This window comes from Juglans regia, chromosome 12, assembly GCF_001411555.2.
Source record: "Juglans regia cultivar Chandler chromosome 12, Walnut 2.0, whole genome shotgun sequence".
Lineage (NCBI taxonomy): Eukaryota > Viridiplantae > Streptophyta > Magnoliopsida > Fagales > Juglandaceae > Juglans > Juglans regia.
In genome coordinates this window covers 10,721,806-10,782,127 of record NC_049912.1, presented here as the reverse complement: position 1 = coordinate 10,782,127, position 60,322 = coordinate 10,721,806, and the positions used below count along the sequence as shown (strand labels likewise).

General features: G+C 36.1%; 2 protein-coding genes across 3 annotated transcripts; both read left to right on the top strand.

The window, feature by feature from the left end:
* The first annotated feature begins 25,666 nt into the window (after positions 1-25,666).
* LOC108986174 (citrate synthase, glyoxysomal) lies at positions 25,667-33,719 on the top strand. The gene is made up of 13 exons (XM_018958695.2): positions 25,667-26,048; positions 26,666-26,846; positions 27,827-27,912; positions 28,966-29,070; positions 29,942-30,004; positions 30,215-30,324; positions 30,659-30,778; positions 30,854-30,929; positions 31,144-31,217; positions 31,327-31,447; positions 31,954-32,051; positions 32,158-32,281; positions 33,297-33,719. The coding sequence occupies exons 1-13, from the start codon at positions 25,794-25,796 to the stop codon at positions 33,426-33,428; spliced, it is 1,545 nt and encodes a 514-aa protein (XP_018814240.1). The 5' UTR covers positions 25,667-25,793; the 3' UTR covers positions 33,429-33,719.
* An 18,880-nt stretch (positions 33,720-52,599) lies between these two features.
* Positions 52,600-55,546, top strand: LOC108986170 (V-type proton ATPase subunit D-like). Of its 2 annotated transcripts, none has more exons than XM_018958692.2 (2): positions 52,600-52,841; positions 54,439-55,546. In XM_018958692.2, the coding sequence occupies exon 2, from the start codon at positions 54,451-54,453 to the stop codon at positions 55,234-55,236; it is 786 nt and encodes a 261-aa protein (XP_018814237.1). In that variant the 5' UTR covers positions 52,600-52,841; positions 54,439-54,450; the 3' UTR covers positions 55,237-55,546. The 2 variants fall into 2 exon arrangements, with proteins under 2 accessions (XP_018814237.1, XP_018814238.1); XM_018958693.2 differs by having other exon boundaries at positions 54,416-55,546.
* The last annotated feature ends 4,776 nt before the right edge of the window (positions 55,547-60,322 follow it).

Genomic DNA, 60,322 nt, shown 5'->3' with positions numbered 1-60,322 from the left:
ATGTAGGGAGGTAAGTCGTTTGAGTAGTTTACTACTGGATCCACTTCCGCCTGTTAACACTTACGAGGAATGTAAGCCTTTCCCTTCAGGTAGCTGAGGACTGACTCGCACTCCGCCGAGGGAGGGATAAAGCAGCCTTAGGCATTACACCCATCCCTTTGGTATCCCACAGGGGAGGTAATTTGGATAGCGATGTGGCTTGTCTGCTCCTTCACCTTGATGGGGGTTGGGGTAAGTTTTTCAGACTGCCAAAGGGGTCGGTCTCGCTCTCCCAGATGAGGAGGTTGAGTCTTCTGCTCACCTATCATCCTTCGTGGGGAGGTAGGTTGTTTGGGAAATTTAGGACTAGAACCGCTCCCATATGTTGACATCGTAGGAAAGGACAAGTTTGGGTTAGGCTGGTGCTAATCCCACTCTTCATCGTGACGAAGGTTGGAGTAAGTTTTTCGAGTAGCCTTGGGGCTGGACCGCTCTCCATCGTGGGAGGGATAAGATGGCCTTTGGCTTACCCTACCTCTTTGACCCCACGGGAGGTACGTTGTTCAGACAGTTTATAACCAGACCCGCTCCCACCTATTGATGCTCACGAGGAAGGTAAGCTTTGTCTCTCGCACTCCTCCGTGGGAGATACATAGTAGTCTCTGACGTGACTCGTTCGTTTGGTGTCCTGCGGGGAGGTAAGCAGTCGATGAAGATTTTGTTGATAGAGATTTCGTTGATGGAGATTACGTTGATGAAGATTACGTTGATGGAGATTTTGTTATATCCCTGAAACTTGACATTGAAAGACAACACATTTTTCATTAAGATTCATAAACACAACCCCCTGACTCTCACCCATAGAATTTATTTAGAGGAGGGAGCTAAACCCTTTAGGGAGATGCAGAGAAGATTGAACCCTACATTAAAAGAAGTGGTTAAGAAAGAGGTCCTAAAACTATTAGATATAGATATAGGGCTGAGCAAAAATTCGACAATCCGACTCCGAATCCAAATCTGACTCCGCTCCGGGTCTGCTCCGACTCCGACTTGTCGGAGTCGGAGTCGAAGTTTTTTCTCTATTGGAAATCGGAGTCGGAGTCGGAGTCGGAGTCATTGACGAACCGACTCCGGCTTCGCTCCGATCCGCCTCTGACACTCTACGTCCGACTCCGCCTCCGAGTTTATACATATTTTATAAAAAGATATGTGTTTTTCTATATATTAATTATTTAAATTTTATACAACTATATCTTATATAGTTAGTTAAACTCAATAATATACTAGTTGAATAATATATTTATACTATAATATATAGACTAAATTGACTAATAAATAATAATAATTTAGTATATGACTATATGTAAATATCATACTATTACAAATTTACAATATTACTACCATATTACATGTAAGTTGTAACACTAAATTACTAATATATAAATATAATAACATGTAATACTAATGTATATATAATATACTATAAACACTAAGATGCATAATAACATCAACATGGAATACTAATGGATAAATACTAATCTTTAAATTTATAATAACATATAATACTATTGTATAATAACTAAAGTATTATTCATATAAATGTTATATAACAATATCTTGTATTAATTATATTTTTTGACTTAATAAATTCTCAACCATTTTGATAAATATATTAGTAATACTAATATACATTAGTATATTAATTAGATTTATGATCTAATACTAATACTATTAGTAATCCACTTTAAGTCTATATATAAATTACTATATAAATTCCTGTAGTATTTATTACTAATACTATATTACTATATGATACTATTAACTATAGTGATATACTAGTATTAGTATACTAATACTATCAGTGATATAGTTAGTATAGTGATTTATACTAATAGCATTATATGGTTATACTAAATTAAAATTATTCTAGGAAATACTAATATATAGTTATGCTAATCACTATAACTAATATTAATACTAATATAGACTATAGTTATAACTTATAGTATTATACCTATGCTAAATCACTATAACTTGTACTAATATATTATATAGTTGTACTAAATCACCATAATTTATACTAATATAGTTATGCTAAATCACTATAACTAATACTAATGTAGTTATACTAATCACTATAACTATATATAGTATTAATAATAACTAATACTAATATAACTATTAGTATAACAAATATCACTACTAGTATAACTAATAGTAATACTAATATACTAATACTATTAGTGTATTACTAATATTTATATATATTAATATATATATATATATATCAAGTATAAGAGATTAGAGATTTAATATATATATATATATATACTAAATCACTAACATACTAATAGTATATTATAGTAATACTATATTATATGTAAAATAGTAATACTATTTTTTGAATCTACATTTCGTATACGGTGCTTTTTTTTTTAATATTCATATATAATAATATATATCATATATTTTTTTATGAATCTTCATATATATATATATAATATATAAAATTAAAAATAGATTCATAGTAATTATAATAGTATACTATAGTAACTATACGCACTGCAAGAAAAATGGGCTTTTGTGACCAATTTATTACAACTAAAAGGCTATTCATAACTAATTTTAGTTACAAATAGTCATTTTGCTAGAATTAACTGATCGTAAATAAGCAATTTTTTTATAGTGACGGTGCCTTTAGTTTTTAATCTTCATTTTGTATACGGTGTCTTTGTTTATTGTAGGGATTAGTTGGATGTGGATATGGAATCATGGATGATGGGAGTACATGTAAAAATATGATTATTTTTTTTAAATTTTTAATTTTTAATTTTTGAATGCATGTTAGTATGTTACTTGTTTTATTTAGTTGTATTTTTTGTTGTAATCAAAAGTTTAATAAGTTTAGATTGTAATTTTGAGAAAATTTAAATTTGAAAGCCCATAATTTTTTTTTTTTTTAAAAAGTGGGTCAAATATGAAGTTAAAAAAGACAAAAAAAAAAAAAAAGTCCAAAAATCTGACTCTGCTCCGACAAGTCGGAATCGGAGGCAGAGCGGATTCTTTACATCTCGGAGTCGGAGTTGGAGGTCGGATTCGACCTCCGACAAACTCAGAGTCGAAGTCAGAGGTTGGGCCCTCCAACTCCGAACTGGTCGGTGCTCAGCCCTATATAGGTATTATTTACCCTATAGCAGATAGTCAATGAGTAAGTCTCATTCAAGTGGTACCAAAGAAATCTAGTGTCACAGTGGTTAAAAATGAAAACGGGGAATTAGTACCTACTAGAATGACAACTGGATGAAGAATGTGAATAAACTATATGAAGCTAAATGCAGCTTCTAGGAAAGACCATTTTCCTCTGCCTTTCCTTGACCAAATCTTAGAAAAGGTGGCTGGGCATGAGTTTTACTTTTTTTAGATGGCTATTATGGGTATTATCAAATCAAAATTGCCCCCGAGGACCAATAAAATATCATATTTACCTACCTTTTTGGGACTTTTGCTTTCAAAAGGCTGCCCTTTGGCCTATGCAATGCCCCTGCCATCTTTCAAAGATGTAAGTTAGGCATTTTCAGTGATTTAATTGATGATGCAGTTGAAATTTTTATGGATGATTTCTCAGTATTTGGAAAACGTTTTGACTCTTGTTTGACTAACCTTAAAATTGTTTTGGCCAGGTGTGAGGAAAAGGGATTACTGCTTAACTAGGAAAAGTGCCATTTTATGTTGCAACAAGGAATAACCCTTGGGCACATTGTGTCTGAAAGGGGTATTAAGGTTGACAAATCTAAGGTGGAGCTGATTATTGCAAATTTACCTATGCCTAGAAGTGTGAAAGACATCAGATCTTTTTAGGCTATGCTAGTTTCTATAAGAGATTCATTAAAAATTTTAGTTTAATCTCAAAACCTCTATGTCAGTTGTTGATGCATGATGTCCGTTTTACTTGTACTAAAGAGTGTCAAACTGCTTTTACCCTGTTAAAAGCTATCCTCACCACTACCCCTATAATTCAACCGCCTGACTGGACATTATCATTTGAAATAATGTGTGATGCCAGTGATTTTGCTGATGGGGCTGAATTAGGCTAGAGAAAGAATAAACTGCCTCATGTTATATATTTTGCTAGCAAAACTTTAAATGATGGTCAGAAAAATTACTCTACTACAGAGAATGAATTACTAGCTATAGTATTTGCGTTAGAAAAGTTTAGGGCCTATTTGCTTGTTCTCCTATCATATTCTTTACTGACCATGTTGCACTGAAATTTCTGTTAACTAAGAAAGATGGAAAACCGAGGCTCATCAGGTGGATTCTTTTGTTGCAAGAATTCAACATCACAATAAAGGGTAAGAAATGGGTGGAAAATGTTGTAGCAGATCATTTGTCTCAACTTACATTGAATTCAACCATTCAAAACCCCCCAATTTCTTGATGAAAATTTGTTTTCAGTCCATGTGTTACCTTGGTATGCTGACTTGGTGAATTTTCTGGTAACAGGTTAAACTCCAACCCACTAGATTGCACAAGACATCAAAAGAATGAAAGCTGAGGCTAAGTTTTTCTTTTAAGATGAGCCTTACCTGTTTAAATATTGTTCTAACCAAATAATTAGGAAATGTGTTCCTAATAATGAGTACTCTGCCATACTCACTTTTTGTCATTTTGAAGCCTGTGGTGGGCACTTTTTCTGCCCACAAAACTGTAGTTAAGATTTTACAAAGTGGGTTTTATTGGCCAATAATGTTCAAAGACACTTTACATTTTTTGCAAATCTTGTGAACCTTGTAAAAAACTAGGGGGGATTACCAAAAGAAACATGATGCCAATGCAACCAATTCTAGTTCTAGAAATTTTTTATTGTTGGGGCATAGATTTTATGGGGTCATTTCCCTCCTCTTTTGGTTACCTCTACATTTTGCTTGCTGTTGACTATGTGTCAAAATGGATTGAAGCCATACCATCCAGAAATTATGACCATCACATTGTTTTAAAATTTCTCAAAGAAAATATTTTTGCACGGTTTGGTATGCCAAAAGCCATAATCAGTAATAATGAAACCCATTTTTGTAACAAACCTTTTACTTTTTTAATGAAAAAATATGGGATCCATCACAAAGTTTCCACACCTTACCATCCTCAGATCAATGACCAAGCTAAATTAGCCAATTGGAAAATAAAACATATTCTTGAGAAAACTGTTAACCCTAATAAAAAAGACTGGTCTGTGAGGTTACTGATGCACTTTGGGCATATAGGACTACTTACAAAACAATTCTGGGAATGTCACCATATAGATTAGTCTATGGTAAAGCATGCCACTTGCCTGTGGAGTTAGAACACAGAGCATACTGGGCCATTAAATAGTTTAACTTTGATGCTGACCAAGATGGTTCATCTAGGAAACTGCAGATTGCTGAATTGGACAAACTCCGAAGGGATGCTTATGACAATGCTAAATTGTCCAAGGAGCGTATGAAGCATTTTCATGACAAATACATTCAAATGAAGTCCTTCTACCCAGACCAGCAAGTATTACTGTACAACTCCAGACTTTCCCTGGAAAGCTGAAATCTTGTTGGAGTGGTCCATATTTGGTAAAAGCTATTTTTTCTCATGGAGCTGTGGAACTTCTTAACCCTCAGAATGGCAATCCCTTTAAAGTCAATGGCAAAGACTCAAACCATTTTTCTCAAACTTTTCACCTGAAGAGACCACATTGAGTCTCCTTAATCTTTTTAGATAATTGCCTGAACCTGTTAATAAGGTTTTCCCTTTGGGTGTAGTATTTTTCTGTGCATATTTCCCTATGAGCATTCCACACTCAGGTACTGCTCTCACTCTGCTCATTTTCAATTTCTCTTATGCCTCTTACTCTGCACCATTGAGAACAATGCTTACATTTAGTTTTTTTTTTTTTTTTTTTTGGGGGGGGGGGGTCAATTTCAGTCTTAAGGATAATTCATCTTAGTGTTGCACATCACAATGAACCAGCAAGGCATTGTTAATGATTGGTTTATAAATAGTAGCAACAACTCCCTTTTATACTTTCTTGGGAAGCATGATCAGACTTGATGAAATGAAAGCTTGTAGAAATTTGGGTCAAGAAAGGGGTTTATGTATGTTAACATGTCTCTTAAACCAAGAATGATTTGTATATCATGTAAGGGACTTCTGTTGAGTGTTGACACCACTTACACCTAGACAACTTGCAACACTATGGTTATTAAACTAATCAGACTAAGCAGTTGTTTAAGGTCTCTAATGAACCATATCATATTGGCTTAAGAAGAGTGCTAGTAAAGTATTTATACTTGAAAAAAGGGACAAGCAAAAAAAAAATCAATTTAGGGTAATAGGAAAGGCTGCCTGCTTCCAGGACTCTTTGTATGAAAAGATATTTTAAAGTGTAGTTGCGTGAAAGCCACTATTACAATGGTTTTGAATTAGAGAGAGGTTTTAGGGCCCCATTTGAACAACTACTATGGATGAGACAATTAATGACTTCTGGTGGTCAACCTTGGAATTTATACTTATAGTTATAACACATAGTACTCAACAGTACTCACCTTGCTTTGATACTTACTTTGGTTACTAGACAATTCAGTGCATAAACTCCTTTTTAGAACTAAAATGTCTATTGCATTCTTGAATTTTGTTTGATTGGTGACTTACACTCATGAAGGGTAGAAGAGGGGTTTAGTTGAGACATCATGGTTTGTAAGGAAACATTACATTTGCTAAGAGACTAGCAAAAGGTAAGTTGGGGGGTGTGATTGTCAAGCTATTTTGATTAAAATATCTACCTACAAGAGAGTAAATTGAGACTAAGTGTTTGGTTAGTAAACTACTCTCAACTCATCTCAACTCATCATTACAACTTTTTCAAATTCCAATACAAAATATAATAAACAATTCAACTTTTTCAAATCTCAAAATAATAATAATATTAAAAAATAATATTTTATCAATATTTTATCATCTCAACTCAACTCAACTCAACTCACTTTAACATCCAAACTAAATAGTTCCAAAAGTGAGATTAAAAGTTAGATTTTAAGACAAAAGCCTTGTCCTTTGGAATTACAAGTTTAGAGGGCTAAATGGTTTTGTTTTACCTGTAGGTGGTAAGGCCCAGTCCCGTATGTTAAGCCCAAAAGCTCATCAATCTTTTGGCCCAACCTCGAGCTCAAATCCTGACCCACATAAGGACTCTGCTGCGGCTTCTCCTCAATACAACAAGAAAAATCAAGAAGGGCTCATCCTCTAGAGGGCAAAATTGTGAATCAGAGAGAAACAGTTAGAAGAGAGAGAAGGAAGGAGATGATGGAAGGGGGGGATAAAAGGAAAGGAGGCACACGAGAGAGAGGCATCGATTCAGGACCACATTTAGAATCTTTAGTCTATTTTTATTTTTAGAACAATCGTTGGTATTCTTCTTGCTTTCTGTTAGGGTTTTCGAATCATCTATCACATGTTGATTCGGGGCTAATTTCTATAGCTAGGATTGCAGAGGAAAGGGTTTTCTTTCACCATTGTTGATTGTTCTTTGTTGCTGTTATATTTAGCCTATACTTGTTGCTGTATTTTCATGCCTTATCTACTATCGGTTTGGAAAGATCTCTTATTCTTGACCTGTTGTAGACTCATGGTATAACAGGACCTTGAAATAATCAAGGATCCATCAACCTTTGAGTCTTGAGATGAAAGTGGATGACAATACAATGAGGGTTTCATTTCTTTCGGTGTTTTAATCTGAGTAATAATGTTCGTTTGGTTTTAAAGTGTTAATCTCTTGATTGAGTTAGCATAAGCAGATGCGCCCAGCAACTATAACCCGATGGTAGAGGAAACCCTAACCCTGTACCCCTAGTATTTATGCTTTTTGACAAATACAGTTTCAGTTTCTTTGCTTTGAAAAGTTGCTTTATATTCTTATTCACCTCGTTTCAAATATTAAAGCTACAGATCTAGTTTTATATTACTGTTTATCTGGTTTTATATTACTGTTTTCCTTAGAGTAATTACAAACCCTTGCTTCATTTGTCAAACCATTAAATCATTCCACATTCTGTATAAATCCAGTGCACACAGCTCACTTTTGTTCTCTCGGCAATTGAGAACAAATCAACTTCACAAAGGAGATTTGTTCCATCATATTCTACTTCCTCTTTGATTGATTTAATTTTATTTGTTTGAACTTTGCTGGATTATATTGGTATAGTCGTCCTGTGGAAATGACCTTGGACACTCCCACTACACTCTAAACTTGCTTTTATATTTGGAAGCACTATTTTGGCCAGTATCAAATGTCAAATTTGCAAATCATCGTCTTCCATAGGAACTGTGTGATGTTGTTCATCGTGATGGTTGCTCGGGCCTCAGTCTTAACCCATTTGGTAAAGTAATCCATAGCTACTACCACGAATTTTACTCCTCCTTTGCTAGGAAGCGTGGACTGACCAAGTCAATTCCCCACTGGGCAAAGGGTCAATGTGAGGTGATCGACGTCAATTCTTTCGACGGGTAGTGGGGCATTTTGGCGTACTTTTGGCACTTCTGTAGTTTCCGCGCATACTCCTCGGCATCTCGCAAGGCAAGGAGCCAGTAATACCCCGCCCTCATTACCTTTTCGGCTAGCTCCTTTCCTCTTGAGTGACCATCGTAGATCTCTTCATGTATTTCTGTTAACACATACTAAGCTTCTTCAAGGGAGATTCTTCTCAAGAGAGGTGTCGAGTGGCCCCTTCGGTACAAAATTCTCTCGATCAGGGTGTAGCGTGCTGCTCGGTTCCTAATCTTTTTGGCCTCTTGCCTGTCGTTGGGCACCTCGTTGGCGTCTAAGTACTAGAGGATGTCCCTCGCCCAATCTGGGGCTCTAGGCTGTATCTCCTTCACCTCAATCCCTACGATGGGTATTTCGATTGTTCAGATCACTGTTTACTCTGGCAGGGGGAGTCTTCTTGCTTGGATCCCACGCGTGCCAGCTCTTCTGCTTTCTAGTTTTCTGCCCTCGACACCTGCTGAATCTGGAAGTACCTAAAGTGGGGCACTCGGCTTCTACTAGTGCCAAGTATTTCCTTAGTTTTTCACTATTCACGATGAAGTCCCCTAGTACTTGATTGACCACCACCTGCGAGTTGGCTCGCACTTCAATTTCTGCAGCACCCAGAGACTTGGCTACTACCAGTCCTGAAAGCAATGCTTCATACTCTACCTCGTTATTCGTGGTTTTGAATGCCAACTTGATGGAGTAATTGAACGCCTCTCCTTCAGGTGTAATGATATGCACCCTGACTCCTCTTCTAGCCCGGCAAGATAAGCCAACCACAAAAACTTGCCAAGGCTTCACTGGAGGTGCTTGTTCTGTCTTCACCAGGAAACTAGTAAATTCTGCTACGAAGTCTGCCATTACTTAGCCCTTGATGGTATTCCGTGGTGCGTAGTTGATGTCAAATTCGCTTAGCTCTACTACCTAGTTCATGAGCTGGCCCAAAGCGTTTGGCCTTTGCAGATTTTTTTCAGAGAGGTTTCTGTGAGGACCCTTACTGGGTAAGCTTGGAAGTACGCGCGTAGCTTGTGTGTGGTTACCACTAGCGCGAAGGCAAGTTGCTTTATGCTAGGGTATATGGCTTCAGCTTCACGATATGCTTGGCTAGTGTAGTAGATTGGCCTCTGGACTTCATCCTTTTCATGCACTAATGCCGAAGAGATTGCCTGGGGGGAGACTGCCACGTACAGGGTTAGCGTTTCCCCACACCTGGGTTTGCTGAGGAGCAGAGGGCTTGTGAGGTATTTCTTGAGATCCTCGAATGCCATGTCGCACTCGCCGTCCCATATATGTGCCTTTCGCAGAACCTTGAAGAAAGGCAAGCACTTGTCGGTGGGTCTTAACATGAACTTGTTGAGAGCCGCCACTCGCCTGGCCAGTCTTTGCACCTCATTTATGCTTCGGGGTGGGGCCATGTTGAGGGTCGCCTCCACCTTTTCAGGGTCCTAATCCAAGCCAAAGGCACACTTCGTCGAGTTCAACTTCATTTGGTACTAGTGTTGTGAAAGCCTCCCTCAAATCGTTCAAGTGTTGTTCTGGAGTCCCACTCTTAACCAACAGGTCATCCACGTAGACCTTCATGTTTCCTCCTACCTCGTTTTTGAACATACGATTGGCCAGCCACTAGTAGGTGGGCCTCGCATTCTTCAACCCAAAAGGCATTGCTGTGTAACAATACAAGCCTCAATCGATGATGAAGGAGGTATTCTCCTTGTCCCTGGGTTCATGCGAATATGGTTATACCCAAAGTAGGCATCCATGAAGCTACGCATACGATGACCCACCATGGAGTCGACAATCAGATCGATGAAGGGAAGTCGGAAGCTATCATTCGGACAGGCTTTGTTGAGGTCTGTGAAGTCGATGAACATTCTCCATTTTTCGCTTAGTTTTTTTACGAGCACCACGTTGGACAGCCATTTTGGATAGTGGGCTTCTCGAATGAATCCAGCAGCTAACAGGTGGTCCACTTCCTTAGCTATGGTGACATTCTTTTCAGCAATGACACTTCGGCATTTTTGCCTCACTCCTTTGGCCTTTAGGTCTACACTAAGGCTGTGCTGTATGACTTCGGAGGCTATTCCGGGCATGTCCTCGTGGCTCCAAGTGAATACGTCTTTGGTGCTTGGCAAGGAGTTGTTGAAAGGTGCTCCATGCCTTCAGTGTTAGTTCACTGTCGATCCTTGCCATGGCCTTTGGTCGATCCGGGTTTAGTGGAATGAACTCCAACGGCTTGTTTAGTTCCACCTTTTTTAGCCTCTGCTCATCTCGAATTTGGCTTCAGCTGGGGCACAAACGAGTGGCGGTGGCAAGGTGTAGTCATCCACCGGAGGGCACGCCGCGCTCACCCTACCACTCGAAGGCATGCCTCCTTGGGTATGTTCCCGCCTCTCTCCGCAGAGTCTCCTCCAATCCTGGGAGTTTGGTTTTCTCGTTGGTCAGCTTCCATGTTCGTCAGCACTAGTGGTGAGCTTTCGAGTTGTCTAGAATGGGTTGTCACAGGCATACGAAATACACGCAAGATCTACAAGGATCTCACAGACGGCGCGACTATTAAAGTCTTGTTTTGTATGCCTTTGGGCTAGATTCCAGCAACTCAAGTCTTCAAAACTGGGCCTGCGAAAACAAAGTAGAAAGCAGCTAGGAGAGGGCGTCCTTGGGGTCGGGGAGTCTGTTATGCCAAAGTTAGTAAATTATCTTGGACGTTTATAAATAATGAGAGAGTCCAAGGATCAGAGAGGATTTCTCGTACCTAGAAGTTGGTATTTATACTAGGAGTCTGGGGGGCACGGATCGTGTATGCCCCCGTGGAGTCCATGTCCTTTGTATTGTTCATTTTGTCAAAGTTCTTTTGTAACAGCCCGCTAGAAATTCATTGGTGGAATTTCTATTGACTTTAGGAATCTCGTGAAAACCCCATAAGTTTTTACGAATCGACCAATCGCATAGGTTTTAGTCTGTCAACATAGTCAGTGTTATCACTCACTATGGTGCTAATAGTATGAGTTTAATTATTTGAGGTAGTTAGAAGTGTCAGAATGCATTATGGTCTACGCCATTAGACTCATAGGATTATTTAGGATTTTATGGCGCAATAACTTATTTTCATAATTCCGGACGAAACGTCTGTTGAAAATTGTGAAATTATTTTTAGGGGCACTTAGGGGTTGAATTTCGTTAAACGATTTTCACTATAAGTTAATATGAACATTTAGAATTTTTTAGTACTAAGTTTATTATGTATTTTTTTTGGAGTGAATAGTAACCTCAATAAGCGCACCCATTGCAGTGTTTTCAAAATCACATTGTGGAATGTTCAAATTAGGTTAGAGAAGTTTTATTTGGACACTTGGCAAGATTTTAGCCACACTTAGTGAATGGTATTAGACACTTGACACAAAGAAGAACCATTAGATAGATTGGTGAAGGAATCAAGGTGTGAGATCATGCCACCTAAGCAAAGTTGTATTTCATCTGTTCAACCAAATTGTGCCAGACCAAAGAGGGTTTCAACCCTAGCAAAACCCTAAATGATTGGAATCCAATTGAAATCCCAAAAGCTTGGTTGAAACCAAAACCCTAAATGGTTTTCCCAAACCCTAAAGTTGGCCTCCAAACCCTTTTTAATCCGATTTCTAGCATTGTGTTTAATCACTTGATTAAATCACTTCCACATGCTATTAATTAATCAAATCCTTGTTATAACATCATTATTCAACCTTTTAAACTTTGGGAATTTGATTGGGCCAAGAAAAATTGATTTTGGGCTTGATAGCATCTCAAACCCTAACCAAACCCCCTTTAAACCCCAAATTGAAGCCCACTTGGTGGGGCCCACCAAGGCCCACGAAATTGGCCACCTTGGCAAAGCTTCTTGGAGAAGTTTCCTCCCCCACATGGCAGACCATCCACTGCCATTGGCTGCACCCAATAGTGCCTTGATGTGAAGGAGAAATCCACTCCATCAACCTCCATCTTTCACAGCTGCTGCAAGCAGTCTCTGCCCCTCTCTATTCTCCACTTTATGTCACATATCCACCTCCAATCAAGGGTCATTCAAGCCCATAACTTCTCCCTCCAGAAGTCTAAAGTCGTGCAAGACATACTTCTCTCCATTTTATCACTTCTTTCTCCCGTTCTTAGAGAGAAACCCAAAAGAGCTCTCTCGGGCAGATTTCTAGGACTTTTTGCGTGGCCATTTACGACCCTTTGTAGGTATTTTCGCACGATGATTCCTTCACATAAGTTGTTCGTCTTTGAGTCTAGTTTCTGTGGATATATTATTAGTCTCATTCCATTCTCATTTGGTCGGTCAAAAGTATTTTTAATCATGGAAAGGTCATTCTGGGCTTGAAACTGGAGAGTATGTTATGTTTTGGAAGTTTTGACCAAGCTAATGGACTTATCTTGGTCCGAAAATTTTATGGAGTGTTTTTAACATGTGTTTATGAATGTTCATTGAGGTTTTGTTGCATGAATAAAGCTTTTGATGATAGATTTGCTTAGAGTTAGAAACTTGAAAACTGGAAGTGGAAAAACAGTTTATGTTTGGTGAAAGTTTGAATATTTCGTGGTTTAATCTTATTCCAAAGGCTTTGATATTTTTATATGATGATCCTAAGCCTCTTATATAAATGTTAGGATGTTATTTCGAAGATATTTAGTATTATTTTTAAAGATATGATTTTCTATGCAAGAGGATTTCGGTTAGGCCTAAACTTTGATGTTTTTGAGTTAGATCCATGTTTTATTAAATTTTAGCCATGTGATTTTAAGTTTGATGGTTGGATCTTCTTTAGGACACATTTTTAAACCATGTGATGTGTTAGTTTGAAGATCACATGTCTTTAAGCCATGGATCAAGAGATTGATCATAGTTAGTTGGGAAAATCAGTTTCTGTTTTGGACTAAGTTTAAAACCAAAAACTCCAAGTGTTGTTTTGTGTTTTTTGGTGAGTTTTGTTTGATGTTTTAAAGCATGTTTGATCTTAGGATGATGTTATGAATATGTTAGAAGTAAGATTTGATTTTTTGGAATTCTTGGAGATGTTTTTATTAAGGTCAAAACTTGTGATTTAAGGTTTACTTTTTGTTAAAAAGTTTGGGTCTTTTTACAAAAAGTTTGGTATTGATAATTAGCTTTTTTTTAATGGATAGTTTTAAGGGTGTTTTTAAACTTAGGATAGGAAGATCTTTGTTACAAGATTTTGGTTTATTCATGTGTTTTGGAACTTGAAAGAATTAGTTTGGGACAAAATTTACATGAGGAATGTAAATTTTGTTAATTTTTTGGAATTAGGATATCAAATCCTTAAGTTAGGGGATAAAATGGTCATTTGCCCAAATGTAGAGGGTAAAATGGTAATTTTACTCTAAGTTGTCTCTTTGCACATTTCTAATTGTTAGTAATTAATTTCTAACTTTTAGAATAACCTTTTACAGTTCCTCGTGTTTCGCGCTTTATTCTAGTAGAACGCGACGATCGAGGTAAGTTAGTTTTTAACTTACTATTAGTTTAATGTGTATGAGTGATAAGTAAGGGAACTAAATTGTATGTATGCATGTTATCATATGTGCCATGCCAAGTCATTACATATTTATCTATTACACAGAATTTATTCTGTCATGAATTATTCATCTATTACAAAAGATATTCTGTCACGTATTCCTATACATTGCAAGCATGTCATGTTAAGTTAAATATGCCATCTGTTGCATGTATTTCATGTCATGTAAGATTCACTGTCACATGTTACACCATGTTATGAAATGTTGTCTGTTATATGGTATGCAATGTTACGAAATGTTGCATGTTACATGTATGCCATGTTATGAAATGTATTCTGTTACATTTATGTCTTGAAGTATGTCATGTCTGTCATCTTATGTTCATGTCATGTTATGCTACGTCAGGACTTTTGTCTTTTATGTCACGATCATGTTACGTCACGTTACGAAATGTCATGTATGTCAGTTAAGTTATTCATGTCAATCACGACCCTAAGCGCTAGGATGGGGTAATATCCTAGTGGAACTCCTTTGTTCACGCTGGAGTGTCTAAATAGGTGTGAAATTTCCTAGGTTGACGAAGTACAGTCAACAGGTTGCGAATGGGGCCTAATTAGCTGGTCACCGGAGCGCGCCAGGCACTAACGCCGATGGTGCCACACATTACGTTACGTGTGTCCACAGCAAGTGTGGCACAAACAAATAAGTCATGGGGCCACAACAACTGTGGAGCATGAAGTATGGGGCCACAACAACTGTGAGACACAGCAATTGTGACACGTAGAATACGTGGGGCCACAACAACTGTGGAGTACGTATTAACGCACTCACAGCTGGTATAGAAACCTGTGATGTGATGCGGTAATCGGCAGGGACACACGGCTCAAGGGGACCTGTGTAGCACCCATATGGTCACTTTAATGATTAAGTCTATTGAATAAGATTTCAAGTTCATGTATTTCACGTTCAAGTCATGTTTCAAGTTCACGTTATGTTACGTTCAAGTTTACGTTCACGCAATCATGGTAATCCCATGAGACAAGAATATGTTTCAAGTTCATGTTATGTTATGTTCACATTTACGTTATGTTCCAAGTTCACATTTATGTTATGTCATGCTCAAGTTCATGTTCAAATTATGCATGTTCACGTTCATGTTATGTTTTAAGTCCATGTTATATTTCAAGTTCACGTTCATGCTATGTTTCAAGTCACGTTCATGCTAAGCTTCAGTTTCAGTTTAAGTTATGCCAGTTATGTTATGTTGTATGTCAAGTTATGCTATGATTACTTATGATTTGATTATGCATTCATGCTTTTACTGCCATGCATGCATCATTAACCTGTGTGGAAGTTTTCTGTTAACTTGCTGAGATTTGTAATCAAATCTCACTATGGTAGTCCCAACTACCATTCCCCCCGAATGGTAGATTTTGTTATAGGATCTGAAGGAGAACCGGGAATCGACCAACTGGAAACGGCCGACTAAGCGACGGTGCGACGTAGATGGTATTACAATAGTTACCTCAGATTACTACTTGTATTGGTGGAGTTCAATCTCCAGCACTCTTTTGATCACAACCTTATGGACTATTATTGTGATCTTAGTTGTTTAGTATGTCGTTAAGTATGGAGTATGTTTTAAGTATTTGGGATATTTTAGTGTGGTGCATAGTATTGCTAAAGAAAAAAATTATCCGCTGCGAATATTGCATAATGTTATATGCATGTTAGGAATATTGCATCTTATATGTCATGAACGGGGGCAGGTAACCTTGTGTTGCATGTCTCGACACTTCAAATGTCCGTCCGATCCCAAGCGGAATTTGGGGGCGTCACATCTTTAATACAGCGTGCCTCTGTGACGACATCATTAATGTGGTATGTAGCTTGGATAGTGGTGCCATTAATGCAGTGCGGTTCCTTGATTCGCTTTACTCTACTGGTGTCTTCGGTAGTCCATCGATGTTCCCATGTCAGAAGATCAGAGGTTCTCTGTCTTTCCCATTTTGCCTTGTACAAGTCCCCATGAGCAGAGTGTGATTGAGAGACGTCAAGCATGTCTCTCCCATCAGTCATCATTGTTTACTTTTCCTTACAAGCGACTTACTTCTGGGGCAAGCTTGGGCCCTGAGCGCCGAGTATCAAGTCGAAGCCCAGTGGGCTTGTGAAGTTGGGGAAAATCCCCTTACAGAGAGTTTTAGGATTTATAAGAAATATATGTTATACTAGAATTTTAGGTCTTAATTATAAATTTACGAAAATTACGTGTCTATTTTATAGGTGATCGATCACGCAACGAAAATATTGGATTGGTGCTGTAAGGTAAATAGTTTGATCATAAAATTAGGATTAACACTTATTAGTTAGTTAGATAAATTATTATTAAAGCCAGCTCTTTGGAAGCCAATGTTTATATATCATGTATGCCATGGTATCTTCAAGCATGTTATGCATCATAATACATGATTATGTTTAATTCCTCATTTTATAGTTATGTACGTATTATGTATGCCATGCATCTCATGCTGCATAAGACACATAAGCTTTCATAGAATCAAGTGTAAGATCAAGATTAGATTAATAAGATAGTCATTCAGATGTATTGTATCAATACGATTTATCGGTGGATACACAAGCCATGGACTCAAGCATGATCTACCATAGTATTCTAGAATACTATCAACAGTTTCCCTTATGGTCATAGGATGTGGGGCCGGCCACAGATAATATCTCATCTTGGCTAGGGAGTCGTGATCTACTCACCCACCTATAACTCATTTTAAAACTGGATTGTAAGTATTTTTATAGAATAACACCAATTCTTTATCAAAACATTTAGTGAATCACAATCCTGATCTACTCACACACCCAGAACTCTTTTTAAAACTAGATTGTAAGTACTTTTATAGAATAACATCAATCCTTTATCAAAACAGTCAGGGGATATAGAAGATGTAACGCTGAATATATAGAGAATTTACACTACTATAGATTTGTATTTTGAACTCACAATATTTCTATTGATGCTCTGTATCTTTATACAAGCCGAGATCCTTAATTTTAGGCATTCAAAAGTATGTAACTGAAAAGGAAATTTACAATCAATGAAAACAATATTTACATAAATAAAAAACTAATCCTAGAATCATGGGAGGCATAAAATCCGGTGATGTTAATGATGGAAGCTAGACTTGAGTTGGCACTTGGGTGGTTTCTTCATTTTCCTTGATACACCCCCGCAAGAACGGGCTACCATCAGATAGGCCGATCTTGTCTCGCAAATGTTCTGTCCGTTGTCTTGAGAGTGGCTTGGTGAGTAAATCCGCAAGCTGGTTAGTAGTGTGAACATGTCGAACATGAAGATTTTTTTTTTCAACCAAGTCTCGCACAAAGTGGATGTCTATCTGGATGTGCTTCATTCTTGAATGCTGGACATGATTAAAACTTAGTTGTATGGCACCCAAATTATCACACAAGAGGATAGGTGGCTATGGCAACGTAAACTTCATTTCTTGGAGTAGTGACAGCAGCCACATGGACTCTGCTGCAGCTGTTGCTAAAGCTCTATTCTCAGCTTCTGTTGATGACCGCGCAATGACACGTTGCTTTTTGGAGCTCCATGAAATGGGTGTGACCAAGAAAGAGAATATAAGCTAAAGTTGATTTTCGATCATCTAAACTGCCAGCCCAATCAGCATCTGAGAAACATGTGAGTGCTGGTTTTGATGTTCTTCGAATATTGATGCCATGGAAAATGGTGTTCTTCAAGTAACGCAACAATCTTTTAGTGGCTGTCCAGTGGGTCTGTGTGGGGCAGTGCATAAACTATGATAGTTTATTCACTGCGAAACTTATATCAAGTCGAGTTAAGGACAAATATTGCAATGCTCCAATCACCCTTCGGTATTCGGCTGAATCAACTGATGACGAACCATCTGCTAGCTTTAGAGAAACCGAGGTAGAGAGAGGGGTTGTAACATCCTTAGCTCCATCCATACTTGTTTTAGCGAGTATATCTCGGATATATTTATGCTGAGTTAGAAACAAGCCTTCTTTGGTAGGAATGACCTCAACACCAAGAAAAAAATGTAAGGACCCCAAGTCTTTAATGGAGAATTTCTGTCTAAGGTGATTAACAATGCTTGCAACAAAAGTCGAGTCATTGCCAGTGAGAATCAAATCATCAACATATACTAAGCAATAAGCAAGTATGGAACCATCATGAAACACAAATAGAGAGGAGTCAGATTTTGCATTGATGAAACCAACTGCTAACAGTGCTTGTTTGAGAGCAGAATACCAAGCACGAGGTGCTTGTTTTAGCCCATATATCGCCTTTGTAAGACAACAAACATGATTTGGTTTTTCCAGACTCTTGAAACCGGGTGGTTGCTTCATATATACCTTTTTAGTGAGATGCCCATGAAGAAAGGCATTATTGACTTCCAATTGCCTTAGAGACCAACCTTGCATAACAACAAGGGCTAAGACAGTGCGTATGGTGGCTGGTTTTACAACAGGACTAAACGTCTCTTTGTAATCCAGTCCTAGCCTCTGATTGAACCCTTTGGCCACAAGCCTGGCCTTGAATCGATCTACAAATCCATCAGCATGCCTCTTGCTCCGAAACACCCATTTACAGCCAACAATATTACAATCATTCGGAGGGGGCACAAGTTGCCATGTATTGTGATGCATTAACACAGTCAACTCGGATGACATGGCATCACGCCATCTAGAATCAGTGAGTGCTTCGGTAACACTCGTGGGTTCCAAGGAGGGTGGAAGAGGATGCTTAGTGACTACAAAAGATTTTTTTGGTTTATGAATATTATTCATGGATCGGGTAGTCATTCGTTGTGGGTGTACTTCATTATTTGCAGGACCAGTTGGGACATGCACTTCTAATGGAGTATTTTGGCTCAAAATCAAAGGAGAAGAGAGATTACTTACCTGGAGAGGAGGCGGTTCAGGGGATGACCCATCCGCAGACTACGGCGAGATTTCGGCACCCATTTCCGGAGATTCAGGAATGCGAAGTGAAGGCAAGAGGAATTGCGGCAATAAGATCGGTATAGAGGAGTCTTCGGCGTCTGATGAGGATGAGATCGGCACATAAGTGTTAGGGTTTGGTTTCTGAAAAGGGAAAGTCCCTTCGTGGAAGATAACATGCCAAGAGGTAAAAAGCTTTCGGGTATTGGGCTCAAGGCATAGATATGCATTTTGAGATAGAGAGTAGCCCACGAATGTGCATGGTTGGGCCTTTGGCTCAAGCTTATGTTTGTTATAAGGCCTAGTTAATGGATAACATAAGCAGCCAAATTGTTTGAGTTTGAGATAATTTGGTATTTGTTTGAACAATTTTTCAAACGGTGAGCATCTGTGAGTAACGTAAGACCAGTTTCAACAAGATGGCGATGTCGTCTTTTAGACATACCATTTTGTTGAGGAGTGTGAGGAGCAGCTGTGTAATGACTAATCCCATGAACGGAAAGATAAGATTTTAGACCAATATATTCCCCACCATTATCATAATAAAGACTCTTTATTTTTGTGTTAAACTTATTTTCCACAAGATTTCGGAAGTGCAGGAAAATTATTTGAACATTGGATTTATGAGTCATAGGATAAAGCCAAATGTATTTAGTATAATGGTCAACAAAAATAACATAATATTTTGAGCCATCAATACCAATGTCATGAGATGGACCCCAAACATCCGTGTAAATCAATTCCATGGGAGTAGTGCTAGTGAGACCATGAGTATGAAACAGTTGACGATGAGCTTTATTTTGAGAACATGAAGTACAAAGAGATGAATGTCCATTCTTATTTGTTGGTAATGAAAAAGCATGAATTAAGTGATGGACAATTTTTGATGAGGGATGACCAAGCCTTTTGTGCCATCCGTCAGCAGTAGTACGTTCATGAACATAGGCAACAGCATGTTTGGGGTTTGGTGGTGGATGCTCCGGAAATGGGTATACTCCATCTTCACATTCGCCTTTGAGTAGTGTCGCCCCCGTGATTCGATCCTTCACCAAAAAATAAGTAGGATGAAATTCAAGAAAAACATTGTTATGCTTGCTAAAGTGATGAACAGAAATGAGATTTTTCTGAATTGTGGGAACACAAAGAGTATCATGTAAATGAAAGACACGATTAGACGATGCAAGAGATAATGAGCCAATATGAGATACAGGCAAACCTGATCCATCACCAATTACCATCTCATCAGTACCATCATATTCAGAATTAATCGAGAGATTAGAGAGGTCAGTGGTCATATTGTGAGATGCCGCCGAGTCAACTAGCCACTTTTGATTTTTTCCTTGGGAAGAAGCTGCACAGTTTGCAGTGAAGTCGGTTGAAGGCATTTTTGGACAATTTTTGGCCGTGTGGCCCACTTGATCACACCATTGGCACTTGGGCTTATACTTCCTATAGCCCGTGTTGGAGTGCCCAGTTTTATTATGCCCATTGTTGCTACGAGACTTGTTGAAGGAATTCTTAGGGCTCGATTTATGCTGTCCAGGAGCACCTCCTTGCCGATGAGAGTAATTTGCAGTGGGAGCAAATGTTGCTGCCGATTGATTCTCCAGCCGACGAAGGTAACTTTCATGATCTACAAGAAGATCATGTAGTTCTTCAAATTTCAGAGAGGTCTCACGGGTAGGAATGGGTGCTGCAATTTCTCTAAATTCAGGACCCAATCCATTGAGAATGTAGAGAGTTAAATCATCATCCGAAACGGGATGATCGATGATTGCGAGTTCGTCAGCAATCACTTTGATTGCTTGAAGAAACTCAGCCACAGTGCGATTTCCTCGAGTACTCAAGGTCAAATCCTTCTTGAGTTGCATCGCACGCGTCCTTAATTTTCCTGCATATAAACGGGTAAGTGCTATCCAAGCCTCATGGGATGTTTTGTATGCAGCAAGAAGGGAAGTAATAGTAGTGGAGGTGGAGGCAAGAATGGCATGGAGGATGAGTTTGTCTTGGCGAACCCAATGGGAGTTTGCGGCTTTGGAGGCAGCAGAGTGCGATGCATCAATGGCAGGGCATTGGTGAACACCAGTGACAAAATCAATGAGATCATAACCAGTGAGTAGTGCTTCAAATTGAGCCCTCCACTGAGGAAAGGTAGAAGGGGTGAGTTTTTCGTTGATGGTGGTTGCGGCATTGATGGTGATGATGGGTGAATCGGTGGCAGCCATGTCGTAGGAAGCAGAAAAGGAAAGATACTAATTAGAGGTTCGGCTCTTCTGATACCATATAGAGAATTTACACTACTATGGATTTGTATTTTGAACTCACAATATTTCTATTGATGCTCTGTATCTTTATACAAGCCGAGAGCCTTAATTTTAGGCATTTAAAAGTATGTAACTGAAAAGGAAATTTACAATCAATGAAAACAATATTTACATAAATAAAAAACTGATTCTAGAATCATGGGAGGCATAAAATCCGGTGATGTTAATGATGACAGCTAAACTTGAGTTGGCATTCAGGTGGTTTCTTTGTTTTCCTTGATAGAATATACTTATAGACATTATCCAACATTACTAGCGTTGTCACAGGAAATATCCTATCTTAGCACTAAGTTATAACTGAGTGTCACGCTTAAGAGATTAGCTAGCCTCCTTATTTGATAAAGACTCTGACGTCTGAGGCCGTGAGAATACGAGCTTAGCCTCCCCTTGAAGTTAGAACAGACGAGAGAGAAGATTTTGAATCTTGAAGATCTCGAACGTGAGATAAAGGTTAACGGGCAAGATATCTCTTAATACGGATTGTCCTGTCTTTTCACGTACCGAAGAGGGGAAGAAACTAGAAAGCACGAAAGCTAATAAAACACTCTTATCTTGTTTTGTCTTTGAAAAATGAGATATAATCCACTGAAATTAAGTGTTGTTTGAAATTAATGGGAACCTACCGTGGCAACTTTTGATTGAGACCTCATCTGATTTGAAATTAGGCCATGCTTAGATGGAAGTGAAACTGAAAGTCTTCTATATTGAATACTTTTCCATGTACAATAAAAAAACTTTCTCAACTTCTTTTCTGGTATACAAAACTCCTAGTTTCAATATATTTCATTTTTCCATTAAATATATTATTTTGATAAAAATAAACGTTATTTTAAATAGAGTAAATCTTCTAACCAGACTTGGTGTCAAAGACCAAGTAACACCCTCCAATGTTGTCTCGCCACTTAGGCCACCCATGGGTCTAACAATGGGACCGTAGCACACAAACTCTCTTATTCCAATCCAAACAATTTATGCATCACCCAGTGCTCATGACCCCTCACCATCTCTCCCATTGACTGTCGGGAACCCTGACGCCGTGACCCCCTGACCATCCCTCCCATCGCCCACCGTGAACCTCGATGCCGTGATCCCGTGACCCTCTCTCCATTCACTCATCGCCCCTCAATGTTGTGAACCTCAAGGTCGTGCAAAGCTATAGAAACCCACCCATCGCCGCTAGATGCCGTGAATCGGAACAGGTAAAATGTCAATAGTCAAACTAGAACAAATGTTGTTTATTATCGTTGCTTTGACAATCGAATTGAGAAATTTAATAAACTTGTAACAGAAAGCGATGCAGGCAAAAGGAAGAAATACATAAATTTAGGCATAAATTATATAACAAGCAATGTTGGGCATGCCTGCTCTTTATATCTGTATTAACTTAGATTGATTACTTGTGCTTTATACAATTTCGTCTTTTAAGATCATAATTTATGCCTGAAACCTTTGTATTTTATCCGTTTGCATGCATTGCTTTTTGTTACAAGTCTGATCAATTTGTCAATTCGGTTGTCCAAGCAACGATAATAAACAACATTTGTTATAGTTTTACTATTGACAAAATGTTGTAGCTATTGACTAATTACCTATTTCGATCCACTTCGTCGAGCAACAATGTAGCGGCGATGGGTGGGTTTCTATAATTTTGCACCACCTCGAGATTTACGGCCTTGAGGGGCGATGGGTGAACGAAGAGAGGGTCACGGGGTCACAACATCGAAGTTCACGACAGGCAATGGGAGAGATGGTCAGAGGGTCACGATGTCGAGGTTGGTCGATGGGAGAGAGGGTTAGGGGGTGGGTCAGTGGTCATGGTCGATGGAAGGAAGGGTCAAGAGTCACGAGTATTGGGAGATGCATAAATAGCTTGAATCGGAATGAGAGTTTGTTTACTGCGATCCCATAATTAAAAACCATGGGTGGCTACATGGCAAGACATCACAGAAGAGTGCTATTTGACATTTGACACCAAGTCCAGTTAAAATATTTAGGTGATATTTGAATAGTGAGTTGAGATAAGATGTGTTGAGATGAAAGTTGAATAAAATATTGTTAGAATATTATTTTAAAATATTGTTATCATTTTGGAATTTGAAAAAATTGAATTATTTATTATATTTTGTATAAGAATTTGAGAAAATTATAATAATTAGATGAAATGAGTTAAGATGATTTGAATGCAAACCTGACTTACTAAATCAATAATCCATCATATCATAACATGTGTTGAAACTAGGGGTGTAAGGAGTTTGGTCTAGATCATAAAATTCAACCGGATCAGATCGAACTCCAGACCAGTTTGTCTCGATTCCATAAATTGTGGATTGAAAAAATCCGGTCCAGTCTCTGAATCTATAAATTTTGGATCGGACTGAACCGAACCGAACTCCTATATATATTTTAAAATATTTTTAATAATTTAATATATTATTTTTTATTGTAATTATATAAGTTAATGATATAATTTTTATCTAATTTATTATTATTGACTATATAAAATATTTTTTTAATGAGTTAGTTACTTAATTTACGTTAATGATTCACTTAATTTTAATTTAATAATTTAAATAAATTTTTTTATTAATTTATTTAAAAAAATAAAAAAAAAATAATTAAACTGGACCGATTGAACTAAACTTAATCGATAGCTATTGAACCAATCCGATCGTTACAAATGTTCGGTATGGTCCGATCCGATCCGATCCGGGAGACGAGAGACCGAAATTCAATCACCAACCATACCAGCCCTAGTATCTACAGTTACACCCCAAGTGGAAACATCGGTTGCATCATCTCCGAGTCTCCACAATTGTTGTTGAGATTCCCGAGAAATAGCTTTATCGTTTTTTGTCACGATCTTCAGGAAGATAAATCCGAACGCCATACGCTATATAAGACATTATTCCTATCCGCTTTACGTTGAAAACTTGAATCTCCAAATCATTCCGTAACCAACTTCTATACGCAACTCTTGCTTCATCAAATTTTCTGTTGCATTTTATTTTTTCTGAAAACCAAGTTGTTTCTCACAAAGCGAAAAAATAAAAAATAAAAAAAATCACGTTTTAAGAGTTTATACCTGTTGCTTTATCACTTTGTGGCAAAACATATAGGGTGGGGCTACTATGCCGTTCCACCGTAACCACGGAACGTAATTTTTTAATATATTTAAATATTTTTAAAAAATAAAAAAATTATCAATATATTTAAAATCATTTTTAAAATTATTAAATAAAAAAAATGGTCAAATAAAATAGACAAAATAGTGTTTTCCAGACATACATGGGTTGCCAGACCCTTAAGTTAAGACAACATAAAAAAATCTATAACATTATTTGATTAAACTTTTGCAATCTTTGATTTGGAATGGCGAGCTTTATAATATAGTACTTTTTTTTTTTTTACTATAAATATATTTTTTTTAATAGGTTATACTTAAATGCTGTAAGAAGTTATTTTTCCCTTAAAAGAATGCCACTTGTCATATTTTTAATATATTCTAAATTATCTTTAAATATAAAATGATTGAAAAAATATTTATTAATATCGATAAGAGAAATGAAATTTATAGTCTTAAAGTGTATAAATCTCACACATTAATTTAAAAAAAATGATAAATCTAAAATTTATGTGAAAAAATTATTTTTTTAATGATGACTATTTTTTTTTTTAAATGTACTAAATTTACACACACTGAAAATGTATTTAACATTACACATAGAAAAATACCCATCTTACTTTATCTACATTAAGAGATAATGGAAAAATCACGTATTCTTATGTTATAAAAAGTTACAAAAATTAAAAACAAAAAAAAATGAAAAATTAAATTAATAAAAAATAAAACTACAAAAGATGAAAAATAATATAAATTACAAATATAGAAGTTTTTCTTAAAAAAATATATTTACAAGCTAGTGTCGGCATGAGCGAGATAACGCGGGGAGGAGATTTCATTTTTTATTTTCTTAATGAGAAATTAAAATATTATCAATTGATCTAAAAGATTTTGACCGAGATAACGTGAATTAATTTATAAAGTAATTTGTTTAAAAACATATATATATATATAATAATATTATTATGTCTCTTCAATTTAATTTTTATTTTATCTATTTATATATTTAATTTTTTTTAATAGATAAAAAAGTGACTATTTTTATTTTTATTTTTTAAAAAAGTTTAAATCTATTTAAAAAATATTTAAAAAAAAATATTACACAGAATGCATGCAGGCAAAGTAGCACTATACACACACACACGTGTATATATATATATATATATATAATATATTATGCCTGTGTTCACCTTACAGATGTTAAAAAGTTCGAATTGTGTTGCTGGGTCTTCGTAGTTCGTATAGCCAGGCCTTCACGATCCCAAAAGATTCAGGAGAAAGGTAAACACAGAGAGAGAGAGAGAGAGAGGAAATGTCGAGCGTGAGAGAGTTATCCGTGGAGGTGGCGCGGGGCCGCTTAGCCGTTCTCACTGCGCACCTTTTCTCGTCAACTGGCCTCATCGATGTCGCGCCAGCTCTTGAGCCCCACTGCCTCTCCGCTCAGACCTCGGTCCCTCCACCCGGCAACCTCCGAGGCTCGCTCACCATCGTCGATGAGAGGACTGGGAAGAAGTACCAGGTCCCTGTCTCTGAGGAAGGAACCGTCAAAGCAACTGATCTCAAGAAGGTATATTTTTATATACATATATCTACATAAAGCGTTTTTTTCTCACTTGATTGCTGAATTGTGTTTGTTTTGGGTTTTGTTATCTGGGTATTGTTTGTCTATATATAATTTTTTGTTAAAGTTTGTCTTTTTGGTGAGTGATGGCTGTTTATAGACTGGGTTTTTGTGCCTGGCGAGATATTATAAAACAGCAAAGAAAACAAGAAAAAAAAAAGATGTTGGGATTGGGTTTTCAATTATTAATTACGCGGGTTAGTAATTTAAGCTTTCAATAATTAGCTTGTGGGGCTTCACGGGAGTTTGTTCTGATTTGGGTTCGATCTAAGCGTTCTAATGTTTCTGTGTTTTTGGTTGGTAGTTATCATGTGCGGTCCTTTTAGCTGTTGTAAAGTAAGATCAGATATGCTTTTTTCCCCCACCTTTTCCATCTGTGACTCATTTTATTTTTAATCTTAAGGTAAAATGATAAAATGTGAACTTTTTTGGCTATTGGATCTTTATATGTTTGTTTGTTATTTCTGTTGGCATTGTACTTTTTCTGTATTGATGGGTAACATCGGGTGAGCTGATTTCTTAATTCCATTTTACTTGACCTTGTGGAATTTCTCTTCATACAGATTACAGCTGGAAAGAATGACAAGGGGCTCAAACTTTATGATCCGGGCTATCTGAACACAGCTCCTGTCCGGTCGTCGATTTGTTATATTGATGGTGATGAGGGTATCCTTAGGTATAGAGGCTACCCAATTGAAGAGTTGGCAGAAAGTAGCACGTTTTTGGAAGTGGCGTATCTCTTAAGTAAGTTCACTGGAAAATTTCCAAAATGTGGTAGTTTCTGATAACAAACAGTCATGATAAATTATCATGACAATACTAGTTTGCTAGAGCTGTTTATTTATTTATTTATTTTTTTTGTGAAAAACAATTCCGTAGGAAACCAATCCTTGATTGCATAGGGTAATAAAGAAAAGAGAGAGATTATTGAGCAGATTCAACTTCAATTTGAATTCTAAACGGTGCAGAACCCATCAGCAGAGTACACTGGGCATCCAGAAATGAAATATAGTTTAGGTGCATTGGACATTTAAGACCTGGTCACTTTTTACTTTGATTTTTTATTGAAAGTGAGTCGCAGGTTGATTGAGAAAAAGTGGTAGAGAAAGTGGGTTTTAACCGATATGATGGTTTAGAAGTACACCTAGCTAAGGAAGGTTGATTGCTTTACTCATCTCTTTCTCTTGCAGTACTGTCTCTATAAGCATTAACTCTTTAGTATAATCTGTCATGTTCCTAAATTAGCATAAACTTTCATCTTCCTAACAAAAATATTCCATTACCTTCATATGCAATTGATATTCTGTGCATGCTCAGAGGAAAGTGTGTTACAATGATTAATTATACTGGAGAAACCCTAGGGGTTGGTTAAAGTGGTAAGGGCCTTGTTTATGGGGTATGGCTCCAGGTCTAAGGTTTGAACTCCTAGGTACAAAAAACTTCTATGAGCCACGTCCTATCTATGAAAAGCTAGTGATTTACTCAATACGTGTTATGTGGGCGCATTACATGGGTCTGGAGTTGAGTAAAATACATGTTGCAATTGCAGGGCTTCCAAGGTTCCTTATCAATAAAAAATAATAAAAAAATACCAAAGAATTTCCAACGAAAAAAATTATTATTATTTATAACATAATTTTGTTGCTTCTTCAAAAACTTTCATATACCATACTTGTATTCAATTATTAAATGGTCATCTGAATTAATTTGCTTCCTTCCTTCAGTGTATGGGAATTTGCCTTCTGGAAGTCAGCTAGCAGACTGGGAGTTTGCCATTTCTCAGCATTCAGCTGTACCACAGGGAATTCTGGTCTGATATTTTTTCTCAGTATACCTAGTTTTGGAATATATAGGTTACTTGTCTCAATGCAATTGAGCTTGTTCTGCAGAAGTACTCTTATGGCATGAAGGAAATATGTATTAGAATTTTCTATATATATATATGTATATATGTATATATGTATATATAAATTGCATATCATTGGAAAAGTGGACTTTGGTGTAGATGTTTTCAAAAAATTCATCATCTGACTTCATGGTTTTGGTAATACTTTTAAGTACTTGTATGCACTCGAAGTGATTTAGTCACAACCATCTCTAGAAAGATGGAAATGATACTTTCGTTAGCAGACAACTTGGAATATGCGTCTGTTTTAGTCAAGACTAACTTACCAATCTTGCATATGTGAATAGACACTGCTAATGAAAGGACATGATAAAATTTCGTTTTTGTTTCTATTTTTGAAATCATGGAAATCAATGCCCCACTTAATCTGTTGCTCCCATATCCATTTTCTGATTTGCTTAGATAAACCATGAACAAACATTATACGGTCACGTGATTAGCATGGCCTAAATATCACATTATTTTATGCTCCAAGAATTTTAATGTTTCTTATATTGATGGTGTGTCATGGCATGGGTTGAGCATAAAACATGTCTGTTTGTGAAGGATAATAAGAAACATCTACTTATAAAAAAAAAAAGGATAATAAGAAACATCTTTGTGGGCATATGATTTTCACCACCCTAGTTTCCTAGATGGCATTCAGCAAAAGCAATATAATTAGGACAATTGTACTTATTTTCGAAGATGTGATTTAACCCCAAGGTTTGGTTTTGGTAGTAAACATAATTTTCCGAATGTGTGCTATCTAGCTAAATGATTTAAATCTGTAATGAAAGCTCTTTATCCTAGTAAATCCAATTATTTAAAGGGCTTTTGTGATAGAATGGATAGGCTGAATTTTATCTTGAACATCAAGAAAAAACTACATCTCGCTTGCAGAATGGTTTTCTACTTTTTTTAGGCAGCAACTTTCATTTTTGACAGAAGGTATCCTTCTTTAAATTTGTTTTATAGGACATTATACAGGCAATGCCTCATGATGCACACCCAATGGGTGTACTTGTCAGTGCAATGAGTGCTCTTTCAGTCTTCCATCCTGATGCCAATCCTGCTCTTAGAGTAAGTTTGATAATTTGAGTTTGAGGCAGTTTCATATTTGCCTTTATATGTAAGCATTGGTATCTTACAAGTATGATGTGTAACAATACAGGTACCCTATGTTGCACATTTTTTATGTTTTCTATCAGTTATGTTCTTTGAAGGGAAAACTTGTGAAAAGTTCTTCCACCTTCCATTTTTGTCCACATAAACTCTAGGAATTACTCCAATTTAAAAACTTTGGATTGAGAAAATTTTTTGAGAGAAGTTTTTATAGGGGTTTTAAAAAGTGGCGGGGCTCACTGAAATATGTTTGGATGGAGAAAGCTTTTTTAAGAGAGGTTTGTGAGTTATTTATTTCTAGTTTTTTGAAAGTTACTTTTGGTTTTTACTTGTTATGGAAATCAAGGTAAAATGTTTTGATGACTGAGATTGTTTGGTATAAAGATGTTTGGATTGAGAGTAGGAAACTTTTGAGAAACTTTTGGTTCCCAAACTTGACCTTGAAAATCTATCTTGATAAATGGACGAATTTGAAGTTATTCCTGGATTCTGGGTTGATGTAGTTTCTGCTGTAGCAAACAAACTGACATCGTGATTTACTTCATTGACAGATGCTGTTGTTTAAACGTTCTTGTTATGTGAAGAGTGTTATTACTCAGAATATGAATAAGTTGCACCCCCTTATCCCTGCTGATTTGGAAAAATATTGCTGCGGCAATTACTAAAAGACAATTATTTTTATCTGTTTTCAATTAATAAACAGCCTTGCTTGGACCCAAAAAAAGAGTAACAAATGATAGCCTGAGTTGTGGCAGTCACTTTTAAAAACTTATTGTCTGAGGTTCCTTGAACTTGTTGACGTTTCTCATTATTATTTTTGTTTATAAAGGGCCAAGATCTTTATCAGTCGAAACAAGTGAGAGACAAACAAATAGCACGCATTCTCGGGAAGGTTTGCTTATTCAATTTATTCTTCTCTCTTATTTTTGCCTTGCAAATGTTGTTCAATAATTATCAATGCTGACATGCTTGGTTTTTGAAACTTATGTAAGCTTTTCCTGTTAAAGTTTTGTTAGCACAGCTGCTGCTGCTATAGGCTTGCAGTGAACAACTGATTTTGTTCCAACTGATTTAATTCTTTTTTTTTTTTTTTTTGTTGCAGGCACCAACCATAGCAGCAGCAGCTTATTTGAGGATGGCAGGAAGGCCTCCTGTTCTCCCATCCAGCAACCTTTCTTATGCAGAGAATTTCTTATACATGCTAGATTCATTGTATATAGCATCTTTCGATCTCAATGATATTGTGGATAACATACTTATTCTCTATCTAACATGATAACTTTTACTTCTGATGTTATTTCAGTACTGGCCTCTTAAGAGGTTTTCTTTCACCTATCCAAATAAAACTTGTTCTCTAAAAGGCCAGTACTGATGCGTTGAGTTTTGATCATTACATCCTCTTTCCAATAAATATGAATTTAGTCTATTGTTTTTCAGAATGGGACAAACGGAATCTTGTTTTTTTCAACATGGTTTTTATTATTTTCAAGATTTTGATTTTTGTCTCATCTAACCTGATTAACATTTTCTTCCTACAAACTTGCAGAGGCAATAGGTCGTATAAACCCAACCCTCGACTAGCTAGAGTTTTAGATATTCTCTTCATACTGCATGCAGAACATGAAATGAATTGCTCCACGGCTGCTGCTCGACATCTAGCATCAAGGTAGATAGCTTGAAACCCGACCAAAATAAATTAACCTTAAACTTTTTGTTCACATAGCTGGCTCTGTCTCTGCAGTGGAGTTGATGTATACACTGCTCTTGCTGGGGCTGTTGGTGCACTGTATGGTCCTCTTCACGGTGGAGCTAATGAGGTATACAGTGTATCAGCATTTTACTTTCAGTCTTTTTCCACACTTGAGAGGTCCTAGTAGGCTAGTACTGTAATTTAACACCTCCATGGCAGCATAAATATTTGATATTTAATATGGTTTAGGTCTTTGATTCTATCTTTTCCTGAAATGTTATGCTCAAACTATGTTTTGCGTCACTGGTAGTAAGCTTTTCCCATTATCTTGTATATTGTAGGCTGTGCTTAAGATGCTGAGTGAGATTGGAACTGTTGAAAACATTCCGGAGTTCATTGAGGGTGTGAAGAACAGGTAGTTATTTTGTGACATCCATTGCTTAACTTTGTAACAGGCAATAATGGCCTGCTTGCATGAAATTATACACATTTATTTTGGTAAATTATACACTTCATTTCTCCAGGAAGCGTAAGATGTCGGGTTTTGGACATCGTGTATACAAAAACTATGATCCAAGAGCAAAGGTGATAAAGAAACTGGCAGAGGAAGTATTCTCCATTGTTGGCCGGGATCCTCTAATTGAGGTGTTATCTTTTTATTTTTCCCAACACTATGTTCTCTCTCTTCATAGAGGACAGAATGTGTCCTCTGTTGTTTGTTCAAGTTCCTTCTGTTTTCCTGACTCCCTGAGCCCTAGCACAGTTCGGATAATAAAGATGATTAACAAATTATGAGCACTGGCACATTTCTGACATCATAGTCAATTACAAAAGTAGATGATTCTTTAAGGGAGAACTGAATGAGAAAGATAAACCTATTTTATAACTCAATGGAACGGAAAAAATCTATGACTGTGCAAGGTATCAACTCTGATGGCATAAGTTGTGAAAACACTTATCATTTAAATTGATGAGAGAATAAACTCTGGTAGCATAAACTTTATTGTTCTAGGCATGCATGGGTCCCGTTCTCTTCCAGTTCACTTTTGATGTTTTTCCATATAGTTTCACATCTTAATAGCATGCCACTGCATTAGGATTTCTTGAATAAGACCATCTGAACTCATCTTTTATCTTTATGCCATTTGTAGGTTGCTGTTGCTTTGGAGAAGGCTGCACTGTCTGATGAATATTTTGTTAAGAGGAAACTGTATCCAAATGTTGATTTCTATTCTGGTTTAATATACAGGTACACTAAAATTAAACAGATTTCAATGCTTATTCATCACTGGATGGATATCTTAGATTTTTCTCTGAGCACATATAACTGGTATGAATCAATTCTCATTGATCAGGGCAATGGGATTTCCGACGGAGTTCTTCCCTGTTCTATTTGCAATCCCACGAATGGCTGGGTATTTGACACACTGGAGAGAGTCCCTGGATGATCCTGATACAAAGATAATGAGACCTCAACAGGTTATTTCCTCTCTAGTGATTTTTTTTTTCCTTTAATTTTCTTCACTGTTTTTTTATTTTTGTGATAAATTTTAATCCTCTGGCAGAACAAAATGACTGTCTTGCTTTCTTGTATAAAACTTGTTTCTTAGAGCAATCTTAGTCATTCTAAATTTTGTCATCCATAATTACTTATGCTGATGACATTTTAAGTTGTTTCATATGTCTATCACGTAAATGGAAACTACTTAAAATATGCCACATCAGCAAGTGTGGTTGTGGATGGAAAACTTTAGGATGAAGAATAACATTTCCCTTTCTTTTTTTTTTTTAAGTTGTAGATTTGATTTAGAATTTTTTTAATCATATAGTGGATTGTATATAAGATAATGTTAAATACCCATTGGTCACTCTTTCTTTTTGGTCATCTAGTGTATGAATGATTTTTTTGCCCTTTTAAGTACAAGGAGCTGGAAACCCATGGGTTGCACATTCTGGTGAATTAAGCTGTTTAAAATTTCTCCTCAGCATTTATGGTTGCGGCTTTTAAGTTTTTTTATTTTATTCCGTCCTATCTTTTAGTGTTTGTTTGGGATGGTTGTAGGTAATAGAGCTTTTCATTATAGAGCTTTATTGAAAAGTTTTATGATTGTAAAGTGCAAGCGGTTTGGCGCACCAAACCGCATACCGACGTTGATATGACTTTTTTTATTGAAAAGAAAAATAAAAGAAGGAAAATCTTGAGAGAAGAATAAGGTCTTCTATCTCATAAAAATCATTTCCGTCTCAATTCGTATTGTTTCATTAAACGGATGCCTTACATGTCAACATCGGTGCGCGTTTTGGTGTGCACACTCACTTGCAAGAAGACTTTTCCTATCTATAAAAGAGCTTTTAGACAGTTAGAAGTACTTTTTAAGCTTCAAACTCAAAACTAAACGGGCACGAACTTGGGGAACACGTGTTTGAAGAATCTCATTATATTTCCTGATGTTCTTACTGTTTACTCATTTCCAAGATCTGTCTGATAATGCAGGTTTATACTGGGGTATGGCTGCGGCATTATATGCCACTCAATGAACGGATGGCATTGACAGAGACAGACAGGCTTGGTCAGGTTTCTGTTTCAAATGCCTCGAGACGGCGGTTGGCTGGATCTGAGGTTTAGGCAAGGCTTGTTCCAGAATTCGCATGCCGAAAGAATAACATTTCTACCACATCTATTTACAAGCAGGAATAAATGTCTTTCTTTGCAGATCATATGCCTACAAAGTAGAAGTGGAATGCTTTTGTGGGTTATGGTTTAGGCATATTGTATTACAGCACAAATAAGAACGGTGTATGTTGTGGTATTTTGAAACTTAGTGACTTGATTATTCTTCTTAATTTCAAATTTCCCAAGTGACAGCCTGGAAAGTCATCAGAGCTTCTTTATCAATGAATTTTAGATGTTTTGGCATTGCTTGGTTTATGGCACTTTTAGGTCACGTTTGTTTTTACAATCGTTCTCATTCTCAAATTTTCCAAGTGACAGCCTGGAAAGTGATCAATGTTCTATTACTGATTTTGTATTTAATTCAAAAAATTAAAATATATACTCTATATAAAAAGAGCATTGTTTTCTAACTTCACTTGTTTTTCATTGAGAAAGACTGTCTACTGCCTTTTCTATTTGGACTTTAATGGTCAAGCGGATTCACTCAAAGACTGGCTCAATCATATGAAGGAGAACAATGACCAATGGACAAACACACATCCATAGGAAAGCCTCGCCATTGTTGTAGCTCTACACCTTCATTTTCCTCTCTCTCTACAACACGAATGCATCAAGCCATTGTCGAGACCAAAAGCCACACTACCATCGCTCTAGCTTTTGTATTTCTATTTCTTTTTGTTGTCATCCCAATATCTCTTTCACTAACTTTCACCTGTTATAATCTACAATGACATGCTTTTAATTTGTTTGTTTGGAATAATTTCTAAATGAGCATGAATAAAATTTCTAAGATGAGCGATATGAAACAATGAGCTTGGTAGATTTTTTTTTTTTTTTTCATATTCAATGGCTAAACTCATTGAACTTCTACTTTATTTGAATCTTACATGAACACTGTGGATTTAAATCCATAAGTTGTTTTTTTTTTTTTAATCTCTACTCTGTTTACCAAGTTCCGACTGTTTTTTAACATCGCAATTCTATTGGCATTATTTGCTTATTTGATGAAAGTTATAAATAATAGTTCTATTAGTAAAAAACTATCATTTTAATATGTTTATTTAGTAGGAATTTACAAGTTTCTTAATGTCTTGGGTATCTATCTAGTGGATAGCGTTTCATAACAGAAATTCTCTAGAGTCATTTTTACTTGGATGTCCAATCTTGCAAATCAGAAGTTCTCCCCCAAGTGATAGGGCTGAGCAAAATCTGACTTCGACGACTTGTCGGAGTCGAAGTTTTTTTTAGCTGGAAAGTCGGAGTTGGACTGACATACCGATTCCAACTTTGCCCTCTGACTCTGTTATTGTACATATTTTATAAAAATATGTATTTTTCTATATATTAATCATATAAATTTTATATAGCTATATCTTATAAGTTAGTTAAATTGAATACTATATTAGCATGAACTAATTATTATAAAAGAATATATTAATACTATAATATACATAGATTAAATTGACTATTAATAGTTTAGTATATGTAAACATCATACTATTACAATATTACTACCATGTAACACTAATGTATAATAACGATAGTATAATATAATAACATTAAACATATAATACTAAGTCTAATATTTAATTAAGTTAGAAACTAATATAATAATATATAATTACTTAGTACAACAACATGTTTAAACTCAATACTATACTAGCATGAGCTAATACTATACTACCATGTAATAATAATGTATAATTACTTGTAATAGTAATGTATAATAACTAATATATAATAACTAATGTATAATAACACTAGTATAATAACATTAAACATATAATACTAAGTCTAGTATATATAATTAAATTAGAAACTAATATAATAATATGTAATACTTTAGTACAACAATATGTAATTAAATGCTATAGTACAACTATATAATACTAATAGGAATAAGTTAGAAATTAGTATAAAACATTATAATGAGTTAATAACGCCACTTTGGATGGTGGGGTGAAGATCTCCAAGCTGTTAAATTATCCAGTTAGAGGTCTCGTCTTTGAAGGTGGATATACTGTGGAAGACTTATCAAGCACCGTTTCTGATGCCTGCATTTGTCTTCCTCCTCCCACAGTGTTATGCTGAGAAACAAGCTCTTGGGGAAGTGAGTGCAGAGCTTCTTGACCCGCAAGTGAACCCTGCTGCGTGCATGGGAGATTAGCGGGCACGTGGTTTTAAAGAGGAAGAAGGACTATGAAGAGGCATATGAGGAAAATGCATGGAGGCTGCTTGCTGAGGTCTCCCCATCTGAAGCGAGGTTTGAAGAAGTCTATGCTCTTACTTTTGAAGCCATCAAGACGTTCAATCAAAGAAATATTCAAATATTGGCCTAAAATATAATAATTCAGTAGAAGTTAAAAATACTGATAATATAATAAATAATTACACCAATTTATATCTAAAACTCATGAGTAAACAATTACAAATAATTGAAATCCAAATATCTCCTATTAATCCTACTATTAAATAAGCAAAAGAAACTCATTTATTTATTTTCCATGAGATCCAATCTCATCTAAAAACTATTTTTTCTAAAAATAAAAATGATTTATTACAACAAATCTATAATAAATTATAAAAATTAAATATTAGTAATACCGCATCTACCTGAAAGCAACCCTATATTAATGTATTAAGTAAGATAGACCCACATGTATTATATGATTCTGAAATTAGTAATATTGAAAATCAATTTAAAAATTTAGACTTACAAATACATAAGATTAGAGGAGATCATGTTAATAATTTTTCAGTTAGGGATTCTAAACATCATGTTTCTATTACTCGTAATTGGTATCTGAAGCCTACTCCACCGGATATACAATTCGAAGAAAGAGAACATATAATAAGATCTGTTTTTTTACCAGGTGTATTATATGAATGAAATATAGATGGATTATCTGAGTATGAAATATTAAACCATTTCCAAGAAATGATTATGGTAGCTAATGTCTATAAAAGTAATAGAAAAACTGATTACCAAGTAGCACATATTATTGTTATAGGTTTTACTGGCCAATTAAAAGGCTGGTGGGATTATTAATTTTCAATTAAACAAAAGACACAAATATTAACTGCATATAAACATGATGAAAACATACAAGTGATTAAAACATAAAATAGTTTACTGTTAGAAAATTCTGTAAATACTTTAATATATGTATTAACCAAATACTTTGTTGATGATCCTGTTCAATTCAAAGAAAGAACCAATGATTTGTTGATTAATTTAAAATGTCTTCAATTATTTGATTTTTGTTGGTATAAAGATGTATTTCTAATTAAAGTTACGATCAGAAATGACTGCTAACAACCATACTGGAAGGAAAAGTTCATAGCCGAACTTTCATATTATTTTGCCCAAAAGGTATGAGAATCATTAGTAAAATCATATGGTACTATTGATTTTCATAATCTCACAGATGGTGATACAATAACTACTATTAATAGAACTGGTTTAACTATGTGTAATGCTTTAAGATTAAAAAAGCAAATTGATAAAGAAAAGAAATTTACTAAAAAAGAATTAGGTATATTTTTTGAACAATTTAGTTATACTTCATTATTAGCCCCTTTAAGAAGACACAAAAAGGAAAAAATAATTTATAAGAATTATTCTAACAAAAAATGAAAATAGAAAAAACTCTATAAAAAGACAAAAGATAAACAAATATATAATAAACTAATAAAAATCCTAAAAAAACTAATAAAAATTAAAAAAAAAACAAATTATTTGTTATAAATGCAGAAAATTTGGATATTATAAATCACATTGTAAAGTCAAATAACAGATTAATGAACTAAATATATATGAAACATTAAAAGAAAAATATTAAACATTTTTATATTATATTCAAGTGAAGAGGAGGAAAGCACTTCAGAAGAAGAAAAAATCTATCAATTAAAAGAATCAAGTTTTTCAAAGCAATCTTCTGATAGTGAATCTGAAGAAGATGAGGTACAGGTCTGCAATTGTTTAGATAAGACTAATTGTATTTGTAATAAAACTATTAATATACTTTCAAAACAAGAAAATATTATATTAGAATTAATAGACAAAACTAGTGATCCTCAAGAAAGAAAAGATTACTTAAAAAAATCAAAAGATACTTTTAATAGTCAAAACATTTCAGTAACATCTTCAGCATCTTACAATTTTTCAGAAATAGTAGGAAGATTTAAAACAGGAAAACAAAAAATTACAATACAAAATCTATAACAAGAAATTAATGAGATAAAACAAGAGTTTAGAAATTTGAAAACATCCGATTTTAAAAACGTTTCAAATGAAAAATTATTACAAGAAATTATATTATTAAAAATAGATAAAAACGTAAATAATCCTCATTATAAAGAACATAATAAAGAACAATGAGATTGTTCAACAATAATTATAAAAGACGAAACAAATAATTTCATTAATATCCTTGATAAAATAAATTTTTAGAAATGGTATACTGAAGTAACAGTTTCAATTAATCAAGAATTTTCTTTTACCACAATTGCCCTATTATACACAGGAGCATATTTAAATTGTATATAAGAGGGATTAATACATTCTAAATATTTTGAAAAAAAAAAAGAAGAGACGCTATCCCAAGCCAATGGAACAAAATTAAACATAAATTATAAATTATCTTATGCACACATTTGTAATAATGGAATTTGTTTCAAAACAAAATTTATTTTAGTAAAAACTATTAACACTAAAGTAATATTAGGAAATTATTTCCTTACCTTACTTTACCATTTTTCTGTAACCGAAAAAGAAATCTTTACTAAAATACTTAGACAAGAAATTCAATTTAAATTCTTATTTTTCCCTGTATCAAAAGAAATTAAATGTTTAAAGGAAGTTCCATTAACCAGAAAAATTAAATTTTTAACAAAAAAATAGAATTAAAAGAAAGGAAAAACAGATAAGCTTATTAAAACAATAATTAAAATATAAAATAATTTAAGAACAATTAAATGACCCGCTATTAACCCAAAAAATTGATAATTTTAAAAATATAATTGAAAATGAAGTATACTCTAACCTACCCAAAACTTTCTGGAATAGAAAACAATATATAGTCGAATTACCTTATGAAAAAGAAATTTCTGAAAAGAATATTCCAACTAAGACTAGACCGATTCAAATGAATAATTAATTATTAGAATTCTCTAAAAAAATAAATTAATGATTTACTAACAAAATGATTAATTAGAAAAAGTAAGTCACCATGGAGTTGTGCTGCCTTTTATGTTAAAAAAAGACAAAATTAGAAAGAGGAGTCCCTCATCTAGTCATCAATTATAAACCTTTAAATACGGTATTACAATGGATTAGATGCTCAATTCATAATAAAAAAGATTTATTATCCCGACTATATAATGCTACAGTATTTTCAAAATTTGAAATGAAAATTGGATTTTTGACAAACCCAAATTGCTTAAAAAGACTATTATAAAACAACATTTACAGTTCCATTTAGACATTATGAATGGAACGTTATGCCCTTTGGGTTAAAAAAAGCTCCTAATAAATTTCAAAATATTATGAATGAAATATTTACTCATTTCACTCATTTCACTCATTTTTCGATAGTTTATATAGATGATGTATTAATATTTTCCTCATCTATTAAACAACATTGGAAATATCTAAATAATTTAGTCCAAATTATTAAATAAATGGATTAGTTTGTTTCATCACAAAAAATAAATTTATTTTAGGAAAAAATTAGATTTCTTAGGCATGATATCTATCAAGGAACTATTACACCAATTAGCAAAGCAATAGAATTTGCTGATAATTTTTCAGATGAAATAAAAGATAAGCAACAATTACAAAGATTTTTGAGAAGTCTCAATTATGTTGCAGATTTTTATCAATCTCTCAGTCCATTATGCAAACCATTATTTAAAAGATTAAAAAAGAAGCAACCTTCATAGATAGAAAAACATATAAATATTATAAAATAAATTAAGACTCGTGTTAAGAAATTACCGTGCTTAGGACTCTCATCTCCTTATACTTTAAAAATTGTTGAAACAGATGCATCTAATCTTGGTTATGAAAGAATTATGAAACAAAAATTATCAACGGATTTGGAACAGATTGTTCGATTCCATTCAGGATGCTGGAATTCTGTCCAAAAGAATTATAGTGCTATTAAAAAGGAAATCTTAGCTATTGTATTATGTATTTCTAAATTTCAGGATGATTTGTTGAATCAAAATTTTTTACTTAGAATAGATTGTAAATTAGACAAGGAAGTTTTTATTAAAGATGTGAAAAACCTGACTATTGAACGAAGTTTTGCTAGATGGCAAGCTATATTAAGTATTTTTTATTTTTGTATTGAACATATTAAAGGAGAATTTAATTTTCTTCCGGATTTTCTATCCTGATAATTTTTACAGGAAAAATCATGTCATCCTCAAAATCAAAAGTAAAGTTTAAATATTTTTATGCATGACCACCATGTCCTCCATATCATTCACATTGTCTTTCTGCAACTCCAAGACCATATACGGTATTGGGGTCATTACCACAAAATATTATACCGTCTTACAATTCATTCTCACCATTAGCTTCTCCAAAATTATCAACATATTACAAAATTGTTTCCCCTTCTTCACATTCTCCTTCTCAAATTATTAATTCTCAATTACCATCTTAGCCTTCTACCTCTCCTATTATCATTAAATCTCATTGGCACCCAATCTTCCCCATCGAGTATGGAATTCAACACTTGTCTGACCCCCAAAATTTACTTGATACCTTTCTTTTACCAGATTGACATTATGCCCCACAAAACATTAAGAAAACTCAACATTTTTATGAATTCATATTAGTGGACACTGATTCAATTATCCTCTCTCAGATCCCTTGCTCCCTTCACAAAATTGGGTGGTTGGATGGAATAGGGTTTCGCTTTGGTATAATCACAAAATTTGATTTCCTTCACATTTTTCATCTCATGGTTCATCTTGGTGCCAAGTGTCTAATACCATTCACCAAGTGTGGCTAAGATATTTCTAAGTGTCCAAATAAAACTTCTCTAACCTAATTTGGATATTTCACACTGTGATTTTGGAAACACTGTTCTATGTGCTAAATATTTCTCTGAGACTAATGTTGCGGACCATTTCTATAACAATCCACTTGAAATTCAAGGGGTGAATTTCTTTATGCTTTAGGAACCTCGTGAAAACTCCAGAAGTTTTCACAAATAGACCAATCGCATAGGTTTTAATCTGTCAGCATAGTTAGTGTTACCGCTCATTATGGTGCCAAAAGCGTGATTTATTTGAGGTAGTTAGAAGAGTTAGAATGGGATACAGTTTGCGCCGTTAGGCTGAGTTGATTATTTATGATTTTATAGTACAATAAACCCATTTTTAGTTTTCGAACAAAACGCTTGTTCGAAAAATTTTTTTGATTATTTTGAGACCTTTTGGAGTTTAATTTTGATAAACGATTTGCACTATTAGGTTAGTGTGTAAATTTAAGATTTTACAGTGCAAAATTTATTTTCACGTTTTCCTAAATGAATAGTAACCTTGATAATAGCACCAAGTGCAGTGTTTTCAAAATCATAGTATGGAATGTCCAAATTAGGTTAGAGAAGTTTTAGTTGGACACTTGGCAAGATTTTAGCCACACTTGATGAATAGTATTGGATACTTGGTACCAAAAGGATCCATGAGATGGAAATGTGAAAGAAATCAAGGTGTGAGATCATGCTACCTAAGCAAAACACTATTTCATCCAACCAACTATGTTGTGCCAAACCAAATAGAGTTTCAACCCTAGTGAAACCCTAAATACTTAGAATCCAATTGAAATCTCAAAAGTTTGGAGGAAAACTGAAACCCTAAACGGTTACCCAAAACCCTAATGGGTCCGATTTTTAGCATTATATTTAATCACTTGACTAAATCACTTCTACATACTATTAATCTCTCAAATTCATGTTATCACATCATTATTCAACCATTTAAACCTTGTAAATTTTATTGCACCTAGAAAAATTAGATTTGGACTCAATAGCATCTCAAACCCTAACCCAACCCTCTTTAAGCCCCAAAATGAAGCCCATTAGGTTAAGACCCATTAGGCCCATGAATTTTGGCCACCTTGACAAAGTTTCTTGAGAAAGTGTCTACCCACCCAAGGCTGACCACCCATTGATCAAGACAACCCTCAAATAGTCCTTGATAGAAAAGCAAAGGCCACCTCACCACAACCACCTACATAGCAACTTAAGGTAGCCTATACCATGGGCTATTTGCCCCTTATTTTGGCCAAGACTTCTATTACTCAAGTGTCACTCAAAACCTCACTTCATCCTTTAGTTTGTGTAAGAAGAGTGCAGACTATTTCCTTCTTCATTTCATCTCTTTTCCCACACGTTTTCTAGAGAGGAACTTAGAAGTTCTCTCAGATAGTTTTATAAGCCTTTTTGCTTGCAGTTTTAGAAACCCATGTAAGGATTTGTCCATAATAATTCCTTCATGAAATTTGTTTTTATTTTAGTCTAGTTTTTGTGGGTACCTTTTTTGTTTGATTTAATTATTTTTGATTAATCAAAAGTTGTTTTAACCATGGAAATATCATTCTGGGCAATAAACTGGATAATATGTTATATTTTAGAGCTTTTGACCAAGCTAATGTAAAGATCTTGGTCCGAAATTTTTGTGGAGTATTGTTAACATATTTATATGAATTCTTGATAAAGATTCGTTGCATGATAAAAGTTTTTGATGAATTATTTTCTTAGATCTAGAAACTTAGAAACTAGAAGGAGAAAAACAATTTATATTTTAAGAAAGTTTGGATCTTTTGTGGTTTAATCTTACTCCAAGGACTTGATATTTTTATTTGATGATCCTAAGCCTTTGTTCTACATCTTAGGATGTTGTTTTGAAACTTTTGGATGTTGATTTGTAAATATATATATATATATATATATTTTTATGTATAAGGATACTCGGTTAAGTAAAAAGTCTAAGGTTGTTAGATAGATCCATGTTTTGGTTTAATTTTGGCCATGTGATTTCAAGATTAATGTTTGGATCTACTTTAGAACATATTTTTAAACCATCTGATGTTGTTAGTTTGTGCTTTTTTTTTCTTTTTTTCTTTTTAATAATCAAGGTATGTCAAGGTATGTCTCGCATCAAGAAGATTGATCAAAACCAAAGTTGAGTACATTATATTTTTATGAAGTGTTGGAGCCGAGTGCTTCAAGTTAGATTTTTGTGACTTTTTGTGATTTGTATTTAATGATTCAAAGTATGTTAGTTCTTAGGAGTGTGTTATGGACATGTTAGAAGAAGGTTTTGAACTTTTGGAGCTCTTGGAGATATTTTGAAAAGAGTCAAAACCTTGAGATTTTAGGATTTGTGTTTTGGTTAAAAGATTGAATCTTTTGCTTAAACTTTTTTGTGTTTTTTGAAGTAGATTTTGTTGGATGTTTTAAGCATATTCTTAAGCTTAAGATATGAGGATTTTTTTTTGCAATATTGTGGTTTGAGCATAAGTTTTGAAGTTGGATGAAATTGCAACAAAATCAAAAGATATGGCCTTTGGAGTGTTTTAGCCATGGTGTTTTTCTCATGGTTTAATTTTTCTAATTAGATATTTGAGTTTAGGATAAAATTTACATGAGGAATATAAATTTTGGTATTTTTGAAGTTAGGCTGTGAATCCTTAAGTTATGAGTAAAATTGTCATTTTTCTACACGTGGATGGTAAAATGGTAATTTTACTCTAATTTAGGATTTTTTTTATGTTACTCAGTTATTAGTGATAAAGTTTCTTACCTTTAGAATCTCTACTCGCAATTTCTCGTGTTTCATATTTTTTCTCATACGCGACAATCAGTGTAAGTTAGATTCTAACTTACTATCAAATTGCTACGTATGTGTGATGGGTAAGGGAACTACTATTTATATACTTATGTTAGCATGTATATCCTTCTATGCTATGTACGACTGTTACACATATTATATTCTATCATGAAATATTTATCTGTCACATAAATATAGACTATCAAGTTATGTTATCTATTATATGTTATGCCATGTCACGTAATATTTTTTGTTACATAATATGCCATGTCATGTAATGGTTTGTATGTTATATGTTATGCCATATCATGTAATGGTTTGTATGTTGTACGTTATGCCATGTCACGTAATGTTTGTCTGTTATATGATATGGCATGTTACGTAATATCTTTCTGTTACATGTTATGCCATGTTACATACTGTTTGTCTATTTCATGTTACGTCATGTTATACGTCTCTCGTACATATCACGTTACGTTACGTTACGTCAGGTCATATGTCTTTTTATTTCACGTAACGTTTTGTCTCAAGTTTAGAGTGTGTCTCGCAAACATCATTTTCTCAGTTAGTCATGTATGGGTTACTCGTGATGTAATCACTATGATTGTTCGAGTATCTTCATTTGTATAGTTGAACTTAATATTCCAACAATTATAATCATCCCCTATTTTAGTCTGATGCTTTACTAAACCCTTTTTGTTTTAATACAATATATATTTTTATTGCTTATAAAGAATTACAACATCTCATCAATAACAATCTAAAAAATGCAACTTGGAATTTCTTCTAGTTCATACAAATCATCAATGTAACTTAGAGCATTCTTAGCTAAAACATGAGCTACTTTATTGGTCTCTCTACTAGTGTGAGTGACAGACCACTCTGCAAATGAATTCAGCAACTTCCTTGCATCTTCAATCAATAGACCTCCATAGCTCCAGTCATGCTTAGGTTCCTTCAAATGTTAACCACCTGCAATGCATCACCTTCAAGCATGAACTTGTTTATGCCTATTTCCTTGCAGAAGAGAACTCCTAAAAGCAAAGCATAAGCTTCTCCACTGAAAGGGCTAACTCTCATATGTCTTCTAGCTCTGAGAGTGCCAATAACTTGGACTGAACAGTCCCTTAGAACTTCACCAACTCCAATTAAGCCATCTGCCCCATTAATAGCTACATCCCAATTTAGTTTGTAGGTCCCTTTAGTAGGCTTCAACTAGCAACTAGCATGTGGATCACTTCTGTAGCTCGAACTTGGTTGTTTTATATTCTGTAGGCAACTAAAAAGTTCCAAACCTCTTCTTGCATTGTTGATAAGCAAGTTAGGATGCAGAAATCCTTTACCATGAACAAAGTCATTCCTTCTAGACCAAAGTTGTCTAGTGATCATGGCCACCTCCATGAGCTCTGCTTGCTCCAGGTTATCAATAAGAAAACTCCAAATATCTTGGAAAACAATGCACTCCATACTCATATTTTTAATTTTCCTACACCCTTGGGCCCAAACATCCTTAGATGCTCCACAAGTCCATAAAACATGGCCTGAGGTTTCAATCTCAAGCTGTAAGATGGGGCATTTGTCATTTTCCACAAGTTTCTTTTTGTTCAGATTGGCCATTGTGGGCAATGCCTCATTACAAGCTCTCCATACAAACATCCTAACAGCACTAGGAACCTGCAATTTCTAAATTGATTTCCAAATCTTGACCTGCAATCTGTCATGCGAAGGGCCATCCTTAGATCTGGATAAAACTTCTCTATGAAGATGATATGCACTCTTGACAGAAAATAGTACATTGTTTGTACACCTCTGCACCAACTGGTCTTCTCTTCCTTCAATAGTAACTGGAATGGACTTGATGAGTTCGATCTCTTGAGTTGTGACCAAGTTTCCCAGTACATGATCATTCCACTTCCTCAAATCAAGATCAATAAGATCAGCAACCCACCTAAACTCCTTAAACTCGGGCCTTTTAGATTGGATCATAAAAGAATGAGGGTTACGGATCCACTTATCACCCAAAATGCTGACTTGCTTCCAATTACCAATCCTCCACATGAGTCCTTCTTTCAGTAATTGCATACCAGCCAAGATGCTTATCCAAAGATAGGAAGGTCAATAGCCCAACTTAGCTTGCAAAAGATTCCCACTAGGAACATATTTTTGCTTGATGACCTGAGCAATGAGGGAGTTAGGATTGTGGAGCATACGCCAAGTTTGTTTAGCATGCATGGCCAGATTAAAACTCTTGAAATCTTTGAAGCCTAGCCCCCCTCAATCCTTTGCTTGACTCAATCTATCCCATTTTAGCCACTGAATTTTGGATTGGTCCTGATTATAGCCCCACCAGAACTTCTTTAGCAACTTGTTAAGTCTCTGAGTGATAGAATTAGGCAAGAGAAAGATACCCATTGTGTATGTAGAAATGGCTTGGAGGACTGACTTGTGAAGAACTTCTTTTCCTGTAGCATAAAGGCTCTTAGTTTTCCAATTGGTAATCCGAGACCAAATATTGTCAATGAGAGAGTGGAAAGCAGCAACTTTTGATCTACCAAGCACAACAGGTAGTCCCAGGTATTTCTCAAAAGATCCAGATGATTTAATCCCATATATCCTCAAAATATTCCTTTGAAGATCAGTAGGAGTATTCCTGCTAAAGAAAATTATTGTCTTTTCTTTATTAAACATCTAACCTGAGGCCTTCTCATAGGTTTCCAATATGTGTAGAATTCTACTCCATTCCAATGAGTTAGTTTTGCAAAACAAGAGGTTGTCATCTACAAAGAAGAGGTGGTTAATGCAAATTGGACCTTTGCCCACAAGTACACTCGAAACACTCCATTTTGCCTTAACTTGCTCTAATAAATTAGATAATGCGTTAGCACATATGATAAATAGATAGAGAGTCTCCCTGTTTAAGGCATCTAGTAGGAATGAAGGATGATTTTGCCTCTCCATTCAGTAGACGAGAGTAAGACACAGATGAAATACACTCCATAACCAGAGAAATTCACTTTTGATCAAATCCTAGCCTTTCCGTGACAGATCTGAGGAAAGACCACTCCACCCTGTCATATGCTTTGCTTATATCGAGCTTGAGTGCCATGTATCCAGATCTTCCTTTCATCCTAGAGTTCATTGAGTGGAGAGTCTCATAGGCAACAATGATGTTGTCAATAATCAACCTTCTTGGGACAAAGACACTTTGGTTCATAGATATAAATATTAGGCAAGACAGTTTTGAGTCTATTCACCATCACTTTGGCAACAATTTTGTATCTTACATTACATAAGCTTATAGGCCTGAAATCTGAAACCCTCTTAGGATCTTTTACTTTGGGGATAAGGGTAATAAATATGTCATTAACACTCTTTAAAGACCCCACTGGTTAAGGATGTTCAGTACAAATCTACTGGTATCCTTGCTACTACTCTCCTAATTAGTTTGGTAGAACTGAGCAAGGAATCCATCAGGACCTGGGGATCTAAGAGAGTTCATCTAGAAGACAGCATCTTTGACCTCCTTTTCTATGAATTTGAGTAATAACCTGGAGTTCATCTCAGTAGAAACTTTAGAAGTCATACCTTGGAGGTAATCACTGAAATCTAAAGGGTTAGACGAAGAGAGAAGCTGAGAATAAAAGTCTGAGAAAACATCAGCAATTTGATCCTTAGTAGAAACCAATAAGCCATTTTGATCTGTGATATGAGGGATAGCATTTGTTTTTCTCCTCTGGTTAGCATGCATGTGATAGAATCGAGTGTTCCTATGACCATGTTGCAACCATTGTTGCTTAGCCCTTTGTTTCCACTTTAACTCCTCCTCAGCCAAGGATTTTTCCACATCTAATTGGAGTTGGTGTATAGTTTGAACATGATCCCCTTCTTCAGTAGATTGGAGCTTTGCAAGTCTGCTCAGTTTCCTTCTAACATTGGATGAACTCTCTCTCTCTTCTTAGTTGAATTCCTCTACTTTAAGACCACTGCACAATTGGAAAACTTATTTCTGATAATGGAGCTCATCACCACTAGTTGGTTTGGCCCATGCTATTTGAATAGTGTTGGAACAATCCTATTCAAGTGCCCAAGCTGCTTCATACTTGAAAATTGCTTTTGTGCCTCTCCAAGTAAAAACGTTAATTGCTTTTGTGCCTCTCCAAGTAAAAAAGTTACTAGCCAGCTGAATGTGTAGACGGAGTGATCAGACTTCACATAAGCTAGTGCATAACAAGTAGCATTAGGGAAAAGCAGATTCCATTCTGAGTTGGCCACAACTCTTATCAATTCTTTCCTTAACAAATTGCTTCCCTCTCCTATTGTTGTACCAAGTGAATCTCTGGCCTTTAGTAGCTATGGAACTCAAGAAGTAGTGACTAAGAACTTCTCTAAAGGCCTCCATTTGCTTATAAAGGCTTGCCAACGCCCCAAACTTCTCATCTTGGCTGATAATTTCATTGAAATCCCTCATACATACCCAAGGGATAAGAGTATTTGGCTTCTAAAAGCAAGTAGATCCTAGCTTCTGTGTCTCTTAGAGGTTTATGGGTGGCCATAAAAACCTGTGACCATCCAAAGGGAGCCTAAACCCTTCTTTGTAATAGTAACACTAATATTCCACCTTGAATAATTGATGAGATGAACATTAATAGAGTTCCTCCAAAGCATAGTCAGGCCCCCACTATTGCCTCTGCTCTCCACCACCAGACATCTATCATACTTGTGTGTTTCTAACAACATCAACCCTAAAAAACCAAGTTCGGGCACTTTTCCTTAGTCAACAATCAAAGGATTCAAATTGTCCGAGGGTTCCCAAGCCCTCGACATTTCCAACTAAGTAGATTCATTGTGATTGGCAGGGCTGGTGACCAACCTTTGCCATATCAATTGAGAGCTCATTCTCTAAGAGCAAAGAAAATTTACCTTTCTTCTTAGTTGCCACCTTCCCATTTAACTTCCTCTTCATACACTCCAAATTCAATCAAACCTAAACAAGTATCTGCCTTAACAATAGGATCGATTAAAAGCCTAATAATAAATTCACCTAACAATTATCTTAACTCTGCATACAATAGTAACTAACAATCTCCACATAAATAAAACTCTTCTCATGAAATAATAATACAATTCTCCACCTACAATAATAACCTCAAGAAATCGTAACCTAAAGCTTTCCAAAGTTTGGATCCTAAATCTTACACCTCGTTCTTAGTGATAGAATCGTGTTACCTATAGAACATAAAATATTTTCCACCAATTATCATGAAATACCATACACCATAGATAGATCTATGTCATAACTCCACAATCCACTAAATTCATTCCTAATTTCCTCGTATCAAACTCCACAAAAGATAAGACCATTTTCTCATATGTAAGATGCTTCATCAATCTTAAAACCAAAGGTTCCTAACCTCATATTTAGAAACTTCCTCACCTTTTGCGCTAAAACCATTTCACGTAGTAGGTGCAGTTTGATAGGCATGTATCTAAAAAATTTTCATTCATAATTTTCATTAAAACAATAAAATAGTAAAAAATAAAAATACTTATTGAAGAGCAAGACATGCCTTGAGGAGAACTTTCAAAATTCCTTTTTTTCCTTCTTGTTTTTTATTTTTTTTATTTTTTGTTAGAGAAGTCTACAGAATCGTCGACCTGAGCTGTAATACCAACTATAATACCCAGCTCCCCACGGTTAATAATAATGTCACTTTTACAAATTTTCAGGAGCCGAAGTGCTATTACTAAATCTTGACTTAAAAATATTTTATTTTCTTCTAAAGGAAGCGCCAGGTACAAAGATTCTATAAATAAAATAATTCTTTATTAAAATACTCATATTATAAGAGAAAGTGCATAGAAACATTTATTAAAATTTCTTAAAATCCATGCCATAAAAATCAGAACTTAAAATCTCTATTCATGATCTAGGCCACTGTCACGTCTCCCTGAATTAAGTCCAATCTTGCAGCTCTAACGTCATAATTACCCTAATTTGGGATGGTTTAAAAGCGTAAAAACAAACTAAAATGAGTCAATGACTCAGTAAAAAAACCCATCATAACGTAAATACATACTTAATATAAGATTTTTCATAAAATATTTTATGTGGAGAACTTAAAATCATGATTGATCATACTGATGCTTATGCTATGCATGATTGATTTATCTGAATTAACTGACTGATCTAGCTGGCAAACACACTTAACCCCGTGTGCAAGGTTGTGTACTAACTTCCCTAGCTGCAGTAAAGGAAGCCAACTGTGCAATACTCTGGCGTATTACGATGGACCACGCTTGAGTCTGTGGCATGCACACCCACCCTAAAACTGCATTGGTACCACGAATCTGAATGACCATCTGATTAACTGTTCTGAACTTATCTTACACTTGATCTTATGAAAGCTTACGTATTTTATGCAACATGAGATACATAAGATGCATAATACATACATAACTATAATATGCAGAATGAAACATAATGAATGACGCACTTGCAAATATCATGACAAGCGTGGTACATAAACACTGGCTTTAATAATAATATATATAACTGGCTAACATATGCTAACCTTAATTTATGATTAAGCTACTTGTCTTGTAGTGTTTCTTCCTAAAATTTTCAACACAAAATCGATCACAGTGTTAGACTGGGAGGTTTATGATTTTTTCCAAATAACATGCGGAAGGAATATATTTATAGAGAGATTTAGGAGAGGGTGACGACCAGTTTGAGTTGGACTCGGTTAATACATGTAGTGGCACTAATCTACTAAACACTCAGTCGTGATCATCCAAGAAGAGAGTTTGAATTTAAAAACATGATATAGTAGTTCATTCAATATAGAATTGACAGTGACTAAGACTGCGTAGGGGACTTTAATCAATGATGATTTTAAATTAAAATAAGTTTCTAATGGCTGATCTTTAAATTCTAAAAGAAGTCTAACTAGTTCAATAAATAATAAATGAGATTTAACCTAGTTCTTGAACTTAATTAAGACTCATAATCAATCTCAATAATTAATCACTCGTATGCTTATCTAATATAGCCCATTAAATATAATTTAGGCCCAATAAAAATTATTAATATCTGGACCTTAGAATTATTGGGCCGGGTCGTTACAACAATAGTGCTTGCCCCCAGGTGATTTCCATGCAGAGCAAAAATGCTTGCCCCACAGGTTAGCACTATGGGAGTATAAGTGCTTGCCACCTCATCCAACATCACAAATGAGTATGAAGCACAATGTGCCTCACCTTGACAAGCATCGTAAAGGAGCATGAAGTTTGTCACATTAACGAACATCGTGGAAAGGCAAAGTACTCACCACCCAAGCCAGCAACAGGGGGAGTAAGGGCCTGTTTGGGGTTGCAGTTGGAGTCTTAAAAAGTACTTAAATAGTTTTAAAAACTCTTAAATGAAAAAATTAGGTTGTTTGAGTGTTACATATTAAAGCACTTTTAATATAGAACGTAATTCGAATTTTAAAAAGAGTATTAATGGACGTAAATGCCCATACAATTTTGAAATGACTACAACTTTTAAGAATATGGTCATAATATTTAAAAATTCAAATAATCATAATTTTTACATTAGAAAATATTTTTTAATTTATTTCCAAACAAACGTAATATATTTGAAAGTAGTTTAAACATATAGTCACTATACAATAAATAAATTTTTAGTAGTAGAACTTATTATTTAAGTTAGAAATTATAAGTCTTAAAACTGTAACTTATATTTTCCACTACATGTATTAAAAGTGGGTAAGCATTGTAGCCTTGTAGGTAAGCACTGTACAGAACGACAGTGCTCAGCTAGGGGTGGGCTCCGACTCCGACGGAGTTGGAGTTGTCGTTTCCGACCTCCGACTCCAACAAAAGTCAGAGCCGAATTGCCCCTCTGACTCTGACTCCGTACTGAGTCGGAGTCCGATTCCGATCGGAGTTCGGAGCTCCGACCTCCGATCAGAACTCCGAACGGAGGTCAGAGCTCCGACATCCGATCTGAACTCCGACGTGTGCTCGACGTGGCGCTCGAGCAGAACCCATCCAGAGAGGTTCGCTCGACGTGCGCTCGACGTGGCGCTTGAGCAGAACCCATCCAGAGAGTTTGCTCAACGTGCGCTCGACGTAGTGCTCGAGCAGAACTCATACAGAGAGGTTCGCTCGATGTGCGCTCGATGTTCGCTCGAGCAAAACTCTTCCAGAGAGGTTCGCTTGACTTCCGCTCGACATATCGCTCGAGCCAATGTTCAATACAACGTGCGCTCGACTTGCGCTCGACATCTTGCTCGAGCACAAGTGTTCAATACAATGTAAAATTCAGGGTTTTGAGCGCCGTGATTTGTTGGGACTATATTCAATACAACCAATTCACAAGAATCACAACTTCTGGCTCCAATTCATAAGAGACGTGCTTGAATTAAATTACTTGAATTAAATTTAGGGCTGATAACCTTACTCTCACCGTAGGTGGAAGCTGAATAGAGGAGCAACGAGGAACAGCAGCACGGAGAAGCAACGACGAACGGCGGCACGCTGGCAAGAAAGACACGAGACGTGAGGAGCGAGACGGCTTCACTGGTTCAGTGAGACGCGAGAGAGAATGGAGAAGGAAGAAGGAAGCAGAAGAAGGAAGAAGAATTGAAGAAGGAAGAAGAAGGGGGGTGACGCCGTTCTTCTTCCCCCTTTTTAATATGAAACGACGCCGTTCCATATTAAGTGGAACGGTGTCGTTCAAATTTTTTTTTTTAAAAAACCCAGCTGTAAAACGACGTCGTTTTATAGCTAGGTTTTATAAAAAAAATTTCAGAGTCGGAGTTAGAGCTCCTTGTAGCTCCGATTCCGACTCCGACTCCGACTCCGAATAGTTATTCGGAACTACTCCGAATTCTGACAACTCCGACTCCGTCGGAGTCGGCGTCGGAGCGGAAGTCAGACGAAGTCAGAATTTTCAGAATTTTGCACACCCCTAGTGCTCACCATCTTGATGAGGTCTCCAGGGAGGCAAAGCGCTTACTATCTCAGCGAGCTCCACGGAAGAAGTGCTTGCCACCTCGAATATGAGGAGCTGTGCACGTATCATGCATGCACCTCCTTCACTAGTATAAGAAGATATATTAATTGCGAGAAGAAGCGAGGGAAAATTTAGCTGTACTTCAAAAAGTTTATATTTTGAAATTAATTGTGGAGGCCGAAAAAGAGGGAACATAAATACATAATGCTAATTTTTACAAGTTATCATCTTTAGTCGCGTTTATGAATTTGAAATAATTTTGTCTGTTAAAAAACAACCCCTTTAAATATGCAAGGCGAATGGGATCCAAAAAATTCAGCACGAAGGAGATCATTTCTATACCCGTTTTATTCTGAACAAGGAAGGTTCGTAAAATAGCTCCAAACGTCGGAAACAGCGCAGCAGCAAGGACGAAAGAACGAAAGAGATTCCCAAAAAGTCTCAATCCCGACGAATCTCCTGTCCGGGGACACCATTTTCCCTCCCGTTCACAGGTCTCTCTGTCTGATCTCATACTAGGAATCTCTTTCGTTACACCATCTGTTATGGCTGGTCTTAGGTTCAAAAACGTTTAGTTCCTAACTGCATTGGGCACAATTGGAATATTGAGCATGATTTAGCTTTTTCTTTCTGATTTCTACGGTTTTTTTTTTTTTTAAATCTCATTTTGAACTTTAATTACGAAGCAAAATAGTCCTCATTGTTATTGTTTTTTGCTGTGAGAATTTTGATATAGGGAAACCAAGAAGGGAATGGAAATTTGAACCCCCAATAAAAGAAGTTTTGAATCGGATCTCAGGATTTTGTAATTCTTGTAATGGCTCGAGCAAATGGGTGATCAATTACATTTTTTTTATGCGGGCGCTAAAATATTTTTTAAAAGATAAAACAGAAGAAAAATAGATGAGAAATGTAAAAATTAGAACTACTGTAAATTAAGCTAAAAAACCGTTGTGTTACTTGGCAAAACTAGGATTTTTTTTTCAATTTCTTGTTACCTAAATGATGAGCAACCTGTGCGTGAATTAGCTATCACTTTTATCAAGCACTTCGCTTGCTATTACGCTTGAAATGGTCAGAAATATTGTTTGTTTATTTGTTTTTTTTTTAAGATAATTGGTGACTGGATGAACGGGGTTTTGTACAAACTGATCTAATCGGTAATCCCCAAGGACTTCCAGTAATGGGTGGGCTAAAGAAGAATCAACATGAAATACCTACCTAATACAGATTTCGGTGTGCCGGGTTGGGTGGTTGTGTGGTTAGCGTGTTAAGCTGTACTTTGCATAAAACATAAAGTGAGTGCTTTATGTTTATTGTATAATTTTTTTTTCTTTTTTTAAAAAGTATGTTTATTGTATAAATTGTAAGATGCTAAAGAATTCCATCCTTGTTGGATGATGAATTTCTTGATGTTGTGTTTGTGCTTGTTTGGTTACCTCAAACTTTTGAGTTGTTGGGATTTAGAAGACAGTACATTCGGCTTTACTTTTTGTAGATTCATAATTAGGACTTGGAACTTGTGGGCTTGCAAAACCCCTTTGTGTTGTTCGGTCTTCAAAATTAGATATGCTCTAGTGGTGTGATGGCAGTAAGATGTGATGATTAAAATACACTACATTCAGCTTCATAATTAAGATGATTTGAGTTAAAGTGTGAGGATATTTCAGAATTCGAATGGGAAATGGTTCCTTGGGAAGGAATGATGTGTTTTACGTGGCTTTCCATATCTTCTTGAATGCATTATTTTAGAGGTTTCCAGTCATTGATTATTTGTACAGCTTGGAATAGAATGGTCACATTCTTAGTATGGTTGTTAGCTTGGTTGGCTGTAATGAATACCGTGAGGCGGTGTAACACTTAGTAATACAAAGTGGGATTTTGGTGATATTAGAACTTTTCTTGATTATGCATGGATGGGTTAACATTTTCAAGTATTTTTTAGGAAATAAACAGCTGCATGTTCTCATCATACTTATGACCTATAAGTTATGCATTTTTATTATTTTATTTCATGTCCTCCTTTTCTTCAGTGCACTAAGCAATTCTGTTGATTTAAAATGTTTAGCATACTTTGTATCCTTGGGTTAGATATTTGGAAAGATGTCTGGCCAAAGCCAACGCTTGAATGTAGTTCCCACTGTAACAATGCTTGGGATCATGAAAGCTCGCCTTGTTGGTGCTACAAGAGGTCATGCTCTTCTCAAGAAGAAGAGTGATGCTTTAACAGTGCAGTTCCGTCAGATTCTTAAAAAGATTGTCTCCACAAAAGAATCAATGGGAGACATCATGAAGACCTCCTCGTTTGCCCTAACTGAAGTCAAGTATGTTGCTGGAGAGAACATCAAGCACACTGTCCTTGAGAATGTCCAAAATGCTTCTCTTAAAGTTCGATCAAGGCAAGAAAATGTTGCTGGTGTGAAGCTCCCGAAGTTTGAGTATTTTACTGATGGTGAGACCAAGAATAACCTCACTGGATTGGCCAGAGGTGGACAACAGGTTCAGCTCTGCCGTGCTGCTTATGTGAAAGCAATCGAGGTTCTTGTTGAGCTTGCTTCACTTCAGACATCATTCTTAACTCTTGACGAGGCAATCAAGACCACCAATCGAAGGGTTAATGCCCTAGAGAATGTTGTGAAGCCTAGGTTGGAGAACACCATAACTTATATTAAAGGGGAGTTGGATGAACTGGAAAGGGAAGATTTCTTCAGGTTAAAGAAGATACAGGGTTATAAAAAGAGGGAAATTGAGAGACAGCTTGCAACTGCCAAGCTGTTTGCTGAGGAGCAGTTTGCAGAGAAGGTATCTTTGAAGAAAGGGATTTCAAAAAATTCAGCTCACAGCTTATTATCTGCAGCTGCAGAGAAGGATGAGGATATCATTTTCTGATTTAGGTGCGCTACTTGATTCTTTAGGATGCGTTGAGAAATATTGAGAGAGCATGGAGCTGCCAAGCAGTTTCCTTAGGAGCAGTTTGCATGATCTTTGAGGAAAGGGGTTCAACAAATAGCCCACAAATTACTATCTGCAGCTGCAGAAAACGATTAGGATACTATTTTCTGCTTTGGGGGTTAGTTTATATGTTCTTCAGGCTGCTTGAGTCTTAATAAAAGCTGAACAAATGTTTTTTTTCGTGTATTATCTATGATTTGACTTTTATCACTTCCAATTTCTAAAATATCTTTTTGCCTTGAGCTTAATTTTGTGAAAGTGAGTTATTGATCAGTTGTCATTTTATGCTTGCATGGTGGCATATTTAGTCGTAGTGACGTATCCTGAGGAATCAAAATAGGTACAACAGAACATATGGAGCAGCTCTGTTGATGCTGGAACACAGAAGATTGAGCTGGAGTTCTTCAACCTTACAATTTATCAATACCAAACCTCACAACTTCCAAACGCTTGCTTGATTGGAATATGAATAAACTGTCACTTGCTGCCAAGTCTGTGTATGATAATAAATCTTGTAGCTCTCCCGACTCTGCTGCTCGTTTCGAAATTTCAGGTCGCATGGCAAGCTAAATGGCCGGAAACGGGGGAGTAGAAGAGGATCCCCAAAGCTAGAGCATGCTAAGTTTGATCATTCCCTTATCCCATTATCGGTTCGCTTGCAAAAAAAGTGTTTTGTTTATTCTATTTCAGCTCTCCAAATATCCCTCATCTTTAAAAGAATATTAGTGGGTTTGAGAGAGAAGTCTTGTGAGTTATTCCCTCTTCTCTGTTTTACCCTTCTAAAATATACCAACTCGACAACGAAATTTAGAATATTCTCCTTAATTTACTTGTAGTTTCTATTGGGTATTATCATAATACCTCACTTTTATTTATTATTTTATTATTATTTTTTATTTACTTTTCACTACTATTTATTACGTACTATTTAATATTTTATCATTATTTTCACTACTATTCATAGAATACCTAAGAATATCTCACTACCCAAACTCAACTGAATTGGATCGCTTATGTTCTGCTCACAGTTGTAAATCGGAGCACTGTTTGAGCTAAATATGCTTGTGTGGATTCGTTAAATGTATCATGATATTTGACGTTTGCATGCAAAGTTTGATGTACAACTTGAGGTTGTTTACGGTCTTGTTTTCTAGATATTATTTACAATTTTGCATCTGTTAGTGTAAAAAGTATTGTGTTGACATTATTTTAATGACAAAACTTTGTTGAATTGAGTTGTAAGGTGAGTTTGGCTTGAAACTGGATAAGAAGTTCAAGACACATTGAGTTGGATAGCCTCTTATGAGAGTCATGGTCGACAGAAATTGATACAAAAAGTTAGCATGACATTCACTCAACGCTTGCTCGACCAATACTTCTATAAAGAGCTTGCTAATGTTGATTGACAAAAGCTTGACATTCACTCGACATGCTGTTGGAGGGCCGATGAGTTCATCAATGGGCTAGTGACTTCATTAGTGATACTACTCGATTTCCACTAGATTGGACAAGATTCCTTTTTGGCTAGCAGACCGATTTCTTTGATGATGAAATTGATCTCTGTAAAAGAGGGGTCTTTGTGAACGGTAGACATATTATTAAGGCTGTGGCGCGCCCCCACAACCTGGCCTGTCTGCCCAATCCACTCATCCCACTAGGGCACAATCAAGCAACTTGCCGGCCGCGATTGCGAGTGCGGGTGGGTGGCTCCCATCCCGCCCTCCTTTATACTTTAAAAAAAGAAAAAAAAATTCCTGATCATAAATTGACATATTTTTCACTCTCATCTCATTTCTATCGCTTCCTCTCTTCTCTTCTCCCTCGTTCTTTCATGCCTCAAAGTCCACATTTTGTCCTACTTTCTTTTCTCTCCTTTCTCTTCTCTTCCTCATCTTAGCCTGCTTCTCTCTCCGTTGTCGTGGCTTACGGCCAAGTGATGAAAGCCTCACAATCACTCATGTGTTTGTGGCGTGTTGGGTGATTGAATCTAGGGTTACCTCTAGGTAACAACAAGACCCGATTGATATGATGGTGAAAATTAAGATTAAGTCGAGCTAACACTCAATTCTCAAAAGATTGGAAGAGAAAATTCTCATTCATTCAAAATAGCATAATAATGAATTACAAGGCAAAAACCGAAATTAATAGTAGGGTTTCACTAGGGTTTCGGCCATCCTTGCCCCAATTACTCCCTCCAACAACCTTAATCTCAAACATAAATCAAACTTCTAAGTTTAAGGAAACAATATTATCAAATGCCTAAAATAAAGGAAACAAACTCAAACAAATTAACAAATAGATAATCTCCCTAATTTGAAGGAGATATTCGGCCAACCCTCTAGCAACCGTCCAATCTCCTAAAATCAAGGGGTTTGCCTCCTCCCCTAAATTCAAGGGATTTGCCAACTAACCCCTAAAATCAAGGAATTGGCTAACAACTTGATCGTCCTCTAGTTGACATCGTCTTGGGCGCCCAAGGACCCATCACCCGATCCATGCATGCACCCCCAATGCCACCCTCCTAACCTCGACACACCTAGCCCTTCTAGTGACATTATGAATGACCCTTCTTGCATCTCCATCAATCCTCCCCCCTTCAATACCGATCTTGTACTCAAGATCCAAATCTGGGAATTGATCCTTGAGTACCCAAACACTCTCCCATGTAGCATCCTCAGTTGGAAGCCCCCTCCATTGAACCAAGGCTTCAGTTCTCACTTGGCCACCCTTCCTCACAAGCCTATACTCCATGATCCTCTCGGGTTGTATTGCCATTCTTCCCTCTTCATACGCCATGGGCATCTCACTCACCACCTTGGTTGGATCTCCAACCTTCCCCCTTAGCCATGAGACATGGAAAATAGGATGAATGTGGACCCCGACCGGTAGATCTAGCTTATAAGCAAGTTGTCTGCACCTCTCCAACACTTGACATTGGCCAAAATACTTAGCCCTCAACTTCCTCATTGTTGCCTTGGATAGTGCCTTTTGCTCTAGTGGTAGGTACTTGAGAAAGACCCACTAACCCGGTTCAAAGGACCCCATAACTTGAGCACGTGCCAAATTCTTCTTGAGTTCCTTCAAGACTTCATCCCTTTCTCTAAGCTCCATATCCACTAACTCATTTGGTGAACTCCCCACTTCATAGGCTACAAGCACCGCTGGTGGCCTCCCATAAAGTGTCTCAAATGGTGTCATCTTGATAAACCGGTGGTATGATGTGTTGTACCAAAATTCAGCCCATGCCAAATGCTCCTCCCACTTTTTGGGTATTGGTGCACAAAGCACCTAAGGTATTGCTCAAGAGTCCGGTTGGTCACCTCTATTTGGCCATCGGTTTGGGAGTGATAGGTTGAACTTCAGGCCAACTCCGTCCCATACATCTTGAAGTACTCTCTTCAAATATTACTCATGAATACATGGTCTCTATCGATCACTATGCTTCTCGGCATCCCATGAAGCTTCATCACTTGATCCACATAAAGTTTAGCAATGGTCTTGGTCATGTATGGATGCACCATTGCAATGAAATGTGCTCACTTGGTCAAGCGGTCCACCACCACAGGCACCCCATCACACCCATTTGAGAGTGGCAACCTCTCCACAAAATCCGTGGTAACATACTCCCACGTGTGAGTAGGGATCGGTAAGGATTGCATCAACCCCTTGGGTTTGCTATTCTCACTCTTCACTCTTTGACAAAGTGTCCCACATCCTCACATAGTCCCTCACCACTCCTTTCATGCCATCCCAATAAAATAAATTAGCCACCCTTACCCAAGTACGGTACACCCCCGAATGTCCCCCTTCCTTGGTATCATGAAAGTAGCTCAAGATCTTCCTTCTAAGCTCCCCCACACTCGGCACCACTACTCTCCCCTTATATTTTAAGAGCCCATCACTCATCTCATAATTTTCTACTCCTTTAGCATCCACATCTAGCTTCTCCATCACCTCCTTACACTTTAGATCATTTTTTACTCCTTCTCTAATCTCATCCCAAACTCCCCATGCAGGACTCGAGAGGGCCTCCAATACCTCACCATCTTCCCTCCTAGATAGGGCATCGGCCACCCGATTCTCCCTACCCGATCTATACACCAATTGAAATTCAAAACCAAGTAGTTTAGATACCCACTTTTGTTGATCCAAAGTGGTGATTCTTTGCTCCAAAAGATGCTACACAGGTTGTTGATCCATGACTATCAAGAACTCTCTTCCCAACAAATAAGGCCTCCACACCCTCACGGCTTCCATGATGGCAAGCATCTCCCGTGCATACACACTCCACCCTTTCTTTTGAACACCAAGGGCCTTAGTAATGGAGGCTAGTGGCCTCCCTTCTCGTGTCAAAACAGCCCCTATGCCCACATTACTTGCATTCGTGTGTAGCTCAAATGCCTTCTCAAAATTAGGCATAACAAGGACGTGTGTAATTGTCATGACTTTCTTCAAAGCTTCAAACACCTTCTCCCCCTCTTCACTCTACACAAAATTATTCTTTTTGAGCCTATTGGTGAGTGGTCTTGCAATGGAAGCATAATCTTTGACAAACTTCCTATAATATCCCGTGTGCCCTCAAAAGCCTCTCAACTCAATGATAGTCTTCGGTTTGGGCAAAGCCACCATAGCTTCAACCTTCCTTGCATCCACCTTGACCCCCTCATGTGAGATCAAATGCCCCAAGTACTCAATCTCCCTTTGGCCGAATGCACACTTGGACAACTTAATATAGAAAGAGTTGTCAAGTAGCACCCCCAAAACAACCTTCAAGTGCCCCAAATGATCCTCCCATGTCTTCAAATACAAAAGAATATCATAAAAAATACCAACACATACCTTCTCAAATACGGTTTAAAGATTTGGTTCATGCATGCTTGAAAAGTTGAAGGAGCATTGCATAGACCAAAACAACATCACCAAATATTCAAAGTGGCCATTGTGAGTTCGGAAAGCCGTCTTGTAAATGCCCCATTCATGCACCCTTAGATCGAGTTTGGGAGAAGAACACAGATCCTCCAAG

What these genes read in the sequence shown, in the direction of transcription:
- LOC108986174 (XM_018958695.2), top strand. Translation starts at nt 25,794, where the DNA reads ATGTCGAGCGTGAGAGAGTTATCCGTGGAGGTGGCGCGGGGCCGCTTA. An exon ending in GCTCGACATCTAGCATCAAG is followed by an intron (nt 30,779 to 30,853) that starts GTAGATAGCTTG and finishes CTGTCTCTGCAG; the next exon opens with TGGAGTTGATGTATACACTG. An exon ending in AGATAATGAGACCTCAACAG is followed by an intron (nt 32,282 to 33,296) that starts GTTATTTCCTCT and finishes CTGATAATGCAG; the next exon opens with GTTTATACTGGGGTATGGCT.
- LOC108986170 (XM_018958692.2), top strand. Translation starts at nt 54,451, where the DNA reads ATGTCTGGCCAAAGCCAACGCTTGAATGTAGTTCCCACTGTAACAATG.